The sequence below is a fragment of the Coregonus lavaretus genome (genome assembly GCF_964263955.1).
Source record: "Coregonus lavaretus genome assembly, chromosome: 12".
Taxonomy (NCBI): Eukaryota; Metazoa; Chordata; class Actinopteri; order Salmoniformes; family Salmonidae; genus Coregonus; species Coregonus lavaretus.
Genome location: NC_139999.1, coordinates 18858276 through 18930051, shown reverse-complemented (window position 1 = coordinate 18930051; position 71776 = coordinate 18858276). Strand labels below are relative to the sequence as shown.

Genomic DNA, 71776 nt, shown 5'->3' with positions numbered 1-71776 from the left:
TATTTTCATAATTCTTCAAGCTCTGTCAAGGTGTTGTGGATCATGACTAGACAGCAAATTTCTCTTGCCATAGATTTTCAAGCAGATTTAAGTCAAAAATGTAACTTGGCCACTCAGGAACATTCACTGTCTTCTTAGTTTGCAATGTCAGTGTAGATTTGGCCTTGTTGTACATTATTTTCCTGCTGAAAGGTGAATTCCTCTCCCAGTGTCTGGTGTTGTTCAATTTTAAAGTTTAAAGTTTTATTACGCGCATGTACGGGATACACAAGGTATACACCGTCCAACGAAATGTTTACTTGCAGGGTCCTTGTCGACAATGTAACAACAATAACTAATAATAAAATATAAGAATACGAACATAAAGTAAATGGCTCAGTAGAATATTATAGTTTTTGGGGCATAAGTATAATACAGGAAGGCACAATTTATAGTCCAATATTTACATGTGTTTTGGGGAAGTGGGGTTTGGGGGGCAAGTGTTTAAATTGTGCAGTCATTTAGCAACCATAATCTGTGTAGCATGAATGTACTGAGTGTACAAAACATTAGGATCACCTGCTCTTTCCATGACATGACTGACCAGGTGAATCCAGGTGAAACCTATGATCCCTTATTGATATCACCTGTTAAATCCACTTCAATCAGTGTAGATGAAGGGGAGGAAACAGGTTAAATAAAGATTTTTAAGCCTTGAGACAATTGAGACATGGATTGTGTATGTGTGCCATTCAGAGGGTGAAGATTTACAGTGCATTCTGAAAGTATTCAGACCCCTTGACTTATTCTTAAATGGATTAAATAAATAAAAATTATCCTCAATCTACACACAATACCCCATAATGACTAAGTGAAAACAGTTTTTTTGACATTTTTGCAAATGTATTAAAAATAAAAAACAGAAATACGTTATCTACATAAGTATTCAGACCCTTTGCTATGAGACTCGAAATTGAGCTCAGGTGCATCCTATTTCCATTGATCATCTCTGAGATGTTTCTACAACTTGATTGTAGTCCACCTGTGTTAAATTAAATTGATTGGACATGATTTAGAAAGGCACACACCTGTCTACATAAGGTCCCACAGTTGACAGTGCATGTCAGAGCAAAAACCAAGCCATGAGGTCGAAGGAATTGTCTGTAGAGCATTGTGTCGAGGCACAGATCTGGGGGAGGGTACCAAAAACTTTCTGCAGCATTGAAGGTCCCCAAGAACACAGTGGCCTCCATCATTCTTAAATGGAAGAAGTTTTGAACCACCAAGACTCTTCCTAGAGCTGGCCGCCCGGCCAAACTGCGCAATCGGGGGAGAAGGGCCTTGGTCAGGGAGGTTACCAGGAACCAGATGGTCACTCTGACAGAGCTCCAGAGTTCCTCTGTGGAGATGGGAGAACTTTCCAGAAGGACAACCATCTCTGCAGCACTCCACCAATCAGGCCTTTATGGTAGAGTGGCCAGATGGAAGCCACTCCTCAGTAAAAGGCACATGACAGCCCGCTTGGAGTTTGCCAAAAGGCACCTAAAGGACTCTCAAATCATGAGAAACAAGATTCTCTGGTCTGATGAAACCAAGATTGAACTACTTGGCCTGAATGCCAAACGTCATGTCTGGAGGAAACCTGGCACCAACCCTACGGTGAAGCATGGTGGTGGCAGCACGCTGTGGGGATGTTTGTCAGCGGCAGGGACTGAGAGACTAGTCAGGATCAAAGGAAATATGAACGGAGCAAAGTACAGAGAGATCCTTGATGAAAACCTGCTCAGGACCTCAGACTGGGGGCGAAGGTTCACCTTCCAACAGGACAACGACCCTAAGCACACAGCCAAGACAACACAGGAGTGGCTTCAGGACAAGTCTCTGAATGGCCTTGAGTGGCCCAGCCAGAGCCCGGACATGAACCCGATCTAACAACTCTGGAGAGACCTGAAAATAGCTGTGCAGCGACGCTCCCCATCCAACCTGACAGAGCTTAACAGGATCTGCAGAGGAGAATAGGAGAAACTCCCCAAATACAGGTGTGCCAAGTTTGTAGTGTCATACCCAAGAAGACTCAAGGCTGTATCGCTGCCAAAGGTGCTTCAACAAAGTACTAAGTAAAGGGTCTGAATACTTATGTAAATGTGATATAAAAGTTTGCAAAAATTCTAAAAATCTGTTTTTTCTTTGTCATTATGGGGTATTGTGTGTAGATTGATGAGGGAAAAACAAATGTAATCCATTTTAGAATAAGGCTGTAACGTAACAAAATGTGTAAAAAGTCAAGGAGTCTGAAGACTTTCCGAATGCACTGTAAGTGCCATTGAACAGGGTATGGTAGTAGGTGCAAGGCACACTGGTTTGAGTGTATCAAGAACTGCAACGCTGCTGGGGTTTTCACGCTCAACCGTTTCCCGTGTGTATCAAGAATGGTCCACCACCAAACGGACATCCAGCCAACTTGACACAACTGTGGGAAGTATTGGAGCCAACATGGGCCAGCATCCCTGTGGAACGTTTCCGACACCTAATAGAGTCCATGCTCCGACGAATTAAGGGCTGTTCTGAGGGCAAAAGGGGGGTTGCAACTGTACACTCAGTGTGTGTATGTGTGTGTAAGTGGAGGCTGGTGGGAGGAGCTATAGGATGACAGGCTCATTGTAATGGCTGGAATGGAATTGATAGAACTGTATCAAACACATCAAACATATGGAAACCAGCATTTCAATTAGCCCATCCTCCAATAGCTCCTCCCACCAGCCTCCACTGGTGTGTGTGGGCATATGCGTGCGTTCATGTGTGTGTCTGTGTGGGTGTGTGCATGAGTAAGTGCATCTGTGCTAAGGTGCGGAGAATCAGAGCAGGTGGTCACTCCAGTTCAAGTGTTCAGCAGTCTGATGGCTTGTAGATAGAATCTGTTGGTATCAGACCTCATGCTCCGATACCGTCTGCCCAAAGGTAAGGGAGTGAACATCTCATGGCTTGGTTGTGTGGGGTCCTTGATGATGCTGCGGGCCTTCCTCAGGCACCGTTTCGATTAGATGTCCTGGATGGGTGGGAACATGCTGGAGGGCCTTGCGTTCGTGGACATAGTAATTCCCGTTCCAGGCCATGATGCAACCGGTCAGGATGCTCTCAATGGTGCAGCGGTAGTATTTGGAGAGTATTTGCCGAATTTCTTCAGCTACCTTAGGAAGTAGAGATTCTGTTGCACCCTCTTGACAAGAGTGGTGATGTTGTTGTTTTTGCCATGTGAATAGCAATGGACATGGCATCTTCTGTGGATCTGTTGGAGCGGTAGGCAAATTGGAGTGGGTCCAGTGTTCCTGGTATGCTCCCCTTGATGTGGGCCATGACCAGCCTCTCAAAGCACTTCATGATGACCGGGGTGAGTGCGATGAGGCAACAGTCATTTGGGCATGTCACCATGTTTTTCTTGGGCACTGGGACGATGGTGGTCTCCTTGAAGCAGGTGGGGACTACAGCCTGGGACAGGGACAGGTTGAAGATGTCGGAGCAGCGAGAGTCTTCCTGGATGGCTCGGTATTGTCTGACTCGAAGCGAGCATAGAATGTGTTAACCTCATCTGGGAGGGAGACTTCGGTGGGCACCACACAGCTTGATTTGCCTTTGTTGTCCGTGACAGTCTGTATTCCTTGTCACATGCGTCGCGAGTCTGAGTTGTTTGAGTCTGTATTGTCTTTTTGCTTCCCAAATGGATTTGCGGCGTTCGTACCTTCTTGCCTTGAACACGTTGCGCGCCACCGAGTGATCGGGGTGTAAAGCATTTTGCCTGTGCCTAGCTCCATCCCATTTATTTTTATCCTGAAAAACTCCTCAGTCTATGCCGATGTCAAGCATACCCATACCATGATGCAGCCACCACCATGCTTGAAATTAGGGAGGAGGTTACTCAGTGATGTGTTGTGTTGGATTTGTCCCAAACATAAGGCTTTACCATTGAATGCCGTAGCTGTTTTAAAATCACCAATGGCCTCATGGTGACATCTCTGAGCAGTTTCCTTCCAGTTCTGCAGCTCTGTTCAGAAGGACGAGTGTATCTTTGATGTGTCTGGGTGGTTTAATACATAATCCACAGTATAACTACTAACTCACCATGCTTAAAGAGATATTCAATATCTGATTTGTTACTGCCCTTCTTTATGAGGCTTTTGAAATGTGCCCTGGTCTTTGTAGTTTAATCTGTGCTTGAAATTCAATACTTGGCTGAGGGACCTTACAGATGTTGGAGATGGTTGGGGGACAGAGGAAGGGGTAGTCATTCAAAAATCATGTCAACCCCTATTATTTCAAGTCCATGTAACTTATTTTGTGGTTTGTTAAGCCAAATTTTACTCCTGAACTAATTTTGGCTTGCCTAAACAAAGGGGGTGTATACTTATGTAACGACTATAAGTTATTAAATTGTTATTAATTTGTACAAATGTGTAGAATGTTCTTTTCACTTTGATATTCTGGAGTATTTTGTGTAGATCAATCACAATGAAATCTATTTCAATACCACTTTGTAACGCAACAATATGTGAAATAACTCCAAGGGGGGTGAATACTTATGATACCCACTGCAGCAAATTATTTTCCCACCATATGTTTTGTTAGGTAAAAGTACCATATGTTTTGTTTAGTGGCTGATCTATCTGTGGCTGACTTCTTGGACATCATTTGTCTCACCAATTATGTGTGTGTCTGGTTAAGTGAGTGTACGGGAGAAGACAGTTGGAAATTCTCACAACAATGGAGCCCTCTTGAGCATTCCAGAACACCTGACGCGGATAGGTTAAGGTCAAACGGTGTGGGGTCACATGTCAGGGGTCTGTGAACCCGTTACACAGTTACACAACATATTGTCTGTGAGAGATCAATTGAGAGCATCCTGTCGGGCTGTATCACCACCTGGTACGGCAACTGCGCCGCCCGCAACCACAGGGCTCTCCAGAGGGTGGTGCGGTCTGCCGAATGCATTACCAGGGGCAAACTACCCGCCCTCCAGGACACCTACAGCACCCGATGTCACAGGAAGGCCAAAAATATCATCAAGGACATCAACCACCCGAGCCACTGCCTGTTCACCCTGCTATCATCCAGAAGGCGAGGTCAGTACAGGTGCATCAAAGCTGGGACCGAGAGAATGAAAAACAGCTTCTATCTCAAGGCCATCAGACTGTTAAATAGCCATCACTAGCACATTAGAGGCTGCTGCTGCCTATTGAAATCACTGGCCACTTTAAGATATGGAACACTAGTCACTTTAATAATGTTTACATATCTTGAACTACTCATCTCATATGTATATACTGTATTCTATTCTATAATATTCTACTTTAACTTAGTCCATGCCGCTCTGTCATTGCTTGTCCATGTATATATTCTTGAATTCCATTCCTTACTTAGATTTGTGTGTATTAGGTATATGTTGTGAAATTGTTAGATATTATTTGTTAGATATTACTGCTTTGTCGGCGCTAGAAGCACAAGCATTTCGCTACACCCGCAATAACATCTGCTAAACACGTGTATGTGACAAATAAAATGTGATTTGATTTGATCACTGCTCAGCCACATGTAGGCATGGTATCCCCTTAAACAGACCTCTCTCTCTTCTCTATTCTAGCACATCCTTTGTCATGTCAACAGATTTGTATTAACACGAATGAGGCTTTGTATCTTGTGTATGCGCATGCTATCAAGTAAGATAGCATACGAAAAGAAAAGTGGACAGTGGAGATAAATAAAAATGAAGGGGAGAAGAACATTGAATGAATATTTCAACTGTTTTCCCAAAAATCTGTTTACCACTTCGAAAGAACATGGTCATTCAACTTTTAATCTTAACATTCATTTTCCTACTCTGGGAAAATACTGCTTGGGCTTCTTCTTCTCTCTGTCGTTAAAATCCCAGAACAAAGTACTTCCTGTATCTCAACCACAAAAGGAGAAAACAAATACTTGAGCGTACTGTATAAAGGGATGGCTTAGCCTTAAATGTAACTCTTATAGGCTCTATGCTGTGTCAATGAAAAGCCCTCCTCCATGCAGTTAGACCACAGCACAGAGTTGGTTTACATCTGGTTGCTTTAGTTGTTTTAGCCAAGCTTTAATGATGGTGAGAAAACTGGGTTTGGAATCAAAGAATGGGTGTGTGAAGGGAAAAGCAACCCTTTCAGCTGTTATATCCAGGCTCTGTCGTAGCCGGCCGCGACCGGGAGACCCATGGGGCGGCGCACAATTGGCCCAGCGTCGTCCAGGGTAGGGGAGGGAATGGCCGGCAGGGATGTAGCTCAGTTGGTAGAGCATGGCGTTTGCAATGCCAGGGTTGTGGGTTCGATTCCCAAAGGGGGGGGCCAGTATGAAAAATAAAAAAAATAATGTATGCACTCACTAACTGTAAGTCGCTCTGGATAAGAGCGTCTGCTAAATGACTAAAATGTAAAAATGTAAATGTTATAACTGTGTAGGAAGAAGAGAAGGAGGAAGGAGAACGATGTCAAGAAAAAACCAGAGGGAGGAGTGGCCTTGATGCCTTTTCGGCTATTCTGAGAAACACAAACTTCTAATAACAATGGAGGGAGAGGAGAGGTATGACACATTGGAGAAGTTGACATGACACATTGGTCTTGGAAGGACACACCCAATTCCCAGATAGTATATCTTAGCACCCAACTGCCAACATAACTTTATCTAAAATATAGCAAGACGCCAAGACCAAACTCATGGTAATGACACCCAGAGTAACTCACTAAATTACTGTATATTGTTTTTTTCCAGACGTGTTTACTGGCAAAGTGAAGTTTCTTATTCACTCTTTATCGTAAGAAGATCATTAATTATCCGGTAAATCTATATTTTACCTTCGTTTCTACCAAAGAATGACAGATGGTGATCAAGTTCCCTCTTTACTTCTAAATTGCACAATTTGCTCTTTAAAGGAAGCCCCTCCCTAAATCTGGGGTTGGTCATACAAATCAAATGACGCCTGTGACTAGACTTCTTAGTGTTAATGTACTGTACAGTCGTGGTAAAAAGTTTTGAGAATGACACAAATATTAATTTTCACAAAGTCTGCTGCCTCAGTTTTTATGATGGCAATTTGCATATACATGTTATGAAGAGTGATCAGATGAATTGCAATTAATTGCAAAGTCCCTCTTTGCCATGAAAATGAACTTAATCCCAAAAAAACATTTCCACTGCATTTCAGCTCTGCCACAAAAGGACCAGCTGACATCATGTCAGTGATTCTCTCGTTAACACAGGTGAGAGTGTTGACGAGGACAAGGCTGGAGATCATTCTGTCATGCTGATTGAGTTAGAATAACAGACTGGAAGCTTTAAAAGGAGGGTGGTGCTTGAAATGATTGTTCTTCCTCTGTTAACCATGGTTACCTGCAAGGAAACACGTGCCATCATCATTGCTTTGCACAAAAAGGGCTTCACAGGCAAGGATAATGCTGCTAGTAAGATTGCACCTAAATCAACCATTTATCGGATCATCAAGAACTTCAAGGAGAGAGGTTCAATTGTTGTGAAGAAGGCTTCAGGGCGCCCAAGAAAGTCCAGCAAGCGCCAGGACCGTCTCCTAAAGTTGATTCAGCTGCGGGATCGGGGCACCACCAGAGCGGAGCTTGCTCAGGAATGGCAGCAGGCAGGTGTGAGTGCATCTGCACGCACAGTGAGGCGAAGACCTTTGGAGGATGGCCTGGTATCAAGAAGGGCAGCGAGGAAGCCACTTCTCTCCAGGAAAAACATCAGGGACAGACTGATATTCTGCAAAAGGTACAGGGATTGGACTGCTGAGGACTGGGGTAAAGTCATTTTCTCTGATGAATCCCGTTTCCGATTGTTTGGGGCATCCGCAAAAAAGCTTGTCCGGAGAAGACAAGGTGAGCGCTACCATCAGTCCTGTGTCATGCCAACAGTAAAGCATCCTGAGACCATTCATGTGTGGGGTTGCTTCTCAGCCAAGGGAGTGGGCTCACTCACAATTTTGCCTAAGAACACAGCTATGAATAAAGAATGGTACCAACACATCCTCCGAGAGCAACTTCTCCCAACCATCCAAGAACAGTTTGGTGACGAACAATGCCTTTTCCAGCATGATGGAGCACCTTGCCATAAGGCAAAAGTGATAACTAAGTGGCTCAGGGAACAAAACATCGACATTTTGGGTCCATGGCCAGGAAACTCCCCAGACCTTAATCCCATTGAGAACTTGTAGTCAATCCTCAAGAGGCAGGTGGACATACAAAAACCCACAAATTCTGACAAACTCCAAGCATTGATTATGCAAGAATGGGCTGCCATCAGAATTTTTTCTATTTTTAATTCAGAATCTGTAGAAGCAATGAGAATAGAAAGGTTCAGAACTTTTGTAAAACATCACAGTACAGTTGAAATATATATTGCAAATAGAAATCCTATATGGATGGTGTTAAGAGATAGATGGGAGGTGTTGAATGGAGTTGAAGGATGGGACTAATAACAAATAACAACAAGATAACTAATAATGTAAGCATACTGTGTCCATAATAAGTATATAGGTTGTATGTTGGGAGCTTTTGGGAAAGAGCACAGTTAGAAAGATATGGCATATAGAAGCAAACCGGATGGACATCATGAAAATGATCAGAGAGGTTGAGAGTAGAAGAAGTTCAGGAGCAAAAACAAATAAAATTGAATTATTGTAAAATTGACTGTGTCCATAAAATGTAGATAGTAAGTATAAGCTGGAAGTAGAGGCCTAAGCATTGTTGTTCACTAATTTACCCCAAGTAGGGAAAGGATGGCGGGGTTGAAAAGTAATAAAGGGGAGTATATATATAAAAAACATGGGGGATTGGAAGTGATGCAGACAATTACATTGATAGAAGATACAATCTATCTGCAATATTAAGCTGATCTACCCCCCCACCCCCAAAAAATAAATAAAATAAATAATAATTAATTGACAGCATGCCAGGGCGGATTGCAGAGGTCTTGAAAAAGAAGGGTCAACACTGCAAATATTGACTCTTTGCATAAACTTAATGTAATTGTCAATAAAAGCCTTTGACACTTATGGAATGCTTGTAATTATACTTCAGTATACCATAGTAACATCTGACAAAAATATTTCATAACACTGAAGCAGCAAACTTTGTGAAGACCAATACTTGTGTCATTCTCAAAACTTTTGACCACAACTGTATATGTGAATGTAGCCTTTAGGATAAACAACTGACAAGACATTTAAGCCACCATCCAGGATAGCTAACCCCAGCAGCAGAGAAGGATCTAACCATGTTCCAAACACACAAACAGACATGCACATACACCAGGCAGTCACACATAGTAACATTTGTTGTGACACTCTCCCTTCTTATTCATTCTCACTCTCACATCATCCTAATCTTAATCAGAGTCCTGCTTTATTATTGAACCATGAGGAAACAGCTATTTAGCTTTACAACAACAGCCTACTTACCAATAACCAAACACCTCAGTGACTTCAGGATGTCAGTCTCATTACTTCAAACACTAAACAGCTGTGCATAAGGCCACACAGTTTTGTGACTTGCTTTGCAGTTTGTGTTTAACTCAACAGGGTGCAGACTGGCGTCTGAATGGGCCTGACCCTTAATCAGCAGTGCTTTGCTAACAACACTGAGAGCCCCAACTCTGCCCTTGCCGTGCAGATACAGAACCAGAACCAGTGCCAGGGCTGTGAAAAGGGAAGAGGCAGTCAGGGGGGGAACAGCCTGAGTTAACCTCTGTGGCTCATGTTTCTACTGGGCACTAATGGAGGCCTGTCATCGTTACGGACTGAAACAGGAGGGCGCCTGCCAGCTGCGTGACCCCCATAAAACAGAGCAGGAAATCCTAGCAGGGGAACGAGAGTGAGGGACAGAGGAACTCCTACTAGTTTTTCTACTCTCCTTCAACCACTCTCTCTTTCTTCACTCTGTTATCTCTCACATGACCAGTTTCAATCTTTGACCTCTAGTTTACTGCTGCTGCACTCTGTTCATTAAGCACTACATGGATTAACTTTCATGTTCCCCTCTCTGCCAATCAACTGCCATGTCACCTCCATAAATAGAAAAAAGAGAAAGCACTGTTTAATGTAATAACTGTCAGGAGTTTCAGAAGCACAAGGGTGGGAATTGGACACTAGGTAATTTTAGGTCTCTGAATTGTACAATTGATTTAACCGTTACATTGTGCTCATGTCTGTATTTTGATCTGATATTCAAATGATATAGATAAACCCCATTTCATTATTGTTACAGTTGTTGAGGGCCTTTAAACTGTGAATTATTATATGCAGAACGTCACCTTTGCTTTGTCTCTAAAGTCCATGGTCAGTAATCTGACAGGACTTTGTCACATCCCTCTCAGAAGTGCTCAGAGAGACGTGACTGGGGGGATCCTTATCAGATCCTCAGTGACTCACGCCTGCAAACACGCAGAAAACAGTATCGTCTCCTGACGCTCTATTACATCAAACCAGATAGCTTGCGACCTTTATTACAGCACTGGAGCTACACATTAATCTGGATCATGAGTCTCCGCTGCTGAAGCCTGCTAAGGCCGTCATGTGATAACCTGGGTCATTTACAGTAGTGCCATCATAATTACAATACAACCCTTCAAGATGTGGCCATCTTGGCTTGAAGACATGTATTTTATGGTATGCCCAAGGGACTAGCTATAGGAACAAGAGAAAACAGTGTCACTTAAGACTTGACTAAAACATTTAGAATCATGCAGTACTTTCAATAATGATCCTAATGTACATGTTTGTGAACATGTTTGTGTGTGTGCTTGAGCGCATGTGTGCATGCACAATCTGTGCATGATTCAGACTGTCACAACTCTGCACACATAGGACTGGACATCCTGAGCGGAAACACAGCCGCCCAAGCTGCATTTTCCTGCACTAAACAACCCGCTCTCACAAAGAGTCACTTGACTGGACCCTCATATAGGAAGTGAAAGAGGAACCCCCCCCCCCTCCATCCCATCCTCTATTCCACTCTTTGCTCTGCTGTTCATGTGAAGTCACAGATAGACAGGTCATCTGAACCACCCTCATCCATTGCACAATAACAATGGTTAAGTTGGAAATAACTGGATCTGACTGGTAACGTCCTGCTGCTGTAAAGCTCAAATGTCTGGTCAGTGGATGGTACTTTCATAGAAATATCCTCAGCAAGCAGTTGAATAATGAGAAATAATAATTTTACTGGAACTGTTGGCAGGAGAGGGATTAGTTATAATGTGTCAAATATTATACGAAGGTCTCACATTTCTGTTGTATGGGGTTAGCTAAATGATGGGTATGACTGAGGACGGCGGTGGTGGATAGGCTTCATGTTTCAGTAGAAACGGCCCCTTTTTCCCCGCACCCCTCCTTTACTGACGCCCCTGGCTGTGTTCATTGGTAACACTGCAGCCTGGCGGCCTGCATTCCTGTGCCTCTCCCCACACAATGGCGCACATCTCTGACATTCCTCTGTCAGTGCCCACTGTGGAGTAGCCATGCCTCTGCAAACCAGCACAAAGCGCCAAGCAGGACTCCATTTGCCTGCCCCAAACCCCATCTCACAGTCACCATCACTACAACCGAGAACAGTATCCGTAAATGAATGTTGTCACCTGCGTTTACGCATTTTTATTGAGTAATAGAGTTAAGTTAAACAGTCTATTGATATGTATTACATTACAAATACAACTAAACCAACAGTAATAACTGATGGTGACACTTTAAAATGGTCTACTCTACTGTGATGACCTGCTGGTATCAATGAAGGTTAACCGTTTGTGACATTGAAAGGAGTAAAGGTGACTGATGATGATTGCCCTCCTTCATTTTTTCCTCCCTCTCAACTACTCTTTGCTCTCAACTATCTCAATATATCACTGTTTGGCTTGTTCTTCCCATCCATATATTCTGTTTGTGAACCATTTATCTCGTCTATAGTCTCTGTCCACCATTCTCTCCACTCTCTTCAACTCTCTCTGACGCCACAGAGAAGCAGACACCTTTTCCTCCTGCTGACTCAGTAATCAGCCTGAGGTGGTGGGTCTGGGGTGGGGGTGTTGGTGGCAGAGAGCGAGGCCGCGAGCGAGGAGGGGGAAGTGCTGGGCTCCCACATCAGGCACGCTAGCCTATCACATGCAAAGAAAAAGAGCTGGCTAATGGATTTTACAATGGCACCCTGCAAGCTGTGTTACAGGACCACAAACCGCTGTCTCCTCTCTTCCAACAGTCTACTTCATACTGAACACAGTGACGCATGCAGGCAGACATGCACGTACACGTGCACACAGACACACACACACACACACACAAATAAACACATGCTTATGCAGATGAAAGTGTGTGAAAAAATGCTTTTCCAATGTACGTTGCTTTTGCAAGGTAACTGCGCTGGTTATTAGTGTCAATATTTAGATCTTGGGAGTGGGTCCATCCCTGATTCACATATTCCTCCTCCTGTGTGTCACATTGGTGACATTGGAGCCAATAGTACCCTACCTGCTCATCTAACTGTGGAGAGGAAAGGAAAGGTGAAAAGAACACACACTGAGGCAACACTTCAATCTGTTTTCAATGTATTTTTTTGATGCAATTTTATTGTGTCTACTGAACAGCCCTCAGTGGGTAAATGTAAATATCATACCAAAAATAACTACACATTTATGTCCCACTTTATTGTGAAAGTATTGCAAAAATTGTGTCAGCCTATTCAGGCTACATGGTTGGTACAGTAGCACTTACAAATGTTAAATATCTTTGCAACTTGCCCAATTTCAGAGATTTAAAATAAAACTAGTGTGATAACAGTGAGGGAAGGTTTAATACAATAAATTTGTTTGCAACTGTAATAGAATCAATATGCAGTCATACCAACCACATTGCACAAATGTGTATATAATGTGTAATTACACAGCAATATAAAATTACATCTGCCTACAGTTTGTAACTACTACATAAATGCTTTAACAACACTAAATATAAAGTGGGACCATGGTGCACAATTTCAATTAAACGTAAGTCAAGCCATTTCTCTGAGAAGCCTCTTAATCCGAACAAGCTTGCAGTACTGCAGTTTGTGATTACATTATATACATTTAACTTTTAGATCTACAGAAAGTATTAAATGATTGCCATCATCTCATGGACATTTTATGAAGATACATTCTAAGATTAACTCCACTGCAGGTATTGTGAATATAGTTGGTTCTGTGCATTTCAGCACTGTTTAACAGGCAGAAACTGTCACCTTTTGTCCAAGGAGGAAGGTGAGACTGGACTCTCCTTTCATCATATTAAACTTTTATCAAAACTTTAAAATAACTAAAAAGGTTGGAACAGTTCTAATGAAAAATACCCTATAGTTCACCGAAAGAGACAACAATGTGCTGTGCTTGGTGTTTCTCTTTTCCTCTGTTAATGAATGCAGAGGTGACCTGTTTGTCTGAGGAAGAGAGCAGAGGGGAAGCCTGATTTCCACTCATTATCTCCACCACACAGCCCCAGCCAGCGAGTCTTCAGTGCCTTCACATCCAGGGGTCCCTCAGGAAGCAGCCGTCCATGAAGGTCAAAGGTCAGCACAGAGAAAAAAGACACTCATCCTTTCATTTGTCACAAGCCAAATGAGTGCATTGGTATGGAAAAGTGTTTATTATTAGGGGTTCACAGCAAAGCTGTGAAACCTATTGTTATTTTTAGGATTGTTTTTTTTCCTTGACATGGTCAAATAACTCAAGCATAGATTGGTAACTTTTTTTTCTAATTTGGAAGACAGAAACTAGAGGACAGAGTAACTTGGTCAAATAGAATGGCACCGATTGGCGAATAGGTGGCGCTGTTATAAGCAGTCTCACTTAAACCCTCACATCCACTGCCCTGTTTGATCTAGAGACTTTAAACTTTGTATGTCGGTGTCTTTCTTCATGCCTCAAGCACCAAAAAGGTCTATCAGAATAGATTTTTCTCGATCTTAAATTTTTTTGAAAACGTATTCTCATGAACAATAAGTCCAAATAACAACAATAACACCAATTAGGTATGTAGGCCAATGGTACATCTCTTAACTTAGTTTGAGAAAAGCTAAGGGATTGTTTGAGATGGCTGAGTTATTAATGAATCAGGAAATCAGATTTTAAGTGTCCATTGTAAATCCACTACACAATGGCCTATCAACTTGAAACCTTTTAGGGTCATCAAATACATTCCCATGATGAACCATGTTAAGTTTGGCATTGATATCTTACAAAATAAAGAAATGATGAACCATTCACTTTTTTTTGGGACTATGTAATGCTAATGCTTAAAATATTCATAAAACATTTTTTTCTCATGGACTAAAAGTCAGATTCACTCAAAATGTGTTCTTTGGACTCATCACAATAGTCCCTAAAGAGTATGAGAAAATAATGTTGATGCATTCAAAGATGCCACACTATACCAGTAGATGTATATTAGCACATACACTAATATACTCAAATATGCAAAATAAATCTTCTAAAATCTTCTTCTCATGAATCAAAAGACCAAATGACACCACATTTGGAATGTATGCCCATGGTATGTATTATCTTAGTTTGAGAAAAGCTAATGGATTGTTCAAAAGATGGCTGAGTTATTGACAAATCATAAAATCAGATTTTACGTGTCCATTTAAACCACTGTAAATCATCTCCACAGTGGCCTATCAACTTGAAACTTGTAATCGCTATCATCGATGTCCCTTACATGAACCACACTGAAATTGATATCTCAAAAAACAAGGAAACTATTAATAACTCATTATTTGCATAATAGTCAAAATCATCTGCAATAATTTTCTCCTCATGAACCATACCTCAGATTCACTCCAGATTTTGTAAATAGACTCATGATTGCACATAAAGGAAGATAGTTCCTACCATTGTCTCACATCAGATACCGCGACTGCCGTCTGCACTGATCTGTCTAATAACTCTAAAACACTCATGGGATAGCTAAAAAGAAGTCTGGCTACAATATGCAATATGCAAGCTGACATCATCCACTGGGTGAAAAAGGTCCATACATGACACGTTTCGATATTATAAAGAATACAGACCATTTCCAATGCATATTTTGAGTTGATATGCACCATATCCTGTGGATATGCACCATATCTTGGCAAATTCTGAATCCAGATGTGTCTTTTTGTCATGAATCCCGCTTCCTGAGTCTGTTTCTGCCTGTGTTGCCTGTTTTCTGTCCTGGAGTCTATTTCCTGAGGTTCCTGAACGCACCCTGTCTGGTTGCCGGGCGACGAAGCTAGGCGGGAGATCTCTCTATTACCTGCACCTGCATCTCATCAGCTATCTGCACACCTGGTCCTGATCATCACCTCTCCACTTCATAAGCTCTGACCTGACATCCATTCCCTGCCGGATCGTTAGCCATGAACAGTATGTTGTGTCAGCGTATCAGCCTCAAAGTTACTAGAGTTAGTTTTGTTGTTTTGTACTTTTTGCTTACCGTGTACTTACCTCCGTTTACTCTGTCTACAGTTGTTCTCCTGGAACATTCACTCCACCCTTGCCTGGTCGTCGGTGGCTTCTGTGACATCATTGGATCTGCCTATTCACTTCCACCAACTCACCCCCGCTGCCCGCTCCGTCTCCTGGATTATCCTGCTTCCACATTTGAGTCGTTAAATAAATACTCCCCTTCTCTTTACTCACCTAGTCCTGGTCTGCTTCTGGGTTCTGCTTTAGAGAATCGTGACAGAACGATCCGGCCAAGGATGAACCCAGTGGACCTGGACTCCGTTCGCCATGCCATTACCCATCAGGAGAAGATGTTGGGACAACACAGCACGGCGCTACATGAGATAGCGTTGTCGGTTCGGAACATTTCTGCCAGTCTGACGAGTATACAGGCTCAGCTCAGTTTCCACCACCTGTTTCACTCCTCTCGCCTGCCGCTTCTGGAGCTGTTCCCTTCCGTGAGCCCAAGGTTCCGACGCCAGATAAGTACGAAGGGGATTTAGGAAGATGCCGTTCATTTCTTATGCAGTGTGGATTCGTTTTTGATCTGCAACCCAACTCTTACGCCACAGACAAGGCCAGGATAGCTTTTGTTATTGAACTGCTGCATGGAAGAGCTCTGGAGTGGGCTTCAGCCGTATGGGAACGACAGGACACCTGCATGGCGTCATACCAGGAGTTCACGGCAGAGATGAGGAAGCTTTTTGACAATCCAGTCCGAGGTAAGGACGCAGCTAAGCGTTTGTTCTCTCTTCGCCAAGGAGCTCGCAGTGTTGCAGACTTTGTTATCGAATTCAGGACATTGGCTGTGGAGAGTGGGTGGAATGAGGAGTCACTACAAGCGGTCTTTTATCAGGGGTTGTCGGAGCAACTCAAGGATGAGCTGATCTCTTATCCTGAGCCTAGTGACCTGGACAGTTTGGTAGCATTAGCTATTCGGGTGGATAACAGAGTCCGAGAGAGAAGGAGGGAGAAGCAATGGGGTCCGTCCAATCACTCAGCTACTCGGTTACCATTCGGGTCGGGAAGTGGACCAGAACGAGCCGATCATTATTCACCACACGGGATTAGAGGGGTCCTGCCTCCAGATCCTGAACACATGCAAGTGGGGCGGCACGGGTTAACCAAGGAGGAGCGCCAACATAGACGTGAGACCAACAGCTGCCTCTACTGTGGTAACCCGGGACATTACATCTCCGCATGTCCCCAGCGCCCGTTAAACTGCCCGGCTCGCTAAGTTTGGGAGGACTTTTAGCGAGCCAGTTTCAACCTCTCAAGAGCCCTGTCAGACCCCGTTTTCCTGCAACCCTCATGAACAAGAATCCGAGTTTAGCGATTAACGCTCTTATCGATTCAGGTGCCGATGGCAGCTTTATGGACGCCGACTTGGTGGAACAGCTGGGGCTTTCCAAGGAGCAATTACCAGAAGCCATTGAAGCTATAACTCTGAACGGCAGTCTGCTGGCACGTATCACGAGGACTGAACCTGTTAAGATGCTGTTGTCAGGGAATCATTCAGAGGTTATCTCCTTCTTCATTCTGCCTTCTCCCCATGTTCCCCTGGTTCTTGGATACCCCTGCCTGAGAGAACACAATCCCACGTTTGATTGGGTGACTGGCAAGGTAACTAGTTGGAGCATTGAATGTCATGCTAACTGCCTTAAGACTGCCTGTTCCCATTCTGTTCCCAGTCAGGTCATTGATTCTACCCCCCCAGATTTGTCCCTGGTTCCTGAAACATATCACGATTTGGGTGAAGTGTTCAGTAAGCAGAAGGCTCTGTCACTTCCTCCCCACCGACCATATGATTGTGCCATTAACCTGTTCCCTGGAGCTGCCTATCCCAAGGGACGGTTATACAGTATCTCTCGACCTGAACGTGAAGCTTTGGAGACCTACATAAAGGAGTCTCTAGCTGCTGGTCTCATTCGTCCCTCGTCGTCACCTCTGGGGGAAGGATTATTTTTTGTGAGTAAGAAGGATGGCTCTCTTCGACCTTGTATTGATTATCGGGGTTTGAATGATATTACGGTCAAGAACAAGTATCCCCTGCCCTTGATGAGCTCTGCTTTTGACTCCTTACAGGGTGCTACTGTGTTCACTAAGCTGGATCTACGCAATGCGTATCATCTGGTCCGGATCAGAGAGGGGGACGAGTGGTTGACTGGTTTCAATACACCGATGGGTCATTTCGAGTATCAGGTGATGCCGTTTGGACTGACCAATGCTCCTGCAGTGTTCCAGAGTATGGTGAATGACATTCTGAGAGATATAATCTGTCTTTTTGTGTTCGTTTACCTGGATGACATTCTCATCTTCTCTAAGGAGCTTTCCAGCCACGTCCAGCATGTCAAGCAGGTTCTGCAGCGATTGTTGGAGAACCGCCTGTTTGTGAAGGCAGAGAAGTGTGATTTTCACACCCACACTACATCCTTCCTCGGGTACATAATCTCCAGGGGAGAGATTAAGATGGACCAAGAGAAGGTTAGGGCGGTTCTTGATTGGGCCCAGCCCGGTACGAGATTGCAGCTCCAGAGGTTTCTGGGGTTTGCGAATTTCTATCGTAGATTTATCCGTGATTACAGCCGTGTGGCCGCTCCATTAACTGCCCTGACTTCTAGCACCAGAACCTTCTGTTGGAATCCTGAGGCAGACCGAGCATTTCTGGACTTGAAGAGCCGATTCACCAACGCCCCGATTCTCTCTCAACCTGACACTTCCCGTCAGTTTGTGGGGGTTGGCGCCATCCTGTCCCAGCGAAGCTCCACTGACGGTAAACTCCATCCCTGCGCCTTCTACTCTCGTCGTCTGTCGCCTGCGGAGAGAAACTACGATGTGGTTAACCGGGAGCTTCTCGCTGTGAAACTTGCCTTGGAGGAGTGGCGCCACTGGTTGGAGGGGGCGGAGCAACCGTTTATTGTCTGGACTGACCACAAGAATCTTGCTTACGTGCAATCGGCTAGACGTCTCAACTCTTTTTGGACGCTTTAATTTTTCCCTGACATTCCGACCTGGTTCGAAGAACGGCAAGGCAGACGCCTTGTCCCGGATGTTCTCCAAGATGGAGGAGAGTGGGGCCAAGACTGAGACGATTCTTCCCCAGAACTTCGTCGTGGGAGCAGTTACGTGGAGGATTGAGGAGGAGGTTATGGCGGCCCTTCGGACGCAGCCCGGTCCCGGTAACGGTCCACCCGGTCGGTTGTTTGTGCCAGAGTCTGTCTGTTCTGCTGTCCTCCAATGGTCCCACGCCAGCAAGATGGCTTGTCACCCTGGCGTGGCTCGGACTATGGCGTTACTACGCAGACGATTTTGGTGGCCTGCCATGGGAGAAGATACCCGGAAGTTTGTTGCTGCCTGTCCAGTTTGTGCACAGAATAAGAGTACCAAATCGGCCCAGCTCGGGACTTCTTCACCCCCTACCTATTCCCCGGCGACCATGGTTGCATCTGGCCCTGGACTTTGTCACTGGGTTGCCCTCTTCTGATGGGAACACGGCCATTCTGACTATTGTGGACAGATTCAGCAAGTTCGCCCACTTTGTGCCCATCTCCAAGCTTCCCTCTGACTCGGAGACGTCCGAGATCCTTGTTAGGGAGGTTTTCAGGGTCCACGGGTTGCCCAGTGACATAGTTTCCGACGTGGTCCTCAGTTTACCTCTGCTGTCTGGAAATCCTTCTGTTTGGCCATTGGAGCTACAGTCAGTCTCACATCTGGATTTCACCTCCAATCTAATGGTCAGGCGGAGAGAGCCAACCAGAAGATGGAGTCCACGCTGCGCTGCCTTGTCTCCTCCAACCCCACCTCTTGGTTCTCTCAGTTGCCATGGGTCGAGTATGCCCATAATACTCTCCCTACTTCTGCCACTGGGATGTCTCCCTTCCAGTGCCTGTACGGCTACCAACCTCCCTTGTTTCCTTCTCAGGAGAAGGATCTCTCGGTTCCCTCTGTCCAGGCCCACATTCGTCATTGCCACCGGACCTGGCATCGAGCCAGAAAGGCCCTCAGAGTTTCTGACCGGTATCAGCTCCAGGCGAATCGTCGCCGTATTCCAGCCCCCGCTTATGCCGTCGGAGATAAGGTCTGGTTGGCTACACGGGATCTTCCTCTGCGGACTGAGTCGAAGAAACTGTCACCGAAGTTCAATGGTCCGTTTGTGGTGGAGAGAGTCATTAATCCTGTTGTGGTTCGACTCAAATTGCCTAGAATGCTCAGAGTCCATCCCACCTTTCATGTCTCCTGCCTCAAGCCTGTTCTCCTCAGTCCTCTGCTGCCCCCTCATCCTCCTCCTCCTCGGATGATCGGAGGTGGTCCTGTCTACACGGTGCGCCGCATCATGGATTCCAGACGGCGGGGCCGGGGTTTCCAGTATCTCGTGAACTGGGAGGGGTATGGTCCTGAGGAGAGGAGTTGGATTCCTCGGCGTCAGATCCTTGATGCTGACCTCCTTCGTGACTTCTACCGCCTCCATCCTGGTGCTCCGGGTAGTCCGCCCGGTGGCGTTCGTCGGAGGGGGGGTACTGTCATGAATCCCGCTTCCTGAGTCTGTTTCTGCCTGTGTTGCCTGTTTTCTGTCCTGGAGTCTGTTTCCTGAGGTTCCTGAACGCACCCTGTCTGGTTGCCGGGCAACGAAGCTAGGCGGGAGATCTCTCTATTACCCGCACCTGCATCTCATCAGCTATCTGCACACCTGGTCCTGATCATCACCTCTCCACTTCATAAGCTCTGACCTGACATCCATTCCCTGCCGGATCGTTAGCCATGAACAGTATGTTGTGTCAGCGTATCAGCCTCAAAGTTACTAGAGTTAGTTTTGTTGTTTTGTACTTTTTGCTTGCCGTGTACTTACCTCTGTTTACTCTGTCTACAGTTGTTCTCCCTGAACATTCACTCCACCCTTGCCTGGTCGTCGGTGGCTTCTGTGACATCATTGGATCTGCCTATTCACTTCCACCAACTCACCCCCGCTGCCCGCTCCGTCTCCTGGATTATCCTGCTTCCACATTTGAGTTGTTAAATAAATACTCCCCTTCTCTTTACTCACCTAGTCCTGGTCTGCTTCTGGGTTCTGCTCTAGAGAATCATGACACTTTTAGACATATATGATATTGGGATTACTCTGAATATCACACATGGACATTTCTTATGGCCGGATATGGACTCATTCAATATCCTGAGATATGCGACATCCTGTTTTCTCTCTTCATGTTGACAAATAATGACTGTATACATTGCATATGTGTTTTCTCAGCACATTCAAGATATGAAGCTATATTGATTACAGATATGCTTCTCTTGGCTGAGGTCCATATCCGGATCTTGATATGCTTTTCGATATGCGGAAAATAAGGATGATTTCTGAAGCATTTCTGAGTTTTCAGCACATGCTCAATTTGACAAATATGAAATCTATATTTTTCTTTCATGCACAAATCATTTTTGGATTCCCTCCGGAAGTCATACATGGTATGGCCAGATATTGACTCATTAGATATCCTGAGATAGGCCTATGTGGACATCTTATTTTCTCTATATGATGACAAATACTGACAGTAGGCCTACATAGTATATTTTCTCAGCATATACAGTGCATATGCTCTTAACTGAGGTTCATATCAGGATCTTGATTTGCATTTTGATATGCTAAATAAGGAAACATTTCTGATGCTTATTTGAGTTTTGAGGACATGCTCAATAATTTGAAAAATATTAAATCCATATAATTATTTCAGACACTAGCTATAATTTTGGTATTCTCTCTGGATAAAGGCATGCACAAACCATAAGCTATAAGCACTGTAACTGGGAGCCTAGCAACAAGAATCATGAATTTTCAGCTGTGGAGTTCCAACTGTCAATTTTGAATTTGGGCGCCACAAATTAGTGTGTAAACCGTGTTTAGTCGAACTGACAACTGGAGAAACAAGGAAGTGAGAAGCTGTTCAGAAAATACCTCAAAGAAGTTAACGCTAAAGTGAGTAGCTAATTTAAGATGTTTTACTTATTTTAGTAACGAGAATCAAGAACGCTAGCTAATCTGGCCAGTAGCCAGTAGGGTAAACGCTAACTGGTAGCCTAGCTAGTAAACAAATAATGAAATTGCCTTCCCTTTGGTGAAAAGTATAAGCTAGCCAGCTAACTAACTTAGCTAGCTAGCTAACTAACAACTTGGCTATCTAGCTAGCTTATTCCAGTTAGTTCTCATCGTGAATGAAGCAGTTAGAGTAGCTACCTTGTGGTATAGTTATGTGAAATGACAATATTTTCTTGCAATATTGACACAATTTTGATTCATGATTTATGCATTGACAGTTTGGAGTGGATCACAGACCAACACTAGCACCACGTTGGGTCTGGACTGCAAAGGACCGCCACTCACAATCCAATCTGCACCCATCGCATCCATAACAAACAGGGCAGTCAGGGGTATTGAGGGTGTGCAACTTTTATTTTCTGTTAAATAAATAAAATACATTTTTAGCAAAGATTGGCCTATGTTCGCATCTTTACAAAAACATGTGTTGTGATTCGAGCTCTGGATTTGCTTTGCTGCATTTTAAAAACAGAAATAGCCTTGGAAATAGCAACTTGGATTAAATATGACGATGTTTGCCTTTCCGTGCCTTGTATAGCCTACTACTGAATATGGCGCAAATGTATGCTCAGATATGTCACCTTCATGTGAAGAAGCACAATGATTTTCGGCACCTGCACAGGTAAAATTATTTGGCCGCTGAAGTCGGATTTAGCCCATTTTCAATCATTTACATTTACATTTACGTCATTTAGCAGACGCTCTTATCCAGAGCGACTTACAGTTAGTGCATACATTATTCTTTTTTTTATTTATTTTTTCCCATACTGGCCCCCCGTGGGAATCAGACATATGAGGATGAATATTACATATCATGTAAGGATATCTATTGAAATTATGCATTTAAATGTAAAAAATACAGGTACATAAATTATCAGGTAATGACTACAGATATGATACATTTCTGGAAATATGTGGATTCGTAAATGCCTAAGTATAGGCTTAGATATGTCACCATGTTGACACATACCCTTTCCGGAGTTAGAATATTCTACAAATATGTAAGCAGGTGCACGAATCAGGTGAATGTCTTGAACATATCTCATCCCAGATATCTCCCTGGGCTCATATGGTAGCAGGGAGATTTCTGAGGTCCGGATTGGATGCATGTAGAAACTGTCCCTTTACGGAGAATATGCTAGCTCCGTATATGAAATTAAGGACATGCGTATCTGGAGCATGTCTACTAATTATATATAATAAAATGTCAGATATCCAGAAATATATAGATAAAGATATCCCCTTATATTGACCCTTTTCCCCCAGTGCCCTTTCATCCTCAAAAGAGTCAGAGTTAATCTTACCAAAAACTATAAACCTGTAGCTAATATTTATGTTTACTCATGAGCAAGTCTTCACTACCCAATTCTACATCTAGCTAAGGTGTTTTGTGGTGGTAGAATCAGTATTTCTGAAATTCAAAATGTGCATAAATATTTCCTAGCCAATAGTAAGTGTTTGTTTGCTGGCTGAACTAATCTCAACTCAAGCCATATGAAATAAAAGGCAGGGATGCCAACAACGCCAGTTCACACACTCAATGCTGAATAATCCCTGAAGCTAGCTAGCTAGTGTAGTGAACTTCTAGCTAATGCACAAATTCGTTTTCATCATATCTGATCTGCCGTGATTAGTGCGGCGAGTTCTACAGCACAGCTGACTGCTCTATGCGACGTTATTGCGTTGGCCAAATGTTACAAAGTAGCGAGGCACAGTGGCAGCGGTCAGAGTCAGATCCATGCTAATTTCTGAGAACAGTCCCATAACTTTGGTGCCTTAAAACTTCATCAACAAGCTGGCAAACTATCTACCATATGGCCATTCAAACAAGCTTGCACTTTGCTGCTAGCTGGAGCATGGTTTGGTTTGCCGTAGTATCCAGGGCATCTATAGCTACCGAGAGCGGAGTGATTTTCAGAATTAGGAACTAGTGTTAGGCGGATAAGCAAAATCGCGATTTTGAGATGTGTTCCACGTCCTACAAGACAGATCAGTTGAGGGACGAGCGTTGCGATCTGATGTAAGAAAATGAGTTCCTACATGATGGAGTGCTTGCTTTGTTATGTAACTGATCTTGTGTCCTTTCTGTCATCCTGTGAACCCCGTTCATTGCTGCTCGCAGTTATGTTAATGTTTTGTATTCTAATTATATTTTCTGTCAAGTCAGTTGACTGTGTGTAAAATGCAACAACTGTGTGTAAAATAGAAATAAATACAACTGCATGTTTTCACTATAAATGCCAAAAAACATTGTTCATGTCATGACAGTCCCAATAACCTGGAATGTTATAATGTGCTTTGGGGACTTTCACTACTCTATATACTAAGGTGAAAGAAATGAGTGTAAATGGAGAGACATTTGCTAAATGGCATATTATTATTATTTGTTTTAATCAATCACTCACATGTATTTGTATAACCCTTTTTGTAAAACACGTCACAGCTTTGAATTTGGCGTTTTATGGAGCTCCTTCTTGTTGTAATGACCGTCTTTCTTTTTCAGCAATCAAATATTTCTATATCAATTAGCCTAATTAAATGTAAGCAAGATGTCTTGCGTTCCTTTACATTATGTCTGCCAGTCGCACTTCACTTCTCCTTTATAGACATGAGAAAAACTATTATCATACTGCTAACAACATGGCCACATAAAGCAAACATTTTTCTCTGGAAAAAAATAATTTATTCTGTAGAAAAACATATGATTTTAATTTTAAAGCCACTGGCATCCATGCTCTATTCATGTAATCAATGAATTAATCAGACCAGCTCCAAATGAATACATAGCTAAGTGAGCCAGAAACATGTCTACATTTTACAGTTGAGTAATCTATAAGTGATTACTCAACAGATGAAACACAAAGTTGCAGAATAAAAGTATGAATGGCTTTATTGATCTTTACAAGTCTAAAGCAGATGATAATATATTTCAACACAGCTGGACAGGTAACAAAACAATTATGGTCATTTGCAGGCAATAATGCATCATTAATAAAAATAAAAATAAATCTAGCTCTTTTTCTTGTACAATTAACAAAAAAGTATGTGAAAGGAAAACAAAACATTAGCCACATCTGGCCAGCAGAACCAGCTCCTCAAAATGTAATATAACATAAAAGGATATCTAGCACAAGGAGATACATCATCATCACCCATGTATTCATTATATTTGTTAGAATAGACAGCCTACAGCAGGCAGAATGAACACATGAATAGCACTCAAGTGAAGATTTGAACACAAAAAATGAAAATTATTTCAAAATTGTTTTGATGGATGAATCCATTTATAACTAAATTGAGAGTATGCCTAGTACATGAAGTCAAAAGTAATATCATCATTCCTGTATGTAATGTAATTTCATAAACCAGACTGGTTTTCAATTTAACAAAAGTAAGAGGAACTATTTAAAGTATTTTCACGAAGACAACAGACAAGTTTAGGCCTACTAAATAGACAGTTCCATACATGTCCAGCATGCATGATTGATTATAGATTCATATTACAAATCTTATTTTCTTAATCATTTTAAAAGGTGAATTAAATGATAGATTTGCATCAAGAACTGGTATGAAATCATTAATATTGTTGAAACAAATAAGCTTATCAATAAAATCAGTAAAATAACTTTGGTAGCTGGTACAAAGAATAAACTCACATAAAATACTCAGGCGAGGAAGGGTTGTCACTGGTAGACCCAGTTTCATGGTAACCATTCGAACCAGTCAATTTCTCACATTTGAGTTTATATGCGTCCCTCTCGCGTGCCAGTCGGTTGAGCTCGTGCTTCAGCTGCTCTACCTGTGTGACAAGGCTGGTCTTCTCGTGCTCCAGAACGTGTTTCTGCTGAACACGTTTGTAGCGGCAAGATTGTGCATAACCACGGTTTTTCAGGGTTCGGCGCTTCTGCTTCAGACGCATCATGTCGTCCTTGGTCAGACCCCTCAAGTGCCGATTGAGCTCCCTCACTGACATGGAGACCAGCTGGTCGTCCGAGAAGGCGCTCTCCACGTTGAGTCGTCTGTCGTGGCGATTCTGCTGATGGAGGTGGTGCGCACTAAGCTGGGAGTCGGGTGAGTGCGGAGCCGAGCTGTCGAGGTCCTGCTTGTGGTGATATTGATTTTGGCAGTGCATATCTTGCATATCAGGGTGACCCGAGAGACCGTCGGGTTGACGGATAAGTCCAGGGTACTGCTGGACATGGCCGTTGAGGTTATGTGCCGCCCCGTACCCTTCGAATTCTGCTTGGAGAGCCTGTTGGTGACCGTTCGGAGTGGGTTGGTGCCCGTGGACTGTGGTACCGATAAGGGCCTCCACTGCGTCCTCAGGTGTCAGGCCAAAAGTGTGGGGATACATTTGCTGTGAATAACCTCCACTGCTGGGCGTCCAGTAAAGATCATCAGGGTTCCTTTGCTCACCCGGATTGAAACTCGGTGACGATGGCACCGAACTGCAAGGGGTGCTGACCGGGGTGGAGGAGACTGAGTCCGGTCTCTGGAGCTCGCTGCACGGCCCAATGAATGAGTGATCAATCCCCTGCATTGTCTCCTTCTTCACTTCGAACTTCATCAAGTCGAACTCACTGACATAACCCAAAGGGGTTTTCGGCAGAGCCAGATTTGTATGCGTTTCAGCGGTCATTCTTTCCTGGATCTATTTGTCTTGGCCACTTCCAAGGGGCACAAAACTCTATTCTCTCATGCAGTCTTTTGCAACAATTTCACTATTGATGAGACGTTTCATACAATTAGTAAGTCCGTCAAATTAAATATACAGTGAAAACATGCGTGCGTAAAAATGGAAAGAAAACCGTCCTCTTAATCGGATCGAAGAAAGGTGCTGGGAGTCCACGGCGGGGCCAAAAGCTCTGCATGTGTGTAGCTGTACTGGTTTATGCTTGCGAGCGCACTTTCTTCATAAAGAACCATTGCATGATGTCACACGGTATAGACTACACCTCCCTGCTCCTCTCCAATAAAAAGACCGCGAGAAGGGTAATTTGCATAATAGCTGATGTGTGCGTTTTGACAATCCAACAAAGGTTGAATGTAGAATAATGCCCAATATTTTTTTTTTTACATAGACCTGCAAAGACATATTGTAGCCTACACGTTTCACAGGCTACTGTGGCCTAATTTATTTAATTTGTGCATATGTTTCTCTTTCTCTCACACACTACCTCACCACTTGATGTATTAAAATAGTTTATTGTGAAAGACCACAAGGTAACTGATGCTGGAATGCAAAGCATCTGAGGACTAAATATGTAGTGCGTAGGCTATATGTCCAGGGATATATTGTAGTCAATAAAAATGTAGTCGCCCTAAATGACCATCTGACTTTCCATATAAATAACATAAAAATATCACAGTTTTAAAGTCACAATTATATTTGGACAATGGTCCTTATATTTAAGTAGAAGTCCATCATGCTAAAACATAATTCAAGAATTCTAATAGAGCTGTTGTGCATTTGCAATAATCCACCACCACCCATAATAAACAAATAGCCTATACTCTCTCTAAACCATGACTAGCCCACTGAAAAATACATATTTATATTCCACTTATGTGTTATTATTTGATTTCTGGTTATATTATATGGAAAAGCACAAAGGGTGGACCATAGAGTTAGAAATAGGCTAATTCTAAATAACTGTCTTTCTATGGGATTTCTCCCGAGAGTTCTGGTAGCCACATGTTATATTTATAGATCTTTGCTGACCCCTTGAGGTGATAAGAGGTAAAACGTCATTATTGACCCTCAGGGTATACTGAACAGTGAATGAAGCTAGTGTGGTGTCATTGTCTGATATCTACCCTGTCATTTTTTTCCTCCATATTTTTTTTTTGTATATTGGCTTTTTGTAATGGCTGAATGTCCAGAGCATGCACAGTAAGTAAGTATGATGATGGGTGGCTTGTGGTTTTCTCAGCACTTCACATATTGTACTTTCTTATGGCTTTCTCTCCCTCTTAAGTTTATTTGTCCATGGCAGAACTGATTCTGGTGAGAATCTGATGAGAATACCTAATCAGAAACAGAGTGTCCTCCTGATTGATGTGAGTGTTGCAGTTATTCTAAACACCATTAGGATTTACCTCCCTCTCTCTCTGCATGTGTGTGTGTTTATGCACAACATCTATCCCACATGGTCAGAGGGTGCTGTTGGGCACTGTTTATTTGGTAAACATACTGGCTTCTAATGAAATGAGTAGTTTCTTCAGACCAGTGTCAGTAAAAGAACACGGAGAAAATGGAAAGCAGCATAAACATAAACGCAATGACCAGACTGCACAAGGCTGAAATTATGATTGCTGTAGAACAACTAAGGTATGGAAGAGAGAGAGAGAGAGAGAGAGAGAGAGAGAGAGAGAGAAGCTTGGCTTTCTTTACCGTTATGCTACCTGTAGAAACATACTGTGTTGAAATCCAACAAGTTCATTTCAGATAGTTCGCATATATTCTTCAGCCAACCTTCCCATAAAAATCTAACAATAATAGATACAATATATCATACAGAAATGTCATTACTGAAAATTAATTAATTAATTAGAATATTTGTCTTAATGTGCCCTTGCCTACTTGTAGTAGTTATAGCTGATTCATTGTACATTTTACTTCACTGCAAGGTTGAGGCTGCATGATGGCAAACTGATCAAGGACCAACGGTACAATCTGCGCACTTATCCCAACTGCTTTGTGGCCCAAGAGCTCACAGACTGGCTGATCAGCCACAAGGAAGCTCCTGATGGGGCAATGACGGTCTGCCTCATGCAACACCTTATGGACCATGACATTGTGCACCATGGCACTGTAGGGGAACCACACTAACATCTCAAGGGGATATAAAATGCATCGTAATAGCTTTTCCAAGAGCCTAAAGCCCTGACACAGGACCAAGTGTATATCCAACTTCTATAATACACTTCCTCCTGCATCAGGGATACCAAGAGCCAAGGAGCTTTGCCAAGATACTAACATTGATACAGGAGATCCAAAATGCTGAACTATAAAGTAGGGCAATGTGAAGACACTTTCAGGAGATGTTTATTTTGTCTCCCTTCCATTCGGATCTCTTTAGTTTGTGACAAGTGCCCTATGTTCAAGGATGCAAAATTGCTGTACCGTTTCCGTAAGGCTGATGGCACATTTCCATTTAACACCAAGGTGAAGGTCAGAGGACAACGATTGTAGGTAAACTACTTTGTTTATCCTGGGGTTCTCTATCTGGTAGGAACTGGTGCCCTTGAATAAGTCAAGCCTAGCTTAGGAAGAAGGGTAGCCACATCATCTGAATTACAGTATGTTCTCAGTATGTGCTGGTTTTGGTGATTATGGCCTGAAACATTAAACTTTACCAATTGTGTACACAAGTTTGTGTGTAACTGTTCCATTCATTCTGTCTCTGGAGTGCAAAATGGATGTGACATGTTTTGTGTGTGCGGTGTGTTTTGCAGTGTAATAACTGGCAGAGACTCCATTCTGCAACTAAGGGAGGCGCAGGGTGTTGCATACCAGCGCTCCTTCCCTAGCTGCCAGTTGATCGACTGGTTGCTACAGAATGGAGACAGAAAGCAGGCGCCAGGGTTTGGAGCTCTGCCGTGCCTTGCTGGAGAATGACATCATTCAGCCCGGTGAGAGATGTTACCTTTGGCCCATTACATTGGAGGTAATACTGGTTCCCCAGCCTCTCACAGTTGATAAACTACTCAAATTACTTCTATCATAACCAATTAGTATTATGCTTTTTGTGTTCCTCTCGTATGTATGCATGCATGCATGTATGTATGTACAGTGGGGAAAAAAAGTATTTAGTCAGCCACCAATTGTGCAAGTTCTCCCACTTAAAAAGATGAGGCCTGTAATTTTCATCATAGGTACACGTCAACTATGACAGATAAAATGAGGGAAAAAAATCCAGAAAATCACATTGTAGGATTTTTAATGAATTTATTTGCAAATTATGGTGGAAAATAAGTATTTAGTCAATAACAAAAGTTTCTCAAAACTTTGTTATATACCCTTTGTTGGCAATGACACAGGTCAAACGTTTTCTGTAAGTCTTCACAAGGTTTTCACACACTGTTGCTGGTATTTTGGCCCATTCCTCCATGCAGATCTCCTCTAGAACAGTGATGTTTTGGGGCTGTCGCTGGGCAACACGGACTTTCAACTCCCTCCAAAGATTTTCTATGGGGTTGAGATCTGGAGACTGGCTAGGCCACTCCAGGACCTTGAAATGCTTCTTACGAAGCCACTCCTTCGTTGCCCGGGCGGTGTGTTTGGGATCATTGTCATGCTGAAAGACCCAGCCACGTTTCATCTTCAATGCCCTTGCTGATGGAAGGAGGTGTTCACTCAAAATCTCACGATACATGGCCCCATTCATTCTTTCCTTTACACGGATCAGTCGTCCTGGTCCCTTTGCAGAAAAACAGCCCCAAAGCATGATGTTTCCACCCCCATGCTTCACAGTAGGTATGGTGTTCTTTGGATGCAACTCAGCATTCTTTGTCCTCCAAACACGACGAGTTGAGTTTTTACCAAAAAGTTCTATTTTGGTTTCATCTGACCATATGACATTCTCCCAATCCTCTTCTGGATCATCCAAATGCACTCTAGCAAACTTCAGACGGGCCTGGACATGTACTGGCTTAAGCAGGGGGACACGTCTGGCACTGCAGGATTTGAGTCCCTGGCGGCGTAGTGTGTTACTGATGGTAGGCTTTGTTACTTTGGTCCCAGCTCTCTGCAGGTCATTCACTAGGTCCCCCCGTGTGGTTCTGGGATTTTTGCTCACCGTTCTTGTGATCATTTTGACCCCACGGGGTGAGATCTTGCGTGGAGCCCCAGATCGAGGGAGATTATCAGTGGTCTTGTATGTCTTCCATTTCCTAATAATTGCTCCCACAGTTGATTTCTTCAAACCAAGCTGCTTACCTATTGCAGATTCAGTCTTCCCAGCCTGGTGCAGGTCTACAATTTTGTTTCTGGTGTCCTTTGACAGCTCTTTGGTCTTGGCCATAGTGGAGTTTGGAGTGTGACTGTTTGAGGTTGTGGACAGGTGTCTTTTATACTGATAACAAGTTCAAACAGGTGCCATTAATACAGGTAACGAGTGGAGGACAGAGGAGCCTCTTAAAGAAGAAGTTACAGATCTGTGAGAGCCAGAAATCTTGCTTGTTTGTAGGTGACCAAATACTTATTTTCCACCATAATTTGCAAATAAATTCATTAAAAATCCTACAATGTGATTTTCTGGATTATTTTTTCTCAATTTGTCTGGCATAGTTGACGTGTACCTATGATGAAAATTACAGGCCTCTCATCTTTTTAAGTGGGAGAACTTGCACAATTGGTGGCTGACTAAATACTTTTTTCCCCCACTGTATGTATGTATGTATGTATGTATGTATGTATGTAGAAAAGCACAAAGGGTGGACCATAGAGTTAGAAATAGGCTAATTCTAAATAACTGTCTTTCTATGGGATTTCTCCCGAGAGTTCTGGTAGCCAAATGTTATATTTATAGATCTTTATATATATATATATATATACACACACACACATATACATATATATATACACATATACACACACACACACACACACATACACACACACACACACACACACACACACACATATACACACACACACACACACACATATACACACACTCCACAAATTTCTTGTTAACAAACTATAGTTTTGGCAAGTTGGTTATGACATCTATTTCGTGCATGACAAGTAATTTTCCAACAATTGTTTACAGACAGATGATTTCACTGTATAACAATTCCAGTGGGTCAGAAGTTTACATACACTAAGTTGATTGTGCCTTTAAACAGCTTGGAGAATTCCAGAAAATTATGTCATGGCTTTAGAAGCTTCTGATAGGCTAATTGACATCATTTGAGTCAATTGGAGGTGTACCTGTGGATGTATTTCAAGGCCTACCTTCAAACTCAGTGCCTCTTCGCTTGACATCATGGGAAAATCAAAAGAAATCAGCCAATACCTCAAAAAACAATTGTACACCTCCACAAGTCTGGTTCATCCTTGGGAGCAATTTCCAAACGCCTGAAGGTACCACGTTCATCTGTACAAACAATAGTACGCAAGTATAAACACCATGGGACCTGTAAACTTCTGACTTCAACTGTATATACAAAAGTATCTGGACACCCCTTCAAATTAGTGGATTCGGCTATGTCAGCCACACCCGTTGCTGACAGGTATATAAAATCGAGCACCAGCCATGCAATCTCCATAGAGAAACATTGGCAGTAGAATGGCCCGTACTGAAGAGCTCAGTGACTTTCAACGTGGCACCGTCATAGCATGCCACATTTCCAACAAGTCAGTTTGTCAAATGTCTGCCCTGCTAGAGCTGCCCCAGTCAACTGTAAGTGCTGTTATTGTGAAGTGGAAACGTCTAGGAGCAACAACAGCTCAGCTGCAAAGTGGTAGGCCACACAAGCTCACAGAACGTGACCACCGAGTGCTGAAGCGCGTAGCGCATACAAATTGTCTGTCCTTGGTTGCAACACTCACTACCGAGTTCCAAACTGACTCTGGAAGCAATGTCAGCACAATAACTGTTAGTCGGGAGCTTCATGAAATGGGTTTCCATGGCCGAGCAGCCGCACACAAGCCTAAGATCACCATGCGGAATGCCAAGCGTCAGCTGGAGTGGTGTAAAGCTCGGCACCATTGGACTCTGGAGCAGTGGAAACGCATTCTTTCTCTGAAGTGATGAATCACGCTTCATGCATAGTGCCAACTGTAAAGTTTGGTGGAGGCAGAATAATGGTCTGTGGCTGTTTTTCATGGTTCGGCCTAGGCCACTTAGTTCCAGTGAAGGGAAATCTTAACGCTACAGCATACAATGACATTCTAGACGATTCTGTGCTTCCGACTTTGTGGCAACAGTTTGGGGAAGGCCCTTTCCTGACAATGCCCCCGTGCACAAAGCGAGGTCCATACAAATATGGTTTGTCGAGATCATTGTAGAATAACTTGACTGGCCTGCACAGAGCCCTGACCTCAACCCCATCGAACACCTTTGGGATGAATTGGAACGCCGACTGCGAGCCAGGCATAATCGCCCAAAATCAGTGCCCGACCTCACTAATGCTCGTGGCTGAATGGAAGCAAGTCCCCGCATCTAGTGGAAAGCCTTCCCAGAAGAGTGGAGGCTGTTATAGCAGCAAAGGGGGTGCCAACTCCATATTAATGCCCATAATTTTGGAATGAGATGTTCGACGAGCAGGTGTCCACATAATTTTGGTCATGTATAGTCTATGCAATAGTCTATGTGCAGGGGGCTAGGGTCAGCCTTTTATATCTGGTGTAATTATCCTGTCTTATCTGGTGTCCTGTGTGAATTTAAGTATGCTCCCTCTAATTCTCTCTCTCCCTCCCCTCCGGACTACCTCAGGACTACCTGGCCTGATGACTCCTGGCTGACCCCAGTCCACCTGGTCGTGCTGCTTCTCCAGTTTCAACTGTTCTGCCTGCGGCTAGGGAACCCTGACCTGTTCACCGGACGTGCTACCTTGTCCCGGACCTGCTGTTTTCGACTCTCTCTCTACCTCTGAATGCTCGGCTACTTCTACATCTGCATTGCTTGCTGTTTGGGGTTTTTGTATAGCACTTTGTGACATCTGCTGATGTAAAAAGGGCTTTATAAATACATTTCATTGATTGATGTAGTGTATATATTTCTTTGCACGCTCTCTCTCTCCTTCCCAATTCCCATATACCCTTAGTGGCAAAGAAGTACAACTTATTTGACAATGGATTACTGAATCAGTTCTGCATACATTTTGTCTGAGATCTTGAATGAAACTGAGCGAGAGAAAAAGGAAGGTGTATCAGTGCCGGCACAGGAGGACAACCATGCCAACAGCCCCTTTGTCCTGAACAAGATCGCCCAACAAGAGGACTTCAATCTGGTAAATGCAAACATAAAAACAAAGCAAGAGCACTAAAATACAAGAGCACTATACTGTTTTATAAACTGGGTGGTTCGAACCGTATACCACAGATATGACAAAACATTTAATTTTACTGCTCTAATTACGATGGTAACCAGTTTATAATAGCAATAAAGCAGCTCGGGGGGTTGTGGTATATGGCCAATATACCACGGCTAAGGGCTGTGTCCAGGCACTTTGCTTTGCGTTGTGCCTAAGAACAGCCCTTAGCCGTGGTATATTGGCCATATACCACACCCATTCGAGCCTTATTGCTTAAGTAACAAGGGATGAGCTGTACAGCATACAGTGCATTCGGAAAGTATTCAGACCCCTTCACGTTTTCCACATTTTGTTACGTTACAGCCTTATTCTAAAATGGATTGAATAGTCCCCCCCCCCCCATCAATCTACACAATATACCCCATAATGACGAAGCAAAAACAGCTTTTTATAAATGTTTGCATATTTATTAGAAACAAAAAATGGAAATATGACATTTACATAAATATTACTCAGTACTTTTTTGAATCAGCATTGGCAGCAATTACAGCCTCAAGTCTTCTTGGGTATGAAGCTACAAGTTTGGCACACCTGTACTTGGGGATCTTCTCCTATTCTTCTCTGCAGATCCTCTCAAGCTCTGTCAGGTTGGATGGGGAGCGTCACGGCACAGCTATTTTCAGGTCTCTCCAGATATGTTAGATCGGGTTCAAGTCCGGGCTCTGGCTGGGCCACTCAAGGACATTCAGAGACTTGTCCTGAAGCCACTCCTGCGTTGTCTTGACTGTGTGCTTATGGTAGTTGTCCTGTTGGAAGGTGAACCTTCGCCCCAGTCTGAGGTCCTGAGCGCTCTGGAGCAGGTTTTCATCAAGGATCTCTCTGTACTTTGCTCCGTTCATCTTTCCCTCGATCCTGACTAGTCTCCCAGTCACTGCCGCTGAAAAACATCCCCACAGCATGATGCTGCCACCACCATACTTCACCGTAGGGATGGTGCCAGGTTTCCTCCAGACATGAAGCTTGGCATTCAGGCGAAAGAGTTCAATCTTGGTTTCATCAGTCCAGAGAATCTTGTTTCTCATCGTCTGAGAGTCTTTAGGTGCCTTTTGGCAAACTCCAAGCGGGCTGTCATGTGCCTTTTACTGAGGAGTGGCTTCCGTCTGGCCACTCTACCATAAAGGCCTGATTGGTGGAGTGCTGCAGAGATGGTTGTCCTTCTGGAAGGTTCTCCCATCCACAGAGGAATTCTGTAGCTCTGTCAGAGTGAACATCGGGTTCTTGGTCACCTCCCTGACCAAGGCCCTTCTCCCCCGATTACTCAGTTTGGCCGGGCGGCCAGCTCTAGGAAGAGTCTTGGTGGTTCCAAACTTCTTCCCTTTAAGAATGATAGAGGCCACTGTGTTCTTGGGGACCTTCAATCCTGCAGAAATGTTTTGGTACCCTTCCCCAGATCTGTGCTTCGACACAATCCTGTCTCGGGGCTCTACGGAGAATTCCTTCCGGCCTCATGGCTTGGTTTTTGCTCTGACAAGCACTGTCAACTGGGAGACCTTATATAGACAGTTGTGTGCCTTTCCAAATCATGTCCAATCAATTGAATTTACCACAGGTGGACTCCAATCAAGTTGTAGAAACATCTCAAGGATGATCAATGGAAACAGGATGCACCTGAGCTCAATTTTGAGTTTTTAAATTTGCAAAAATTTATAAAAACCTGTTTTCGCTTTGTCATTATGGGGTATTGTGTGTAGATTGATGAGGATGTATTTGTTTTAAATACATTTGAGAATAAGGCTGTAACGTAACAAAATGTGGAAAAAGTCAAGGGATCTGAATACTTTCCAAATGCACTGTATGCAATTATGCATACATGCATTTATGTCTGACCTCTCATAGCAGTGCAGCACAATAAGCCATTGAAGATGATACCCAATGTGTCGTGACAGTTGGAACTCCCTGCAGCTACATTCTAGTGGATATTTACCCCCTGCCACACTCTCCTCTGCCCCAGTGGTGAGATGTAATCCAAAATCAGATCATCCCTCTGTTCTTCTTTGACATATTTTTTTTCTTTTCAGGCTTACATGTAGTCTACTTGAGCAGTTAGTTTTTTATGAAGGCCATTAGTGCCAAAAAATGTTTTAACCGAAAAGTAAATAATAATATTGAGCAATAACGTCTTCTTTTTTGGACCTTCTGCAGCGTCTCAAATCCAAAATACTGGAGTATAGAGCCAAATTAAAAGTTGTAGCTTCACTGTCCAAATGAATACGTAGGGGAGTGTATGACCTTCTTTTTCTAGTCTTGTCTCTATTGGGGGAAATAAATGTCTCTAGTCCCCTCATAACAGTGTTTTGCATCTCAGGTGATGGGAGATGCAGTTGGCTGGGGCTTTGTGGTCAGAGGTATGGCCCCAGTTTACATCCAGGCAGTCGATCCTGTAAGCCCTGCTGTTGCTGCAGGGGATAAGGTAACACAATCAAACATAGTGTCACACACAGTAATATATGAATATGTAGCGCACCGCTAACTAGCTAGCCATTTCACACCGGTTACACCTACAGTGGGGAAAAAAAGTATTTAGTCAGCCACCAATTGTGCAAGTTCTCCCACTTAAAAAGATGAGAGGGGTCTGTAATTTTCATCATAGGTACACGTCAACTACGACAGACAAAATGAGAAAGGAAAATCCAGAAAATCACATTGTAGGATTTTTAATGAATTTATTTGCAAATTATGGTGGAAAATAAGTATTTGGTCAATAACAAAAGTTTCTCAATACTTTGTTATATACCCTTTGTTGGCAATGACACAGGTCAAACGTTTTCTGTAAGTCTTCACAAGGTTTTCACACACTGTTGCTGGTATTTTGGCACATTCCTCCATGCAGATCTCCTCTAGAGCAGTGATGTTTTGGGGCTGTCGCTGGGCAACACGGACTTTCAACTCCCTCCAAAGATTTTCTATGGGGTTGAGATCTGGAGACTGGCTAGGCCACTCCAGGACCTTGAAATGCTTCTTACGAAGCCACTCCTTCGTTGCCCGGGCGGTGTGTTTGGGATCATTGTCATGCTGAAAGACCCAGCCACGTTTCATCTTCAATGCCCTTGCTGATGGAAGGAGGTTTTCACTCAAAATCTCACAATACATGGCCCCATTCATTCTTTCCTTTACACGGATCAGTCGTCCTGGTCCCTTTGCAGAAAAACAGCCCCAAAGCATGATGTTTCCACCCCCATGCTTCACAGTAGGTATGGTGTTCTTTGGATGCAACTCAGCATTCTTTGTCCTCCAAACACGACAAGTTGAGTTTTTACCATAAAGTTATATTTTGGTTTCATCTGACCATATGACATTCTCCCAATCCTCTTCTGGATCATCCAAATGCACTCTAGCAAACTTCAGACGGGCCTGGACATGTACTGGCTTAAGCAGGGGGACACGTCTGGGACTGCAGGATTTGAGTCCCTGGCGGCGTAGTGTGTTACTGATGGTAGGCTTTGTTACTTTGGTCCCAGCTCTCTGCAGGTCATTCACTAGGTCCCCCCGTGTGGTTCTGGGATTTTTGCTCACCGTTCTTGTGATCATTTTGACCCCACGGGGTGAGAACTTGCGTGGAGCCCCAGATCGAGGGAGATTATCAGTGGTCTTGTATGTCTTCCATTTCCTAATAATTGCTACCACAGTTGATTTCTTCAAACCAAGCTGCTTACCTATTGCAGATTCAGTCTTCCCAGCCTGGTGCAGGTCTACAATTTTGTTTCTGGTGTCCTTTGACAGCTCTTTGGTCTTGGCCATAGTGGAGTTTGGAGTGTGACTGTTTGAGGTTGTGGACAGGTGTCTTTTATACTGATAACAAGTTCAAACAAGTGCCATTAATACAGGTAACGAGTGGAGGACAGAGGAGCCTCTTAAAGAAGAAGTTACAGGTCTGTGAGAGCCAGAAATCTTGCTTGTTTGTATGTGACCAAATACTTATTTTCCACCATAATTTGCAAATAAATTCATTAAAAATCCTACAATGTGATTTTCAGGAATTTTTTTTCTCATTTTGTCTGTCATAGTTGACGTGTACCTATGATGAAAATTACAGGCCTCTCTCATCTTTTTAAGTGGGAGAACTTGCACAATTGGTGGCTGACTAAATACTTTTTTCCCCCACTGTATGTGCGTCAGGTGAATGGGCAAAGCATTCTTCACCTGACAAAGGGGCAAAGCATTCTTCACTGCCAGGTCACCAGGCTGGTGATGACCGGACCTCGCACTGTTGTGTTGGAAGTCATGGAACCACTGGGGTGACCTGAAGTACCTTCAAAATTCTCCAAAACCTGCCTCTGAAATCTCCTGAACTAGCTAAACTATTGTGTGCTGTGTGCCAAAGGGGCACGGTGTGGTATGGACATGTGTACAAATGTATCTGTAAGCTATATATTGATCTGTAAGATACTACTTCCAATTTCTTGGGAGTCTCTTGAAATAAAAAGTATCCCAGTGCATGGCTTTGTTGTTGAGCATCCATGCTGTAGATTGTTAGTTAAATAGTATTTGCCTATTCATGATGGTAGCTACAGTTGCTAGCCTTGAGAAAAATTGGCAAAACTAAGTGCCTGCCAAAACTATATCACAAGGTCAGGGTGCAGTAGCCTAGTCAAATATTTTTTTATAACTAGCTCATTGTTCTGTCTGTGGCCTACTCTTCTATGGGCCCACGTGTCGTGGATTAGGTGGGTGGGTCCAGTCGAAGTAAAAAATATATAATGCTCTTGGACCACTTTCCTTGATTTTACACCCAAGAAAGATTGGTGTGACAATTAGATACTCAGTATTAAGGGAAGTACGTATCTCAGAATTTTTTTGTTGTAAATTATTGTAAAACTTCTCTCCCCAAACATTCACTTCCGTCTTTTCATCCTCGCCATTTTGGATTGACTTGGCTCGGGTTAGTTGGGAACGTTCAAGAGAAGTACTGGTGATTGTCGGAGTCTATTGTAACAGTCCAATTTGCCATGTATGCTGTAAAATATGCACTAGTAATCCATCCCACATATTTTGGCTATTAGCTAGCAATTCATGTAACGTATATTTTAGATGGCACAGACATTCCGCTAGCCAACTAAGCAGCACCACCGGCTTGGCGAGGACGAACAACAACCGCATCATTGAGTTTGGATTCATTTGTTAGCCAACGAGCTACTGTTACTAGCTAGCATATCTCAGCAAACCATTTGGGCTGCCAGTTTTTGTGTGGTTGGGTACGGAGACATACCAGGTAAGATTGGTTGGAGTTGAGGCGTAACATTTTGTATAACTACTTATCTAGCTAGTTACGGCGGCAAGTGAGGCAACTAACGTTAACTACTAGCTATCATCGACTAGCTAGTTTGTTCGGCTAGACGTTGGCTAGCTACTGCATGCTAGCCAATTCGCTTTCTGCTAAACTGACGCCAGCTAACAAGTAAATTAGCTAACTAGTTAGCATCTTGTGTATTTTCTTCACCTCACTCAGTTCATAATGACTACTAACATTAAACATTTAAGCTAACGTTAGCTAGATAACCAACCGTTGACAAAGGCTTTAACTAACCATCGGAGATCTAAGAAACGTTAGCTAAGTTTGCTAACGCGTTAGGCCCATAAATTAAGAGCAAAAAGCGAATCTAAGGTTAGTCATAAGGTTAGCAATGTGGTAACATTTTCTAAGATAAATTGTAGAAATGGGCGGAGTTCATGATTGTGGCAAGTAGTGACGGCCCATAGCTACATAAAGACGTTTCAACTGTACAGGAAGCAAATAGATAAATAATGTTGTGCCAGAACTGAAGTCCCATCACTTCTGTGCCAATCAATTGTTTGATTTAGCTATGATCTTCGAATGCAAATAATCTTAAAATGTTATTGCCAAGTACCTCAACTCCACGATGATTTAATCTACTGAGTTGAGTGTAGACTAGCATTTTTTTTTACATTACCCTCGAACTCATTCGACTCGCTATGCAGTCGATACTTAAAACATTTACATTCTGAAACCCTTACCGTTTACCAATGTTTGTCCTCTGCGTGCATTTGTTTGCTGAAATCCATACTTTTTAATTAAGCATTAATCAAATAGCTACAACCACCGACTGTTTCTTAATTGGTAGAGCATGGCGCTTGTAACGCCATGGTAGTGGGTTCGATCCCAGGGACCACCCATACCAAAAATAAAATTTAAAAAAAGTATGCACGCATGACTAAGTCGCTTTGGATAAAAGCGTCTGCTAAATGGCATATTATTATTATAATTGCTGTTGCTCTAAGATGACAATTCAGCGCCAATGCGCATGTTCCAATTGAATTTCAACAAGGAAACTGTTGTATTTGATTAACGTTTTATAAAAAAAAAAGTTTCAGCAAACAGACAGGCAACATCAGATAATAAACTGGTACAAGGTAACATGCTGACCATACCGGGCGCGATCGTTGCAGGTTGAAATATCAAAACGAACTCTGAACCAACTATATTAACTTGGGGACAGGTTGAAAAGCATTAAACATTTATGGCAATTTAGCTAGCTTGCTGTTGCTAGCTAATTTGTCCTGAGATATAAACATTGGGTTGTTATTTTACCTGAAAGGCACAAGGTCCTCTACACCAACAATTAATCCACAGATAAAATGGTAAACCAAGTTCAGGCTTCTTATTCTTTGGACTTTATATGTCGGTTGGCAACCAACTTTAAGATGCATTACCACCACCAACTGGACTGGAGTGTGGACCTCAGTTCATCTTTCAATCACCCACATGGGTATATGCTCCTAAAAACCAATGAGGAGATGGGAGAGGCAGGACTTGCGCGACCAAGTTCTATTTTAGCGCCTGGCCACGCAGACGCGCAAGCCGTGTGGGTGCAATGATTGAATAACGTGTACATTTATTTTGCCACGCTCGCGACGCGTCCGTTCTGGTCAGCATGTATAATAGAACTTGGTTCTATTTGTGATACTCGATGCCCTGCAAGTCCTGCCTCTCCCATCTCCTCATTGGTTTTTAGGAGCATATACCAACGTGGGGGATTTAAAGATGAACTGAGGTCCACACTCCAGTCTAGTTGGTGGTTGTAATGCATCTTAAAGTTGGTTGCCAACCGACATTTAAAGTCAGAAGAAGCCTGAAGGAATTCTGAACTTGGTTTACCGTTTTCTCTGTGGATTAATTGTTGGAGTAGATGACCTTGTGCATTTCAGGTCAAATAACAACCCAATGTTTATATCCCAGGACAAATTAGCTAGCAACAGCAAGCTAGCTAGCTAAATTGCCATAAATGTTTAATGCTTTTCGACCTGTCCCCAAGTTAATATAGTTGGTTCAGAGTTCGTTTTGATATTTCAACCTGCATGTCCTGATCGTGTCTGGTGTGGGAGGAAAAAATCAACATGCGCGCAATGGCGGTCTGGTCAGCATGTAAGGGTTTAAGAATACATTTTTTAAAAAGTAATGACTGCATAGCGACTCGGAGTCAAGAGGTTCATTAAAAAAACTAGTCTGAGCTCAACTCTGTGGATAAAATCACCATGGAGATGTGGTACTTGGCTAACTTTGGGTATGAGCAGGCCATATAGGTTTGACATGAGTAGTAATATAATTCTCCCTGATTTATTCTTCTTGCAGTCTGGAAAGATGTATCAACTCCCTGTGAACAACCTCACTAGGATACGAAGAGCAAGGAAACAGGTGAAGGCAGCACTTAGTGACATTGGACTGGAGTACTGTAAGGAGCAAGCGGAGGTGAGCTTAAATGTTTATTTTTCATAGCTTTTACCTATCACTAAGGTTTTAGTATAGGTGTGTCTGTGCCTTCCGTGAGTGTTTCACTCATATTTTTGTAGTCACTTGTGCTCCCGAAAAAATTGTGGTTGTAGAAATGAATAGGCATATAATCCAATTTGACACGATCCAGCATACAGTACTGTGATTTCTGATCAGAATGCTTGTCTCTCTCACATAGGACCTCAAAGAATTTTGCCCAGATGAGAACTATGTGAAGAATACTGTCTGCCTGGAACTTTGTTCATGGGATCCGTCATTCTCAAAAACACAGGTAAATCACTCACACTAGACAATGGACAAGATTGTTCATTAAATTACCCCTTATTCTGGGGCTTGTAATGATTATAGTGCTTCATCTTTGTTTGTCACAATCATAAATAAAACTAGTTTTGGATGAAGGTGCAACCATTTCAATTTTCTAAATGTTGTGATTACAAAGTTAGAAAAATGAAAACAACATTTTTAGGTGCAGTGTCACATTTTCAAACTCTCCTGTTTATTTGTGTGTGTTTTACAGGAGTACCGGTCAAAACCTTTCTGCTGCACAGAGTGCAACTTCTCTTCCAAGTACTACTCGGGCTACAAGAACCACTTCCGAAATGTCCACAGGCACAACTTTGAGAACCGCATCCTGCTCAACTGCCCTTACTGCACCTTCACTGCGAGCAAGAAGACTATGGAAACGCATGTCAAGGTCTTCCACATATCTAGTGTGGCACGTCAGGGTCTAGGGGGCTACCAGGGGGCTGCTGTGGGGGCAAATAACAAGGTGGAGAAGGCAATGTACTATTGCAAGAAGTGTAACTACCGTGACCCTCTGTACAATGTTGTGCGAAGGCACATCTACAGGGAGCACTTCCAGCATGTGGTCTCACCCTATGTTGCCATGGTCTCAGGAACATCAGTCAAAAATGGAGCCAATGCTGTCACCGGCAACAACATCCTCTGTAAGCGCTGTCAGTTCTCTACCCGTAGCTATGAGGCCCTAGTGCAGCATGTCATTGAATATCATGAGCGCATTGGCTCTCAGGTGACAACCATGATTGGACATGCTAATGTTGTGGTGTCCAGACCGCAAAGCTATGGGATGGCCCAGAAGGGCTCTGCGATGACCGGGGGTCGTACCCTGACATCTGAACAGGTTAGCCATATGGTGGGGGTCCATCTAAAGCAAGGGCCTACTGGACTAAAGAATATGACAAGTCAGTCCTCTATTGCTGGCCAGCGTTTGACCATTCCTGGCAATGGTGGTTTGGGAGAAGGTGCTAATGCTAGTCTTACATCCCAAACACAGAAGTGGAAAATGTGCACGGTCTGCAATGAGCTCTTCCCTGAAAACCTGTACAGTGCTCATTTTGAGAAGGCACACAAGGCTAAGAAGGTATGGGCAATTGCCAAGTATATCATGAAGATCCACAACTTCACCAGTAAGTGTTTGCTTTGCAACCGATATCTGCCCAGTGACACATTGCTTAACCACATGCTGATCCATGGGCTCACCTGCCCACAGTGTCATGCCAGCTTCAATAATGTGGAGAAAATGCTAGATCATATGGGGCAGGCTCATCCAGATGACTTTGTTGGTCCTCCAGCCGCCTCCCCGCTTACCTTTGACCTCACGATTGGGCAGGCTAAGAACAAGATCATACAGCTTACTGTTATAACCTATAACATGAAGGAACCTGTAGCTGCTCAGGAGCAGTCTATGGCTTCCCATGCCCAGAACAGCTTCCACGCTCCAGAGAAGAGTCTGCCTTCAAAGATGCCAGTGAATAAGAATGACATGCTTGCCAGAAGTCAAGCCACTGTATCTGGCAGCAATGAGGTTGGCAAGACCCTATGCCCACTGTGTTTCACCATCCTCAAGGGTCCTATATCTGATGCCTTGTCACAGCATCTGAGGGAACGACACCAAGTGCTTCAGACGATGCACCCTGTGGAAAAGAAGATGACGTACAAGTGCATCCACTGTTTGGGTGTCTACACCAGCAACATGGTGGCCTCCACGATCACTCTGCACCTTGTGCAGTGCCGAGCTGTGGGCAGGGCCCAAAAGGGCCCGGGACCAAAGTCTGCCTTGACACTCAACTCTTCTGGTGCAGGGTTCTTAAAGCGTCAGCTACCCACCCAACCCATGTCTGGCTCCAAGAGGATGAAGATGAACAATGATGTTGTATATTCCCCCATGAATATGGACAAGCCAGGGGAGGCTGTGGATCTAGTGTTGGACCCCAGGAACTATGAGCACAAGACTTATGAAGCACGAAAAACCTTCCTCACGGCCTATTTCAATCGTCGCCCCTATTTAACTTCACAGGAAGAAGAGAAGCTGTCTGCAAGCCTGTGGCTCTGGAAGTCCGACATTGCCAGTCACTTCGCTAATCGACGGAGGTCATGTGAGGGAGACTGTGAGACCAGGAAATTGAAAGTGCTACTTGGCTTTGACATGCAGGCACTCAAGGGACTGAAGCATGACATGGACTTTGAAGAGAAAACCAAGCTCCCCATCACCTCAGTGGAGAAGGCCTTTAAGTCTAGGCCGGCACTTAACACAGACCAAAGCAAGCAATGCGAGACAATTAACTGTACCCTCAAGGTAAGTACTTACACAGAACCCATATCTATTGACTCGTCTGATAGTGAGTCAGAACCAGAGGACTGTTCCATTGAGAATGGGCAAGTTGACACACCAAAATCTGTGGATGTCACATCTTAAGGGAAATCAAACCTGCCAGAAGAGAGATCTCCAAGCATTGAGGGGCCTAAAATAGAGGAGATGGGCACTTATCAAGATGGGAGATCAAAAGCCTGAATTACCTTCTGTTAGTCTACTACAGACTCTAGGCCTAAATAAGGTGCCTTGGTTTGGTAACATGATCCATCAAAATGAGAGCAGCCTAAAAGACCTGCGGTACAGGGGAAGTATAAGGAGGGTTTGGTGCAGGTAATCCTTACACTCCGCAGTTCTTCGGTTATAGGAAAGTCTGGGAAGGTAGGCGAGACTGACAAGACAAATTAAGACTTCATAAAGTCAGTGGGATGCTCAGTTTAAGTAATGAAAAATGACTAATTCATAAATTCTGAACTATACAAGTATAGAAACAAACTGTTATAACTTCTGTCTCCAGATAAAGGTATGCTGAAATGGTGCAAAAGAAAATGTATGGTGTCTGTAACTAATATTGGTGGTAACATTGTACATATTTAGTAGGCCTACATTACATTATGCATACATTTAGACTGTCTGTCAGTTTTAAGTGAAATTCAAAAACGTTCACTTCATATAGGCATATGAATTGTCCTCCCATATGATGTATTGTCATTTCAATTTTAGAGATAGCAGGGTAACATGTATACATACCTATGTTAACTCTTGTTTAAATAAAGAAATTGGTTTAATAAAGCTTTTTTCAAAGAACCTTCATTCGACTAACTCCATTATACAAATATACTCCATTGTAATAAAAAAATATATATTTAGATAAATATTTATACTAGAGATGATACTCCAAAATCTTTGGGGGAACACATTGACATAAATATCTGAACACACGGAAAATCTGCCCTGTGACACTGAACACGATCTCAACTTCTGTTGTGTCTTTGATTGGTGGTTCATTTTGTGAGAAGGCGGGATATCCGATCTACATGACAAAACTGGCCAATTGTCAATGTGCATTATTGGCCTTCTCGCTGCTTCAAATATGTCGTTATTTTATTTGCTTTTATGCACAAAAAGGAATTTACCTTTAAAAAAATCAATACCTCTATCTTGAAAGGTACTTCAGTCTTATTTGCAATTGTAAGTATGACAGACCATGGCATTTTTAAGGATTGGGTTAGAAAATATTGCTATGGAGATGGGAAGCTTGTACAGCGTCAGTGAGTGTAAAAGCAGCTGTCATGTGTATAGCTAGCTAGTGGCGATGCTAATTTGCTAGTTACGTATACATACATGCATACATACTACTTATTTTATGAATACCGTATTGAGAAATTGCTGCTTGGTTGTCACTTTTACCCTAGGTGACATTAACTTGATCTCAATATGTTTGTTTTTGAGCTTTGAAATCCATTTATATTGCAGTAGCGCAGCATTAAAGCAAACACATTTTGACCATTTGTTATACACTCTTGTCAAACGTGCCATAGTGTAAAACAGTAGCTATATTAGCTGTTTCGCTGTATCTAGCCAAATAAGTGCATTGTTCGGTGGAAATTAATATTATGGTTATAGCTTTAGATAGCCAAGACCGATAGCTTGCTACCTGACATCAAAGCGGCGCCCCAATGGTATTGCGTAATACGTTTCATACAGTATGTGTCAGAGTAACTAAAATAATTTCTACCATACCCAACAGACCTGGGTTTAGCAGTGCAGTATTTCAAGGTGAATGTGATGCTGCTGGGGAAGAGTTCCATTCTTAATAACAATGAACAATAGAATCCAGTGTTTTCATGTGTTCTGCATCTGGGAATTTGTGTGTGAGTGTGTTTTTTTCTTCCAGGGTGTGATAACTTGTTGCAGCCCAGAGGAAACTGCCAGACAGCAAGCCTTCATTCCAGACATCCCAGTTACAGTGTGAGGTATGGCAGGAGAGCCCTGGGAATCCAAATAGAGTGAAGAGTCAATGGATAAAGAGTGTGCATAGAAGGTGGAAAATATGTCTTACAGTAACAGGGAACTGGTAGTGTTTTTTATAAGCTATAGACTGTCCCAGAGGAATTATTCATTTTGTCAATTAGGGCTGGAGGGTGTAAGTGGACGGACTGAGGGAGATGAGGCCATTGCAAATGGGTCTGTGGGGAACAACAGGAACAGCAGAAGCAATTTAGGGAAGCCCTCATCTCCACAGGGGGGAATGGAGGCAGTGAAAGCAGCACTACGGGACTCAGCGGATGAGTTTGAGCTGCGCTACACCAGAGCCTTCAGTGACCTTGCCTCCCAACTCCACATCACCCCTGCCACAGCCTACCACAGCTTTGAGAGCGTGATGGACGAAGTGTTCAGGGACGGGGTCAACTGGGGCCGCGTGGTGGGCCTATTTGCTTTTGGCGGGGCCCTGTGTGTTGAATGTGTTGAGAAGGATATGAGCCCCCTGGTGGCACGCATCGCAGACTGGATGACCACCTACCTGGACAACCATATCCAGCCCTGGATCCAGAGCCAAGGAGGATGGGTAGGTTGGAGCTGATATTTTACATCTGCACATTATACAACCTTGTTATGGGATTTAGTAATACATTCTCATTGTGTGTGTGCATCCTTTGCTGCACCCACTCTGAGAAATAGAGAATACTATGATAGACTACCCTAAAGGGAGAAGCTACAGAGGGGTATTGGGGCACAGAGATGGGGGCTGCTAACACATAGTTCACTGTATTAATCTTCCTCTGTCTCTGTTCCCTGACAGGACCGTTTTGCAGAGATCTTTGGCAGAGATGCTGCTGCAGATGTCCGACGGTCCCAGGAGAGCGTAATAAAATGGCTGCTAGTTGGGGTGATTCTGTTTTCAGGAGTGCTGGTCGGCACTCTCATCATGAAGAAACGCCAGTGAAGTGGTGTAATACGAGCCACATCTAGTTTACCCCCAGCACATATAAATGCTAAATCAACAAAAATAGAACTTAATAGTTTATGTTTACATAAGACCAGTCTGCTTGTGCACTGACAGAAACCTGATGATTAGCCCTGGCTATAACAGTTTTTGGGCAATCAATATGTAGGCTTGGTGAGCTGTCTCACTTCTCACCTCTCCTGTCCTGCGCTCTGTAACATTTGTTTTTACGTTTGAAAAGTAATACGTAAAATAACATTTTATGACATTATTTTCTTACTATTATAATTATTATTGGTTTAATTTTTTTACTTGGATAGAGGGTGTTGCATTTGATACTGGAGGGGCTTTAAATGGACCTGAAGCTAAGCGTGAGTGGGAAAAATACAGCTGGTGTGGTAGGACATAGGAGTTTGTTTACGTGTTTTTAGGTTTGTGTGTTACCCTTTATACCCTATTACCAACTACATACATTGTTTCCAAATTGACATTTGACCAATTATATTGAAGATTGTAAAGTATTGTTTTTATTTTGTTTGCTCCAAGATGTTAAAGGCCCAATGCAGCTGTTTTTATCTTAATATCAAATCATTTCTGGGTAACAACAAGTACCTTACTGTGATTGTTTTCAATTAAAATGGTCAAAAATAAACAAAAACTATTCCTTAGCAAGAGCAATTTCTCAAGCAAGAATATAGCTAGGACTCTCTGGGAGTGGTCTGAGTGGGGAGGGGGAAACACCTCTCACTAAAAGGGCATTATCATAATTTTCACAATTTCACAGTATTCTATCAATCTCTTGGTTTGGAAATATAATATATAAATCACAGGAAAATCACGTTTTTGACTGCATTGGGCCTTTCACTGAAACCTCTGTTTCCATGTGACAATTTATTTAAAATGTTCAGTTCCTTCCTTGCTGTACTGGAGTTTCAGGCATGCACTAAATAATAAAACATACTTATGTTTTAAGTGTTTGTTTTCTATGCAATTCACGGACAACAGTTCAACACAGAGAGCGGGAACATAGAGAAAGAAATGAATTGATTTGTCAATGCTGCATTCTCATAATATGCCTTTAGGGGGTGCATGTGCTCAACAAATACAGTTTCTGGAGTGACTATTTTTCAGCCTCAACTCAGTGGAACATATCAGGAATACCTTGTCCTGTTTCCCAGAGAAAGTGTTGCAATGAAAAGTCTACCTCTAATATACTGCCAATATCGCATTGTCTCTCGGCGCTCCTCGCTAGTAGAGTTTGGAAATTGTCTACAGTACTGATAGCAGTGAAACATCCAACTTGGTTTGGAATCATAGTCCTGCTACCCTTGCACAATTAAAAGAAGACATCACAATCCCTTTTAATTTAATATTTGAATATATATAGTTGTAAACACCAGTGAATTGGTGTAATACGAGCCACATCTAGTTTACCCCCAGCACATATAAACGCTAAATCAACAAAAATAGAACTTAATAGTTTGTTATATTTACATAAGCCCAGTCTGCTTGTGCACTGACAGATGATTAGCCCTGGCGATAATAATCCCTTTGAATTTAATATTTGAATATATATAGTTGTAAATTATGTATATTTCTTTTTCTTATCCTACACAATGTAGTCAAGACTATTTTTCAACATAAATGTATATTCAAGAGCAGTCATTTCACAAGAACAAAATTAGATTCACATGCTGGCGTTTTTTCTTATTCCATGAATATTGATGTATTACTCCCAAAAAATAATCACATAGGCTGATACCAAACTTTTAGGTTATTTCTGATAATAACATACTATTGTATCTATTCATTGGTGCCTACGATATTCAAAACACACGAAGAGATGACTTCTCAAAGAATAATACTGAAAGTGTCAATGGAATGGACAGATGGGAACCAACGGATGGAGCAGGCTGGACCAAGCCTGTGGTTGCTAATCTCTCCCTGTCATTTTTTGCCATTTCCCCAAACCATAGCTGGCCGCACCAGCAGATAAAGCCAGTTAAGGAAAGGCTGAATAAATTATGGAAACTCACCAGCCTCTCGGAGAATCTAACTCTTACTCTCTTCATATTCTCCTGTCATATTCACTACCTCAGCATCTTGCTTATTTTTTTTTAAGCTCACAAAACAATGAGAGGAAGAGCCGAAACCGTGAGAAACACAAGCAGAGTTGTGAATTCAAAACTACATTATTATAGAGATAATGTATTGTATATATACTGTATATAATATTAGGAGGGATAGTTATGGGAAATAGAGATGGCCGAATTCTCAGTGATTTATTTCACAAGGCCTCTATACATTGGCTTGGCACTATGGTCAGAGAGCCCTGGATGTCAGAGAGCCCTGGAAGTCATAGTATAGGAAGTTCATTTTTGATATGCGTTCTTCAAAAGCAGGCTGAAGATGATTATGATCCGCTCTCATAATGAAAGTGGATGTAAGCTTGAGTCTAGGTGTCCCAATGTTCACTGGCTCTTCTTGAAACAGGGTGGTGTGCTCACAAGGCTGAAACAAAATGTTGCATAAATAAAGGTCCTGCATCTCCCTGTGACCGTCATGTCAGTCAAGTGTGGATGCAAGGGTTGTAGAGACAACTATGAAAATGACTGTTTACGTCTAGATCTGGTCCATTTGTCTGGATGTGTGTCCGCAGCTTGTGTAGGTTGAGAGCATTACATGTTTATAAATATATTATTGGGGTAGTGTTGAAAATAAGTTTATGTACAGGAATGGACAGTAATACTGAAGTAAAAATACTTCTAAATGCTGCTCACAAATGTAGCCTTGTTTATGGTCATGCCTCATGAATAGCTTGACAACATAAAAAAATGTTATTTTTGATTAAAAAGTAACTGTTATCATACTGTCATGTATTAGTTTATTATTATAAGTGGATCATTATTACTGTGATAATAAGCCTCCTGTAGCTCAGTTGGTAGAGCATGGCACTTGCAACGCCAGGGTTGTGGGTTCGATTCCCACGGGGGGCCAGTATGAAAAATGTATGCACTCACTAACTGTAAGTCACTCTGGATAAGAGCGCCTGCTAAATGACTAAAATGTAATAATCATTGTTGTTAGATTGATTTGTCTGTTTAGATTGATTAGTCTGTCTATTGTTAGATGAACTATGTTGAAGCATGCATGGGCATTTGGATGAGTACCTGTGTGCACTGCAGAGCCTCTGAGTGAGTAACTGGAGGGGAGTGTGTATGAGTGGCTTTTGGCAGCAGGTGGGTGGTTTAGAGTGTGTGGCTTCAGTGATAAGTTATCAGTAGTCTGACAGCCACTGTACTGAACAACCCCAACCCCACTCCCCACCATGAAACAGAAAAAGAGACACTTTCGAGGTCACAACTTCTACATTACATTGAGCTGTACTTGTCCATACCAATCTGTACATATAGCAGTCAGAATTTTGTCTAGTTCAGCCATGATACATTTTACATAAAATAAAATAAAAATCGTCATTTAGCAGATGCTTTTATCCAGAGCGACTTACAGTTAGATATTAGCACATTATATTGATTTGAACATATTTATTTAGTCTGTAAGCTGATTGTAATCAGTATATCAAACTGTCATATCATATTTGTTTCTGATTCATTACAAAGCAAGTTATGTTTGTTGTTAATACATGACCTTTGCGTTCACGCACCATAGCAAATTGTGTCATGCATGAAACACAATGAGCATGCAGGTGTTTGTGTGGAAAACTGTGTGTGCCCATGGTGTGTGTGTGTGTGTGTGTGTGTGTGTGTGCATGTGTAATTTTTTGTTGACCTAACGGTAGGTAATGCCACATCAATCTCAATTTAGAACCTGGCACAAGTTCCTCACTTGAGTTAAATGTTTTGTCACTTTCCCGCAGCTTAATGGAAAACCAAGGATTTGCATGTCTGGTGCTTCCAAACCAATTCCACTGTCAGAGTCCTTACCCCAACAGAACCTGGACAAAGACACCATTATACCTCAGCAAGTGAGAGTACAATGCCACTACAGTGAGACTCACTGCAGCACCTGAAACAGTGCAGATAATTTAAATACCATTTACACATTGAAAACGACAAACTTGTGCCTAAAACCCAGGTATTTGTTTAGTAAATAACCAGAAATAGTATAGAAATCTTCTTAATATTACCATTCATGTTTTATTGTTTATGTGGAGCTTGTAAGAAATGACAAATATAGAAATATAGCAAATACAAAACAATTTCATATTTTAATGCCCTTTCACATGTCTACTAAAATCATAAACATTTGAAAAGGGATATGGCAACTGTAGTCGGTGCGTATTTACAAAATACAGCTACAAGTTCATACCAGTGTTAGCCATATCAATGATCACAGTGGGATGTTTAAACTTTCCTTTTATTGTTTTACTTTTCATAAACATAGAATATGCCTTTTACAAAATACAGTCAAATTCTTCCATACAAGTTTTTCTTTTTTGATCTTGTAAAAATGTGCCACCATATTATGTCCAGTATTTAGACAAGATCAACTTCACACACAAAATTGGTTAGCAAAGAAGTATAAATGCATTTATATACAGGGCATCCATTGCTACAAAGAAGCTTTTCCTCAGTAGGCTACTTTGTGTCTGTATGCTCTGTATGTTGCTGCCTTTATGGGTCTGCATATGCTCAGGTCTGTTTCACACCAGAGTGGGCACCATGGCAGTGTTTGGGTGTTGGGTGTAGGACAGGTTGGCAGACGGGTGCAGGCTGGAGTGTGGGGGGAGGAAGTGAGGGGTGTGGCTATAGGAGAGCAGTGACCCTGGGCCCAGGGAGTAAGGGCCTCCGTGGTAATCGAGGGTGGGACCCTGTGAAAGGTCAGGGTATTGCTCTAACATGGCACTCATCTTGCCCTTCTTGTTCTTGTTGGACACTTTACGGTTTCGTGTTTGGATACCGTCTTTCTTCATAGTAAGGGGTCTGTTGACCTGTGAAAAGAGAAGTGTGCCTTTACTTCATATACATAAGTTAGTACATTCCCTTTCTCCATTATTACCCTGATACTACTATACTACAGGAGGTAGATCTAATACAAACTGTGTACCCACTGGACCCGCTATTGTGGTTCAATGACTAGGGTTCAGTAGCTTGGAGTTGTGTGGGTTTTGTATTTTTAACCAGTGAGGGGGTGCTAGCTAGAAGCTGGTAATAGTAGCTCTGTAGCAGTCAGTGTATCAGTGTATCTTGTTCATTGACTCACGTTGTGCAGCTTGAAGTAGAGTCCACAGGCGTTGCACACGGGCTCACCGCTGGCGTTCCGTCTCCACAGTGTGGTGGTGCTTGTGTGACAGTTGGCACATTGTGTCCCGGCCCGCTTGCTGACAATCTGAAACAGAGAGAGAGGAAGGTAAGTCAATTATGTGGATGAAAGGTGAGTTCCAATGTTCATTTGTTTTTCAATCAATAAATTGGCATGTCAACACAATAGAATTTATAACTGATTATCTTATCCAATTCTTATGCCATATCATACCAGTCTTTTCTTTGGCCGGATCAGGGGACGGTTCTGGCCATTCATCTTGTGGTAAAGCCCACAGGCGTTACACAGGTAGTGTCCTGTCCCATCTCGACGCCATAGAGGGGTGTTAGTGGCTCCGCAGTTGACGCACTCCCTGGCCTCTGCCACCAATCAAAAACACACTACATCAGTCTCCTACTGTTCATCTGTTCCCAAAGAATCATCTGAAATCCCAAAGGATGTTCAGAGGAAAGCAGGGGCGGATTGGCCATCTGGCAATTCTGGCAAATGCCTATTGGAATTGACCATTTTTAGTTGGGTGGGCTGGTTGAAATTGATACACACACACAAAAAAACAAAGAAACAATATAAAAATAAAACAATGAAAAAAGTTAACATGGCTGGAGGCCCATGGGCCTGTTGCGCAATTTCTGTTATACTAATGTAAACTGAACAAAAATATAAACGCAACATGTGAAGTGTTGGTCCCATGTTTCATGAGCTGAAATAAAAGATCCCAGAAATGTTCATTATGCACAAAAAGCTTATTTCTCTCAAATTTGGTGCACACATTTGTTTACCTCTCCATTAGTGAGCATTTCTCCTTTACCAAGATAATCCATCCACCTGACAGGTGTGGCATATCAAGAAACAGATTAAACAGCATGATCATTACACAGGTGCACCTTGTGCTGGGGACAATAAAAGGCCACTCTAAAATGTACAATTTTGTCACACAACACAATGCCACAGATGTCTCAAGGTTTGAGGGAGTGTGCGATTGGCATGCTGACTGCAGGAATGTCCACCAAAGCTGTTGCCAGATAATTGAATGTTCATTTCTCTATCATAAACCACCTCCAACGTTGTTTTAGAGAATTTGGCAGTACGTCCAACCGGCCTCACAACCGAGGCCACATGTAACCACGCCAGCCCAGGACCTCCACATCCGGCTTCTTCACCTGCAGGATCGTCTGAGACCAGCCACCCAGACAGCTGATGAAACTGAGGAGTATTTCTGTCTGTAATAAAGCCCTTTTGTGGGGAAAAAACTCATTCTGATTGGCTGGGCCTGGCTCCCCAGTGAGTGGGCCTGGCTCGTAAGTGGGTGGGCCTATGCCCTCCCAGGCCCACCCATGGCTGTGACCCTGCCCAGTCATGTGAAATCCATAGATTAGGGCCTAATTAATTTATTACAATTGACTGATTTCCTTATGTGAACTGTAACTCAGTAAAATCGTTGAAATTGTTACATGTTGCGTTTATCTTTTTGTTCAGTATATAATGAGCCTTTGGCTCTGTCATCAGTTAGACAGCAAAGATCATGGATGGTAAAAAACGGAAAGAGCTCCTATAAACGTAGAAAGAGCACATTCTACATTGTCACCTCAATCAAAACGTCCTCTTTTTTTGGGAGGCTAAAACCATGATTTAGTCAAACAGTAAAGTGCATTATGCTCATGATTCCTGTAATAAAAGTGTCTGCTCTGCCCCTGTGCCTGTGCACTCACTGAGGCCTACTGCTGTGATGAGTGAGCCACTCTCCTCTCCCCCCATGCACTTGAGAGAAAAATGTGTTCTGATTGTATAACATTTCAAAATGCAATTGCGGGAAAAACACAGCTTTAGAAGCTTCGTTCCCTTGTCCCTGTCGAAGAGCGGAGGGTCTCAGCTTTCTGTAGGTATAATTGTTATTTCTCAACTCTGAATATTCAGCTCAATAGCAACTATTTTACAACCAAGATATTTGGTATGGCTTTGAGATATTGAGTAGAATGCAAGAGAAATGCGCTCCGGCCATTGTTTAGGGCATAGGCCTATAGGTCTCATTGGTAGGGCTGTTAAGGTGACCATATTACCACCACACAGTCAAATTCCACATGACCGTTTAATCACCGTAACTAGGCTTCTCCAAGCTCTGATGCTGCTGATGGTCATTAGTAGCCTACCAAACTTGATAACTGTCGGGTACTCAGCACTCTATTGTCCCTCTAGTCACTGACATCAATGCAAATGTTTTCGAAAATCAAATCAAACACTTCATGAGAGCCCATGAGCTCATGTTGCGCAACATTTCTATAGGCTAATGCAATTGCGTGAGAAAACAGAGTTTTGATTGTCTCTATTAAAAAGAGGATCCCATCAGCTTTTCTATAGGCTAGGCCTATTATATTTATTTATAAACTTTTCTAATATTAAGCACATTGCTTCGCTTTACAATAGGAGTATAGCCTACCTGTAGCCTACCTGTAGCCTACCTGTAGTATAGTGGTCCTCTGTAGCTCAGCTGGTAGAGCACGGCGCTTGTAACGCCAAGGTAGTGGGTTCGATCCCCGGGACCACACATACACAAAAAAAAAATGTATGCACGCATGACTGTAAGTCGCTTTGGATAAAAGCGTCTGCTAAATGGCATATTATATAATATACCTGGCTGGCATGAAAATGCACCTTTATAATGCTGCACTTATAATATGAAGAAATAGTTTATCAACATTTTAAACTAAACGTTCTGATCTGTTGCATCAGCCTCATTGCTTTTAAAAGATTTTTTGATGTGAGTGGTTGTATTAATTTGGGATCTATCGCATCCTACAACTGTCCCAGAGTATGTTTGGAATATTTATTTATTGCACAGAAGGACAATAGAATAGGTCAACTTCTGTACGATGGGGGATAGTAGATTGACATGGGCTAGTGCTTTTGCTGTTTGTTAGGCCTACTCATCTTGTTGGCTGACGAAAAGTAGGCTACATTTGGACAGTTCTTCTAACATCTTCAATATGCGCCTCGGAATTTGATAAGATGGACGTGCGCAGTTGCATCCCCGATGTGCCTGTCTTCACTTGTAGCCTACTTCTTAGATGAGAGAAGGACCTGATCACGTGACAGGCCTTGGCTAATAAGAATTGAGATATCTGAGAGAGCCATATGAGTGAGAGGTGCTTCGGAGCACAGCAGCCAAGAGAAGGGAATTATAATTACACTGAACAAAAATGTAAATGCAACATGCAGCTATTTTAAATATTTTACTGAGTTACAGTTCAAATAAGGAAATCAGTCAATTTAAATAAATTCATTAGTCCCTACTCTATGGATTTCACATGACTGGAAATACAGATATGCATCGGTTGGTCACAGATACCTTAAAAGAAAGTAGGGTGACTCATGGATCAGAAAACCAGTCATTATCTGGTGTGACCACCATTTGCCTCAAGCAGCGCGACAAATCTCCTTCGCATAAAGTTGATCAGCTGTTGATTGTGGCCTGTGGAATGTTGTTCCACTCCTCTTCAATGGCTGTGCGAAGTTGCTGGATATTTGCGTGAACTGGAACACACTGTCATACACGTCGATCCAGAGCATCCCAAACATGCTCAATGGGTGACATGTCTGGTGAGTATGCAGGACATGGAAGAACTGGGAAATGTTCAGCTTACAGGCATTGTGTACAGATCCTTGTGACATGGGGGCGTGCATTATTATGCTGAAACATGAGGTGATGGCACCGGATGAATGGCACGACAATGGGCCTCATCATCTCAAATCAAATCAAATCAAATCAAATTTTATTGGCCACATGCGCCGAACACAACAGGTGCAGACATTACAGTGAAATGCTTACTTACAGCCCTTAACCAACGGTGCATTTATTTTTAATAAAAAAGCAAAATAAAACAACAACAAAAAAGTGTTGAGAAAAAAAGAGCAGAAGTAAAATAAAATAACAGTAGGGAGGCTATATATACAGGGGGGTACCGGTGCAGAGTCAATGTGCGGGGGCACCGGCTAGTTGAGGTAGTTGAAGTAATATGTACATGTGGGTAGAGTTAAAGTGACTATGCATCAATAATTAACAGAGTAGCAGCAGCGTAAAAAGATGGGGTGGGGGGTCAGTGCAAATAGTCCGGGTAGCAATGATTAGCTGTTCAGGAGTCTTATGGCTTGGGGGTAGAAGCTGTTGAGAAATCTTTTGGACCTAGACTTGGCACTCCGGTACCGCTTGCCATGCGGTAGCAGAGAGAACAGTCTATGACTAGGGTGGCTGGAGTCTTTGACAATTTTGAGGGTCTTCCTCTGACACCGCCTGGTATAGAGGTCCTGGATGGCAGGAAGCTTGGCCCCAGTGATGTACTGGGCCGTACGCACTACCCTCTGTAGTGCCTTGCGGTCGGAGGCCAAGCAGTTGCCATACCAGGTGGTGATGCAACCAGTCAGGATGCTCTCGATGGTGCAGCTGTATAATTTTTTGAGGATCTGAGGACCCATGCCGAATCTTTTCAGTCTCCTGAGGGGGAATAGGCTTTGTTGTGCCCTCTTCACGACTGTCTTGGTGTGTTTGGACTATGATAGTTCGTTGGTGATGTGGACACCAAGGAACTTGAAGCTCTCAACCTATTCCACTACAGCCCCGTCGATGAGAATGGGGGCGTGCTCAGTCCTCTTTTTTTTCCTGTAGTCCACAATCATCTCCTTTGTCTTGGTCACGTTGAGGGAGAGGTTGTTATCTTGGCACCACACGGCCAGGTCTCTGACCTCCTCCCTATAGGCTGTCTCATCGTTGTCGGTGATCAGGCCTACCACTGTTGTGTCGTCGGCAAACTTAATGATGGTGTTGGAATCGTGCCTGGCCATGCAGTCATGGGTGAACAGGGAGTACTGGAGGGGACTGAGCACGCACCCCTGAGGGGCCCCCGTGTTGAGGATCAGTGTGGCAGATGTGTTGTTACCTACCCTTACCACCTGGGGGCGGCCCGTCAGGAAGTCCAGGATCCAGTTTCAGAGGGAGGTGTTTAGTTCCAGGATCCTTAGCTTAGTGATGAGCTTTGAGGGCACTATGGTGTTGATGCTGAGCTGTAGTCAATGAATAGCATTCTCACGTAGGTGTTCATCTTGTCCAAGGGAGGAAAGGGCAGTGTGGAGTGCAATAGAGATTGCATCATCTGTGGATCTGTTGGGGCGGTATGCAAATTGGAGTGGGTCTAGGGTTTCTGGGATAATGGTGTTGATGTGAGCCATGACCAGCCTTTCAAAGCACTTCATGGCTACAGACGTCAGTGCTACGGGTCGGTAGTCATTTAGGCAGGTTATCTTAGTGTCCTTGGGCACGGGACTATGGTGGTCTGCTTGAAACATGTTGGTATTACAGACTCAGTCAGGGACATGTTGAAAATGTCAGTGAAGACACTTGCCAGTTGGTCAGCACATGCTCGGAGTACACGTCCTGGTAATCCGTCTGGCCCTGCGGCCTTGTGAATGTTGACCTGCTTAAAAGTCTTACTCACAACGGCTACGGAGAGCGTGATCACATAGTCATCCAGAACAGCTGGTGCTCTCATGCATGCTTCAGTGTTGCTTGCCTCGAAGCGAGCATAGAAGTGGTTTAGCTCATCTGGTAGGCTTGTGTCACTGGGAAGCTTGCGGCTGTGCTTCCCTTTGTAGTCTGTAATAGTTTTCAAGCCCTGCCACATCCGACGAGCGTCAGAGCCGGTGTAGTATGATTCAATCTTAGTCCTGTATTGACTCTTTGCCTGTTTGATGGTTCGTCGGAGGGCATAGCGGGATTTCTTATAAGCGTCCGGGTTAGAGTCCCGCTCCTTGAAAGCGGCAGCTCTACCCTTTAGCTCAGTGCGGATGTTTCCTGTAATCCATGGCTTCTGGTTGGGGTATGTACGTACGGTCACTGTGGGGACGACATCATCGATGCACTTATTGATGAAGCCAGTGACTGATGTGGTGTTCTCGCCATGGTATCTCTGTGCATTCAAACTGCCATCGATAAAATGCAACTGTGTTCATTGTTCGTAGCTTATGCCTGCCCATACCATAACCCCACTGCCACCATGGGGCACTCTGTTCACAACGTTGACATCAGCAAACCGCTCACCCACATGACGCCATACACGCTGTCTGCCATCTGCCCAATACAGTTGAAACTGGGATTCATCCATGAAGAACACACTTCTCCAGCGTGCCAGTGGCCATCGAAGGTGAGCATTTTCCCACTGAAGTCGGTTACGAGGCCGAACTGCAGTCATGTCAAGACCCTGGGGAGGACGACAAACCAGTCTCCTGACAGTTTGTGCAAAACTTATTCGGTTGTGCAAACCCACAGTTTAGTCAGCTGTCCGGGTGGCTGGTCTCAGACGATCCCGCAGGTGAAGAAGCCGGATGTGGAGGTCCTGGGCTGGCGTGGTTACACATGGTCTGCGGTTGTGAGGCCGGTTGGACGTACTGCCAAATTCTCTAAAACAACATTGGAGGCGGTTTATGGTAGAGAAATTAACATTAAAGTCTCTGGCAACAGCTCTGGTGCACATTCCTGCAGTCAGCATGCCAATTGCACGCTCCCTCAAAACTTGAGACATCTGTGGCATTGTATTGTGTGACAAAACTGCACATTTTAGCATGGGCTTTTATTGTTCACAGCACAAGGTGCACCTGTGTAATGATCATGCTGTTTAATCAGCTTCTTGATATGCCACACCTGTCAGGTGGATGGATTATCTTGGTAAAGGAGAAATGATCACTACCAGGGATGAAAACAAATTTGTGTAAAACATTTGAGAGAAATAAGCTTTTAGTGCGTATGGAACATTTCGGGGATCTTTTATTTCAGCTCATGAAACATGGGACCAACACTTTACATGTTGCATTTATATTTTTGTTCAGTGTATTATATTCAGCCCAATGGCACAGCGGCCACTTTGGCCGCAAAAGGCATGGATTTTTTAGGGGGCATTACGGCCACACAAGGGGGATGCCGCCGGGAAATTTGAGGCCTGGTGAGAATATTATCAAGTCCTTGTCAAATTGTAAATGAGAGACAGTCTGCACAATAAACAAATCAGAGCTCATGCCTTTCATGCAACTTTTTTCAAATCATCATTAGAGTCACATCATGCAGCCTTATAATGTATTAAAAATCAAAACATATAGCCCAACGTTTGTATCACAGCTAAAGTTGCATAAATAACTCTAAATTAAGCATATAGGAGGACCTGTTTCTTTGTTAACGCTCAACACAGAATAGCTGCATGTGCGCACTTCCTTGGAAACCTTTTGGAGAAAATATCCTTTCTATTTTATTCAGCTATGTTCAATTGTATTCTTCATACTATAAAATAATTAAAAAGAATGCCACGGAATTCTAAGTAAATCTTGTCTGCTAAATTAACTAGTGTAGCCCACAGCCATATGGCATAGCCATATCAGGGTCTAACATAAGGACAACTCAGAGTATGCTATTCTGTTCTTCTGAAATAGACTACATTTTCTTCATATCATGTTTATTTAAACCTGTCTAAAATAAATAATGGATATATTGTGATGGTGTAGGCTATATTAAATGGATGTATTATACTTTTTTATGTAGATGTTCCAAAGGTCTGCATCAGTGACTTTTAGGCTGTGCATGGAAGCCAGGAGATGCTAAACGTGTTAATGTTAATTAACTGTAAATTACTGTGAGACCGGCAGTTATTTGCTTGACAGTCACCGGCTGACAAAATGTAATGACCGCCACAGCCCTAGGTAGTAGCCTACAACTGCAAAGTTTTTATAGGACATTACATTTACTATTGGATGAATACATGGCTACTAGCAGTGGGTATTATATTTAGAGTTAGTGATCTAGTTAATGTGTTTTGAGTTTCTACTTCCTCAGGTATTGAACCCCAAATTAATTAGCCTACGATATTAGTTAGTGCGCATAAATATGTATGTAATTAATTCATCTCTACTCAACCCCCCAAAAATCAGGAAATTCTGGAGTCCTATTTTGCTCACCTGGTGGGGACAGCCTCATCTTATTACGTAGTTTGGGGGAGTAAGAGGAGGGGCTCATCCATGCCCCTGGAGAGTAGAGGCCTGCTGTACTGTAGTCCTGTGGAGAGGTTATGTACGAGCTGTAGGGGCCCAGCATGTGCGAGTGGGAGTGGGGAGATGGTGTGTACACACCCCCAGCAGCTGAAGTCAGATTCAGAAAACTGCTTCCACCACCTCCCCCTAAAGGACTCAAGCGCTCGGCCTTCAAGGCCTCCTGAAGCCTGGGACTTTCCTTGCCATCCCTGCCTGGAGAGGAGTACCCATCTCTGCAGGAAAACGAGGATGTGGCGCTGGAGGCATAAAGGGAGGTTGGGGTGTGTGGGTGCAGTGGAGTCTTGGTGAAAGGGTTGCTGGTCCAGGTAGAGGTTGATGGGTTGTAAGGAGAGCTCAGAGAGGGGCTGCCAGGCCCTTCCAGCCATTGGAGGTTGCTTGGGAGAGAGGGCGAGGAGTACACCTGGCGAACTGTACGAGAGAGATACAATAGAAGGGCATAATTTGAGTCCCTCATTACAAATGTTTTTGATTATTTTATATTCAATGTTAATTTAGACTCTGAAAGGTCAACATAAAAGTTTTAAAGTTATGTTAGGTTCCACACTGCTGACCTGAGCTGTGTCTGTAGGCTAATGGAGCCCTGCTGTGACTGGGGTTGGAGAAGTAGGAGGGCATGCTGGTGAAATCAGTCTCATGGTTGGAGAAGAAAGGCTCTCCCTCTTCTCCTGGAGGTAGTAAACCAGGCTCTGAGGAGAAGCTGGCCAGGGGATCAGAGCTGAGCAGAGCCGGAGACACCCAGTGAGACTGTTCAGAGGAATCCTCCATGCTTATAGAGATAACCACTGACTCTGAAACAACAGAAAGGATTTGGAGAAATCTGTCATTCCTAGGGAGTCCCAGGGAATAGATCTAGATGGGAACTGATTGGACCTATAGCAACAACCAGACAGGACCAGCATCTCAGTAGGCTGATGTGATTTACATTCAAGTGTTTACAAATAATGTTGTTTGTGTGGATGCCATTTTAAAGAAATCCATGTAACTTCAAGACATGATGGTCACTCGACAGCAGCAGTTCTCTTCTAATTTCCCTTTCAAGAATCCTCATTTGCCTGTGGCTGAAAGTAGACCCTAATAATATATAAGCCTATCTGAAATTACAAAGAGCGAACAAATGTTTGCTTACTACAACAAATTACCTTTATAGAAATTAATATTATACGTTTTGTAAAAACAGAATATGAGAGCAACGTCCCTGGGCTAAAACATTGAGTTCTTCTAAGGAAAAAGCAAATAAAAATTGTAATAATTAAATTGAAAACAGTTCCATGGAAATAATCTGTTTATAGATGTTCAGCACTTGCATGGTGCTGGTGCTTAGATAATTTGATATAGTTCAGTGATAATTTTGTTGCAGCCGGTCGCGGCCGGCTACGACAGAGTGGCACAGCTAGCACTGCGATGCAGTGCCTTAGACCACTGCGCCACTCGGGAGACTAAGTGCATGGTGTACAGTAGTTAATAATAGAGACAATGTTGTACCATATCTTTATTCACTTGTGATAAGGGGCAAGAGGAGCCTGATAGGGTCTGATAGAGTCTGAGAAAATCAGATAGAGTACATTATTGTCATACTAAATATACCTAGCACCAGTGATATGACGGAATAAATAATCTCATCTGATTAATAGAAATCTATTGTCACACAATTACTGCTGACTAACAGCCAATGGACCATAGAAAACCACTGTCATGGAACTTCTCGTAATAAAACAATTGTGCAGAATAAATCAATGCTATCACTGCAACAACAACAACAAAACTATTTGCCCAAATAATAACATTAGGAAAATAGTGAAATGTCACTGTAAATTTGCAATGGTATAGCAGAACAAGTTTTACTCTCGTTGTATACCAGCCGTTATGGCAAAAATAAATAGATGTCAAAATTGTAAAGTAAAATAGTTACAATTAAAATGTTAATTAATTTAATGAAAATGCTTTATGCTAAATTAACATTCAACTCAAATTATTAATCAAACTAGATGAAGATAATTAACATACTAACAATAAAAACATTATGAGCAATAAAGACCTATGTTGATAAGTGTACACTTGTCTGGGTATAAATAATTAAACCATACCCTCCTTTACTGTAACTGTAGTTAAGTTTAAGAACTTTATCTAAAGAGGTCATTGCCACTTACCACTTTTATCTCACATAGTGTTGCAGCCAATCAAACAACTAATGGTCTAGAGTAATGCAGAACACTAACTTCCACAGGTTCCAGTTTCACACCATTACACTTGTGATCATCCACTGTCACGCAGGCTGATAGTGTGTACAGTGGCACTATAATGTGACAGAAAAGCTGCACCTACCTGAGGTCCCTATGAGGAGTGAATGTCAAAGGTGAGTAGAGTATGGCCGCAGTATAGGATACCCAGCTAGGTGAAATATTGAGAGATCGTACAGCCTGAGGTTTCAGTGTCTGTATCTGTGTCTGTGTGGGCAAATCTCCAGAAGACTAACTGAGGTCTAGAACCCCTCGATAAACTGACTGAGATTAAGGTTAGAAAGGGAGCGATGGGAGGGGTTGGGGATAACCTTTTTGAAAGACACACCTCCTTGTCCTGCTATACCAAGAGACATCTAATTTGTATGTTAGGGTAGACTCACTATAGTCAGTCCCAATTTGAAATTGTCAGCAAATGTATCAACACCCAGAAACTCCTTATTATGATCATTATTTACCTCTATGTTATTGACAGGAATGGTAAACATTAACAATTTGTTTTTGTTTTTATATGATTCCATTTATGTCATGGCACTGTTGTATAAAAAAGGGGAGTTGACGGGTATTAATGTGACTTGTGTCAGTTATATCTGGACTAGCCGACTAACCTCAGCTCCACGATTTACAATGGATTTGAGCTGCAACTAGTGTGGGGGGACTGGAGCTCCAACGTCAAAAACAATGTATTTCAGCACCCCAACAATAGACTGTCATTTTATGTTTGGTCAGAGCTCCAGTTCTCCCACACTAGTCGCCGCTCAATTCCATCGTAAATCGTGGGGTTGAGTTTGGTCGGCTATATCTGGACCAATGTCTTGGACTAATAAAATATGCAAGTCATAATTTCACTCTCCATTGGAATTTTGCGCTGTGGAATTCTTCTCAGTATCTGCTCCTGAATTACAATATTTATTGAGTAATGCAGCCAGCTTGCAGCAGGGACTCTTTTTGTCTGTTGATGAATATGCATACAACGCTGATAAGACCAGACCCACATCGTAAAAAGGAGAGATGGGCATTTTAACAAAATAAATAAAAAATGCAAAGAATACATTTCTCTGTGGTTCAGCACAGCTTAGAGTGGAGGACAGTAATGCAAATTGGGAGAGGTGCTGCAATCATGGATAGAGATATGGTCTGGACACAGGCAGGCTTCAGACAGGCCTCATTCTGTCACAATCATTTGGTAGTCAAAGCATCCTCGACTTTCCTCCTCCTTTGTTCATTTACAGTTTTCATGGAAATTAGGAGAGAGTTAGAGAGAAGTGAACCCTTTCATTGCACAAGAAACACATCATACTGTAGCTCACTGCCTGTAACTGTCTTTTTCATGTGGAAATGTAAGATAATTTACATGAACAACTGCTGTTTCGTCCCTGTTCCTATCATGGTGATAGAGAGCATTAAAATGCACAATATTCAAATTCTAACAATCCAGAGGAACTATATCTGTTGATGAATTAAGCATTCAATCTTAAGTCGGAGAGATGATTTTGAGGCTTATGGCTCACTCAAAGAAAGAAAAGACGAAGACGAGAGAGAGAGAGGATGAGGGCCTGACTGTGTACAGCTGGGTTTGTGTGAGGAGAGGAGAGTGGTGGAGAGCGGTGGCGAGGGATGTGGCTGGTGGCAGTCTGTCAGTGAGCTGCTTGTCTCTGATAAGAGGTTATCAAGATGAAAGGGGGTGGCCGGGAATTACAGGCCTAACACTGTCACCCAGCAGACACAGAGGAACATACAGTAGGTGTTATACTTATGATAAAATGTTCATGCTATTCTACTGAGACATTTACTTTATGTTCGTATTCTTATCTTTTATTTTTTCTTACTGTTGTTGAATTGTCGAGAAGGAACCTGCAAGTAAGCATTTCGTTTACCATGTGTTTCCTGTACATACGACCAATAAAAGCCATGCCACTCTTAATACACAAATGTACATAAGCTAAAAAACACATTTACACACACAAATATACATCTCTGTCTATGCACTGGCACACACACACACACACACACACACACACACACACACACGCACACACAGAGAGAGAGAGAGAGAGAGAGAGAGAGAGAGAGAGAGAGAGAGAGAGAGAGAGAGAGAGAGAGAGAGAGAGAGAGAGAGAGAGAGAGAGAGAGAGAGAGAGAGAGAGAGAGAGAGAGAGAGAGAGAGAGAGAGCGAGAGAGAGAGAGAGAGAGAAAGAGAAAGATATCTGAAACTGACAAAGTACAACCTATAACCTATATTATACAGTTGAGCAGTTCTATGATATGGTTATGACTTGATGATGGGGGGGGTGGCAGGCCAGTGGCCATTGGGGTCAGACCTCCAATTCCCAAGAAACAGTCTTCTGTGTATGCAGTAGTGTTATCTCTACCACACAGAGGCTGCTGAGCCATTCTCAGATACCCCCGTCCCCCGTCCCCCGTCTCTCTCTCTCTCTCTCTCTCTCTCTCTCTCTCTCTCTCTCTCTCTCTCTCTCTCTCTCTCTCTCTCTCTCTCTCTCTCTCTCTCTCTCTCTCTCTCTCTCTCTCTCTCTCTCTCTCTTTCTCTAGCTCTCTGTGCAAGAAAGAAATCTCCTGGTGAATCTACACAGTTATAATGGTAAAAAGACAGATTATTACACAAATAATTTCGATTTTTACTAATGAACTCAATAATGGTCCATAACTTTTTTTTAGGTTTGTTGTAAGTAACAAATTATAGGCTGGAACCACACCCCAACTGTCATAAAACACTGACACACCACAACATATTTGTGTGCAAAGAACTCTAAGCAAGGCTAATGTCAGCACTTGCTTCATCTGATACATGAGAGACAGATATGCATGTCTTACACAGGCCCTGGAAGAGAAGAGAACAGCTTAGCAACAGCCAAAGATCATATTCATAGAGCTTTGATTTTTATATATTTTATTCAGCAATAGGAAAATAACAAAAATATGTTTTAACATTTTTCACTGCCATCTTTGTCCCTTTCTTTGTAGTTCTCACAGTAATAATTGTTATTCTAAATATAAAAATCAGAACAACAAAGATTTGTTCTACTGTTGCAAGTGCTTGAAATACCATAAAATACCTTTACTGTCTAAATGTATCTTTCCTATTGGAAAATATACGTTCTTTGCTATTTGATACTCTGACAGCCCATTCTTTTGCATTATGATAATGAAATCAAATGTTGAACATATTTATCAAAAGTAAGATCAACTCTTGAGTGTATTAATATATGATATAAGATCTGAATTGATCATGGCATGGTAATGGTGGTTATGGTGACTATCATCACACCTTGGAAGAGTGAGAGCTGATAGAACCCTAGCAGGATTCCTAAAATCCTTGAGTAGGCCTGGTAGGATGTATAACATCATATGACCACCCTCTGGTGGTGGAAATGTTTCAGTAGCTGAGGTTCATTCATTTCAAGTGGAGTGTCTTCATTCAATGTGAATAATAAGATACCTTTCATATAATTGGATCAGTTGTTCAGGCACTTTCCAAGATGCAAGGCTTCTTGCTTTCTGCGCTGGGAGGGGATTGCGTGCACCGCAGTGAATGCAATATTGAAATGTTTTATAGCCTATTTTTCAAGAAACTTGGCACAAATGGTTCAAGTCTATAACCAGCTGAATAAATAAATCTGTTGTAAAATGTATTTTAATGTTTTTATTTTATTTATTATAATGTATATTACTGCCTTAATTTTTGCTGGACCCCAGGAAGAGTAGCTACTGCTTTGGCAAGAACTAATGGGGATCCATAATTGTCACGCCCTGACTCTGGGGACTCGTTGTCACGAATTCCGCCGAGACTGCTCCTCCTCCTTGTTCGGGCAGGCTTCGACGTTCGTCGTCCCCGGAGTACTAGCTGCTACCGCTTGATGTTCTCTATGTTTGTTTGGTTTTGTCTTGTTGGTGCACCTGTTTCGTCTTATGTATTGATTATGTCACCTATAAGTTTCCTTTGGTTTTGTTTGCAGTTGTGTGTTGTTGTCCGCCTGTCCGTTGGTGAATCTTTATTGTGCTCTAGTTGTTAGTGTTTTTACGCACTGTTTGCGTAATCGCTCGCCTCGTGTTTGAGGCCCGTTATTTTTGTTATTGTCTGTGTGACAATTAAAGTCGTTTCGACTAAGCTTCTGTGTCCAACACCGCATCCACATCAGCTCGTGACAGAACAACACACCATACTATGGAGTCAGCAGGAGCAGCGGCGGCGACCGAGTCGCTGGAGGATCGGGTCAGCTGCCAGGACACCAGGATCCAGCAACTCGGCTCCGCCATGCAGGAGGTGATGAACACCCTGCGCCGATGGGAAAGGAGAGGAGTGCCCACACCTCCTCCTACATTACCACCACCATCGGCCAGCCCCACCAGACCAGCTCCGGAATCCAGTGGGATTCGGCTCTCGCTCCCGAGGGCGTATGATGGCACCGCAGCCGGGTGTCAGGTGTTCCTCCTTCAGGTTGAACTCTACCTGGCCACCATACACCCGGCGCCCTCGGGATACGAGAGCGTTTCCGCCCTCATCTCCTGTCTCTCCGGCAAGGCGTTGGAGTGGGCCAACGCCGAATGGAGGGGAATAGACGCCGCCACCATCAGCTACGCGGAGTTCTCCCGCCGCTTCAGGGCTGTTTTCGATCACCCTCCTGAGGGTAAAGCGGCGGGGGAGCGTCTGTTCCACCTCCGACAGGGGAAGAGGAGCGCACAGGAGTTCGCCCTGGATTTCCGGACTCTAGCGGCGGATGCGGGGTGGAATGAGAGGGCCCTCATCGACCACTATCAGTGTAGCCTGCGTGAGGACGTTCGTCGAGAGCTGGCCTGCAGGGACACCAATCTGTCCTTCGACCAGCTGGTGGACATGTCCATCCGTCTGGATACCCTGCTGGCCACCCGCGGACGTCCCGAGTTGGGGCCGTCCATTCCATCCCCCAGTACCTCCGAGCCGAGCCCTATGGAGCTCGGGGGTGCTGGCGCTAAAGAGAGAAGGAGAGAGAACCCGAGGGGGGCCGTCCCCTGCACCAACTGTGGCCGTGGAGGACACACTGCGGCTAGGTGCTGGGGAGGGTCTCCAGGGAATCGGGGCAACAGGTCGCGCACTGGGGAGTCATTTCAGGTGAGTAGGCGCCCCACTCACCCAGAGCTCTCTGTTGTTCACTTGTGTATACATGTGGTATTTCCTCAGGTTGCATCTCATTCCCAGCATAAGGCGCTAGTCGATTCAGGCGCAGCTGGGAATTTTATTGATCGGAAATGTTGTACTAAGTTAGGGATTTCCCTCCTGCCCGTTGATGCACCCTTCCCTGTCCATGCCCTAGATAGCCGCCCATTGGGATCTGGGTTGATTAGGGAGGTCACAGCGCCACTAAAGATGAAGACGCAGGGGGGTCATGAGGAGATCATTCAGTTGTACCTGATTGACTCTCCTGCGTATCCCGTGGTGCTGGGGCTTCCTTGGTTAATCACCCATGACCCCACCATTTCGTGGCAACAGAGGGCTCTAAAGGAATGGTCTGACCAGTGTGTTGGGCGATGTTTAGGTGTTTCCGTTGGGGCGACCACGGTGGAGAGTCCGAACCAAGTGCCCGCAATGCACATTCCCCCTGAGTATGAGGATTTGGCACTCGTGTTCAGCAAGACGAGGGCGACGCGATTGCCACCTCATAGACAGGGAGATTGTGCAATAAACCTCCAGACAGGTGCGGCACTCCCGCGGAGCCATGTGTATCCTCTGTCTCAAGAGGAGACGGCGGCTATGGAGACATACATAGCTGAGTCCCTGAGACAAGGATACATACGGTCCTCCACTTCCCCTGCGTCCTCGAGTTTCTTTTTTGTGAAGAAGAAGGATGGAGGGTTGCGCCCGTGTATTGATTACCGTAGTCTCAATCAGATCACTGTTAAATACAGTTACCCTCTTCCTCTGATTGCGAGTATGACTGAATCATTGCACGGAGCGCGTTTCTTCACAAAACTGGATCTCAGGAGCGCCTATAACTTGGTGCGCATTAGGGAGGGAGATGAATGGAAGACGGCATTTAGTACCACCTCAGGTCATTATGAGTATCTTGTCATGCCATACGGGTTAATGAATGCTCCTTCAGTCTTCCAATCATTTGTGGACGAGATCTTCCGGGATCTGCATGGGCAGGGTGTGGTAGTGTACATTGACGACATCCTAGTGGACTCTTCTACACGAGCCGAGCATGTAGCCCTGGTGCGCCGAGTGTTGGGTAGGCTGTTGGAGCATGACTTGTATGTCAAGGCAGAGAAATGTCTGTTTTTCCAGGAGTCCATCTCCTTCTTGGGTCATCGGTTGTCCGCGTCAGGGGTGAAGATGGAGATTGACCATGTGTCAGCCATGCGTAACTGGCAAACCCCAACCACTGTTAAAGAGGTGCAGCAGTTTTTGGGTTTTGCCAATTACTACCGGAGGTTTATCCGGGGTTTTGGACAGGTAGCAGCTCCCATTACTTCCCTGCTGAAGGGGGGCCCGGTGCGTTTGCAGTGGTCGGCTGAAGCGGACAGGGCGTTTAGTAAACTGAAGGACCTGTTCACTTCGGCTCCGGTGCTGGCGCACCCGGACCCCGCTTTAGCGTTCCAGGTAGAGGTGGACGCGCCAGAGGCCGGTATTGGGGCAGTACTGTCGCAACGCTCCGGCACGCCTCCTAAGCTCCGTCCCTGCGCTTTTTATTCTAAAAAGCTCAGCCCGGCGGAACGTAATTATGACGTAGGGGACAGGGAGCTGTTAGCCGTGGTTCAAGCCCTAAAGGTGTGGAGGCATTGGCTTGAGGGGGCTCAACACCCTTTTCTCATTCTGACTGACCATCGTAACCTGGAGTACATCCGGGCAGCTAGGAGATTGAACCCTCGTCAGGCTAGGTGGAACATGTTTCTGACCCGGTTAGTTTTTAAGATCACTTACATCCCAGGGTCCCAGAACGGTAAGGCAGACGCCCTGTCCCGGCGGTATGACACAGAGGAGAGGTCCGTTGAGCCCACTCCCATACTGCCGGAGTCTTGTCTGGTAGCACCGGTGGTATGGGAGGTCGATGCGGAAATTGAGCGGGCGTTACGCACCAACCCTACTCCCCCAGAGTGTCCAGTGGGTCGGACGTACGTGCCGCTCGAGGTCCGTGATCGTCTCATTTATTGGGCTCATACGTCACCCTCCTCTGGACATCCAGGTATTGGCCGGACAGTGCACTGCCTTAGTGTTAAGTACTGGTGGCCAACATTGGCTAGGGACGTGAGGGTTTATGTCTCCTCCTGCTCGGTGTGCGCTCAGTGTAAGGCGCCTAGACACCTGCCCAGGGGGAAGTTACAACCCCTGCCCGTTCCACAACGGCCGTGGTCTCACCTCTTGGTGGACTTTGTCACGGACCTTCCCCCCTCTTAGGGGAATACCACTATTCTGGTCGTTGTGGATCGGTTCTCTAAGGCCTGTCGTCTCATCCCAATGCCGGGTCTCCCTACTGCCCTACAGACCGCTGAGGCTTTGTTCACCCACGTCTTCCGGCACTACGGGGTTCCCGAGGATATAGTGTCTGATCGGGGTCCCCAATTCACCTCTAGAGTCTGGAGGGCGTTCATGGAACGCTTGGGGGTCTCGGTTAGCCTTACCTCGGGTTTCCACCCTGAGAGTAATGGGCAGGTGGAGAGAGTGAACCAGGATGTGGGTAGGTTTCTGGGATCATATTGCCACGGCCGGCAGGAGGAGTGGTCGGGGTATATCCCCTGGGCAGAGATGGCTCAGAACTCTCTTCGCCACTCCTCTACTAACCTGACCCCTTTCCAGTGCGTGTTAGGGTATCAGCCGGTTCTGGCACCATGGCATCAGAGCCAGATTGAGGCTCCTGCGGTGGATGAGTGGTTTCGGCGCTCGGAGGAGACGTGGAACGCTGCTCACGTACATCTGCAGTGGGCCATCCGCAGGCAGAAGGCGAGCGCCGATCTCCACCGCAGTGAGGGTCCAGTATACGCACCTGGAGATCGAGTCTGGCTCTCGACTCGAAACCTGCCCCTTCGCCTGCCCTGCCGGAAGCTTGGCCGGCGGTTTGTGGGGCCATTTAAAGTCCTGAGGAGATTGAACGAGGTGTGTTACAAGTTGCAACTGCCTAATGACTATCACATTAACCCCTCATTCCATGTGTCTCTCCTCAGGCCGGTGGTAGCTGGTCCACTCCAGGACAGTGAGATAAGAGAGACCCCTCCGCCCCCACTGGACATCGAGGGGGCTCCGGCGTACTCAGTCCGGTCCATCGTGGATTCGAGACGTCGGATGCGGGGTCTACAATATCTCGTGGAGTGGGAGGGGTACGGTCCGGAGGAACGGTGCTGGGTGCCTAGGAGGGACATTTTAGATCCATCCCTCCTGACTGAGTTCCACCGTAGTCATCCTACGCGCCCTGCTCCACGTCCTCCTGGCCGTCCCCGAGGCCGGGGTCGGCGCACGGCTGGAGCTGCGCGTCAAGGGGGGGGTACTGTCACGAATTCCGCCGAGACTGCTCCTCCTCCTTGTTCGGGCAGGCTTCGGCGTTCGTCGTCCCCGGAGTACTAGCTGCTACCGCTTGATGTTCTCTATGTTTGTTTGGTTTTGTCTTGTTGGTGCACCTGTTTCGTCTTATGTATTGATTATGTCACCTATAAGTTTCCTTTGGTTTTGTTTGCAGTTGTGTGTTGTTGTCCGCCTGTCCGTTGGTGTATTTTTATTGTGCTCTAGTAGTTAGTGTTTTTACGCACTGTTTGCGTAATCGCTCGCCTCATGTGTTTGAGGCCCGTTATTTTTGTTATTGTCTGTGTGACAATTAAAGTCGTTTCGACTAAGCTTCTGTGTCCTGCGCCTGACTCCAACACCACATCCACATCAGCTCGTGACACTCGTATTTGTTGAGTCAGGGTGTGTATTTTCTGTGTATTTGTCTATGTTGTATTTTTCTATGTTTAGTTCTAGTATGTCTAGATCTATGTTTGCCGGTGTGGTTCCCAATCAGAGGCAGCTGTCGCTCGTTGTCTCTGATTGGGGACCATACTTAGGTAGCCTATTGGCAATAGTGGGTTGTGGGATCTTGTTCCGTGTTAAGGTAGGTTGTGTTGTGCTGCCTTGGACTTCACTTCACGGTTCTTTTTGTTTGTTATTTTGTCGTTGTGTTTGATATTTAATAAACATGTACGCATATCACGCTGCGCCTTGGTCCGTCCCGTCTGTAAACGAACGTGACAGAAGATCCCACCA

General features: G+C 43.7%; 5 protein-coding genes across 5 annotated transcripts; 3 read left to right on the top strand and 2 right to left on the bottom strand.

Annotated features, from left to right (window-relative positions):
• Positions 1-24473: 24473 nt before the first annotated feature.
• Positions 24474-26469, bottom strand: mafbb (v-maf avian musculoaponeurotic fibrosarcoma oncogene homolog Bb). The gene has a single exon (XM_084172687.1). It carries the CDS (start codon positions 26238-26240, stop codon positions 25254-25256), a length of 987 nt encoding a protein of 328 aa, XP_084028813.1. The 5' UTR covers positions 26241-26469; the 3' UTR covers positions 24474-25253.
• Positions 26470-27590: 1121 nt separating this feature from the next.
• LOC311138350 (DEP domain-containing mTOR-interacting protein) lies at positions 27591-37934 on the top strand (the record flags this gene model as incomplete). The annotated part of the gene is given in 13 exon segments (XM_084173018.1): positions 27591-27608; positions 27844-27932; positions 28232-28410; positions 28684-28792; positions 29060-29167; positions 29169-29236; positions 33377-33432; positions 33434-33536; positions 33539-33562; positions 35483-35522; positions 35524-35632; positions 35952-36056; positions 37866-37934. Coding segments are annotated over 13 exon segments (1077 nt in total).
• Positions 37935-38303: 369 nt separating this feature from the next.
• adnpa (activity-dependent neuroprotector homeobox a) lies at positions 38304-44803 on the top strand. Its single transcript, XM_084173288.1, has 4 exons — positions 38304-38855; positions 41235-41351; positions 41572-41664; positions 41911-44803. The coding sequence occupies exons 2-4, from the start codon at positions 41244-41246 to the stop codon at positions 44107-44109; spliced, it is 2400 nt and encodes a 799-aa protein (XP_084029414.1). The 5' UTR covers positions 38304-38855; positions 41235-41243; the 3' UTR covers positions 44110-44803.
• A 293-nt stretch (positions 44804-45096) lies between these two features.
• LOC311137867 (bcl-2-like protein 1) lies at positions 45097-47881 on the top strand. The gene is made up of 3 exons (XM_084172473.1): positions 45097-45195; positions 45902-46573; positions 46808-47881. Exons 2-3 carry the CDS (start codon positions 46058-46060, stop codon positions 46949-46951), a joined length of 660 nt encoding a protein of 219 aa, XP_084028599.1. The 5' UTR covers positions 45097-45195; positions 45902-46057; the 3' UTR covers positions 46952-47881.
• A 3202-nt stretch (positions 47882-51083) lies between these two features.
• Positions 51084-62783, bottom strand: gata1a (GATA binding protein 1a). The gene is made up of 6 exons (XM_084172843.1): positions 62636-62783; positions 60865-61101; positions 60221-60721; positions 52448-52593; positions 52175-52300; positions 51084-51902 (listed from the first exon to the last, which is right to left on the bottom strand). The coding sequence occupies exons 2-6, from the start codon at positions 61076-61078 to the stop codon at positions 51615-51617; spliced, it is 1275 nt and encodes a 424-aa protein (XP_084028969.1). The 5' UTR covers positions 61079-61101; positions 62636-62783; the 3' UTR covers positions 51084-51614.
• Positions 62784-71776: the final 8993 nt, after the last annotated feature.

Bases quoted from the DNA above. Each gene is read 5' to 3' on its own strand.
- mafbb (XM_084172687.1), bottom strand. From the start codon at position 26,240: ATGACCGCTGAAACGCATACAAATCTGGCTCTGCCGAAAACCCCTTTG.
- adnpa (XM_084173288.1), top strand. From the start codon at position 41,244: ATGTATCAACTCCCTGTGAACAACCTCACTAGGATACGAAGAGCAAGG. The intron at 41,352-41,571 runs GTGAGCTTAAAT...TCTCTCACATAG, and splicing joins ACTGTAAGGAGCAAGCGGAG to GACCTCAAAGAATTTTGCCC. The intron at 41,665-41,910 runs GTAAATCACTCA...TGTGTTTTACAG, and splicing joins CGTCATTCTCAAAAACACAG to GAGTACCGGTCAAAACCTTT.
- LOC311137867 (XM_084172473.1), top strand. From the start codon at position 46,058: ATGTCTTACAGTAACAGGGAACTGGTAGTGTTTTTTATAAGCTATAGA. The intron at 46,574-46,807 runs GTAGGTTGGAGC...GTTCCCTGACAG, and splicing joins TCCAGAGCCAAGGAGGATGG to GACCGTTTTGCAGAGATCTT.
- gata1a (XM_084172843.1), bottom strand. From the start codon at position 61,078: ATGGAGGATTCCTCTGAACAGTCTCACTGGGTGTCTCCGGCTCTGCTC. The intron at 60,722-60,864 runs GTCAGCAGTGTG...TCTCTCGTACAG, and splicing joins AGCCTACAGACACAGCTCAG to TTCGCCAGGTGTACTCCTCG. The intron at 51,903-52,174 runs GTGAGTCAATGA...CTCTTTTCACAG, and splicing joins TCTACTTCAAGCTGCACAAC to GTCAACAGACCCCTTACTAT.